Genomic DNA, 72,089 nt, shown 5'->3' with positions numbered 1-72,089 from the left:
TACTCCCCACCCTATCCCCTATAAACTCACAACCCACTACAGAAATTAATTTACTAATTATTATTTATTTATTCTTTAAATATTTATAATTACCAATTATATTTTAATTATTTACCAAATAATAATTAATTAACAATTATTATTAATTTACATATGTGATTAATTAAATTTAAATTACTTCCCACCCTATTCCCCTATAAACCCACAACCCGCTAAAAAAAATAATATAGTAAAAAGTAATGATTTATCAATTATTCAATTATTATTAATTACCAATTATAATTTAATTAATTAACAATTATTAATTAATTAACAATTACTATTATATTACATATTTATATAATTATATTTAAATTACTTCCCACCCTATTCCCCTATAAACCCACAACCCGCTAAAAAAAAAATATATAGTAAAAAGTAATGATTTATCAATTATTCAATTATTATTAATTACCAATTATAATTAAATTAATTAACAATTATTAATTAATTAACAATTACTATTATATTACATATTTATATAATTATATTTAAATTACTTCCCACCCTATTCCCCTATAAACCCACAACCCGCGAAAAAAAAAATATAGTAAAAAGTAATGATTTATCAATTATTCAATTATTATTAATTACCAATTATAATGTAATAATTAACAATTATTAATTAATTAACAATTACTATTATATTACATATTTATATAATTATATTTAAATTACTTCCCACCCTATTCCCCTATAAACCCACAACCCGCTACAGATTTATATTACACAATTATTACAAATTATAAAACACCTAATTTGACATATTTTTGTTGTCTATATTCTATCTACTCGATATTATGTCTAGTCTATATTTTTGAATCGATATTTTTGCTATTAATATCGATAGTAATCGATATTTTTGTAGTCGATATTATGTCTGGTCGATATTTTATCTAGTCTATATTTTTAACTCGATATTTGTGTATGTCGATATTTGTGAGGTCGAAATTATGTCTGTGTACCAGGGTGAAGATGCTAGCCCAATCGTGGCCAATAAATATTCATGCAATGTATCAAGGAATGTGCCCCTCATTGAAAATGTGCCTTATAAGTGGGGTTTTGCGTGTGTTGAAAATCAATAAAATACTTGAAAAAAAAAGATTAATTTTGTAAATAATTTCACATAAAAAACTCTGAACAGATTTAAAAATGAATAAGGAAGAGTCATATTTTAAAGGAAAATGCCGGCCAAGGTCCAATTTAATCAGGAATTTAAGGGACTGAAGCAGCAAAGGAGGGAGAGAGCAAGTAAACACAAGCACTCTCATGTAATGCTGTATAAAAAATAGAATGTAGCTCCCTGAATGTGAGCATTGGAAGGATATGAGTCATCTAATCAAAAGGATGATAAAAGAGTTATGCTCCAGTCGAGGGACAAACACATGGACAGGAAGCAAAGCAACTGAAAAAGAAGTAAGCAAGCATAGACACTGGAAGGAGGAGTCCTGGGGGTTCTGCAACACCCCCAAAATAATTATACTGGAGTTCAGAAGGTGAATGAGAAACAAAGATGCCTTTAAATTATGTTTTTACCATGTCACATTTACTGTGCATTCAAAGACAGAGGTCAAATGTCAGGCTATGTCTTGTGACACATTGCTGCTTATTTTTTTAACATGAAAATGGGTATTTGCTTTTCTTTCTTTAACCCCTTAGTTAGAGGATTCTGTAAACTGAGCTGTCTGACAATCTTAGGAGGGTACAGGTACGGTGAAAGGAAAGGTTGTAGGATGACACTTTTTTCTAACATACAAGAATATTAAAATACCAGAAAATTTACTGTACAAATATTTCACAACAAATCAGAGGTTAGAAAAGCACACATGAAGTACATTTGTTTTGTAAGTGAAATGCAAACAACAATTTTAATAGAATCAAAACAAATCAATACGCTTTACTTGGCAATGTGCAAAAGATAAGTGTTTGCTGAAACCCAATTTTCATACATTATCCTCTGTGCGCTTTATAGCTTTATTAGTACATTGCAAGTCAGTGATAATTTTGAGGCCATTTCAATAGAAATGTGCGGTCTGTAAATGACAGTGATCTACCACCCCAAGCTTTAGTAACATATTGTGACAGTGTGCCCCAAAATGCTCCACCGGCCACATACCACTCCCTTACCAGTCTCCCGCTGAATGGGCCTGAGCCATTTGCTACACTTCTTCTTTGAGTGATGCTTGGATTTTTCAGTCCCTATGGCTTCAGTGATGTAACATTGATGGCTGCATCCCTACTCTGAAAATGGTTTCAGCACAACTGCAATGGGGTAACTTGCAATGCCAATAGAGTTTTTGTGAGTTGCAACTTGTCTGTTGGAAAACCTGGATCAAACTTAAGGCTGGCAGGATGCTGAAGGACTGATTCAATTTAAAAGAACATGATTACCCTTTAGGACCTCCAGGAACCATCATGGTCTGACATACATCCTTTTTTATTTGGCATATACTGATTTTATCAGTAATTATGCTTCATGCTTGGTTACCGTTCCACTAAATATTGTTAGAAACCCCACACGCCTTAATTTGTAAGTCTTATTAAAGTAAGTTTATGGTCTCTGAAGCAAAACTTGTGTTTACACAAACGTATAATACATGGAAGTCTGCAAGGGCAGCCTTTCTAATATCAACATTGGCAAAGCCAATAGGTCTCGCCTTTTGGCTTTGCCAATGCTTTTTCCCCCAGTGCTAAAAAGAAATAAAAATGATTAAAAATAGCAATAAAAATGACTATTGTCAATGCTGAACAGCAACAACAATAAATAAAAGCGTGGTGATGGATATGCATGTGTAAGTCATAAAGCATGCCCACTTAGTCATCATGACGCTACTGCAGACCTATTGTCATCATGCATGTGTACATACGCCAACATCTGAATATTTTTCACAGAGTGAGGAGGGGACAGGTTTTGTGCCAAGCACAGTCCGAGGCCCTTCTACCAGGGCGGCTCCTCCAGTAGGGCGGAGGAGCGCCGCCCCTCTGCTTTCTCACAGTGCGAGAAGCAGAAAATAAAATTGTATTTTTTTAAAAATTATTTTTATTATTGAAAACAAGAAAAACCAACAGCAGGTGTCTTACTTCCCAGAACTAACAACAATTATACAATAATAATAGAGGAACAGACGAGAGACCCCCGAGGAAAAGCTGAACCATAAATTGTAGCTGGCATGTAGTCATATAAAGTGCAGGATATATAAGTTCAGTACAAGCAGCCCCAATCACAAACCTCACCACCCATAGACACAGAATTATAGAGAACAGAGCAATATCGAGTGGCAAGAGAGCGTAACATTATAGGGTAGTGAACTAATCAACTGTCGCTGCTAACACGCAATAATATACGCAACACTTTATAAGGTCGAAATAAACAATGTCACCCTCAGGGCCCGTCCACCCATCAAACAGGATTGCCCATCAGGAAGGCACCTAATAGCAGGATAGTATCAGGATATTCAACATAAAAACAAAAACAAATGCAATTACAAAGAACCCCTTCCCCCCACCCTGCACCCCTGCATATGGCTTTCGCCTAACCCCAACTAGCAGTGTGCCTGTCACCCCATCTAACTAAATACTAAATGTAGAAAAGTGGAGGAGGAAATCTTCAAACAGGCTCCCGGTCTCCCCTCCCCCCCGCCAGAAACAAACGACCCCTGTAGTATAACCAAAAAGCTATCAGGAGATACAGGCAGAACAAAACAGGGGAAGTTGTAAACACCGCCCAACTTCCCGCATCAATAATGGCAGCAAGTCCCGTGTCCATTGAAGCCATGATATCAGACCCAGTTAGTCAATCTAATCCCTGGCCCTTCCATCTTTCATGCGAACTCCTACCGGTAGAACCACCGCATTCACAGGAGAATCGAAGTGCGAAAGGAGTTAAAAAAAGTTCAGACTGGAACAAGTCAAAAATTTTAGGTCTTTAAGAACCCCAGTCGCACATAAGCTCTTCCCTGCCGACAGTAAGACTCGATGTTGTTTCTTCCATGAACGTAATGAAACTGCCTGGGAGGGAAAAGATGTTATCACAATCCGAGAATCACTAAAAGCAGTCACCAGGAATGGAGAATCAAGTGGTTCCACCTCAGTCGGCAGCAATGTTGGGTATAGCGATCTTTCCGAAGTACGTAACCAGTAAGGAGAGAAAGGGGTTTTGCCTGGAAGGCAGGAGAGGGACTCCCTGTCCCCTTAGATATATCAATAAACAACAAAGAGGGAGTTACACCTGGGGGATACACTCAGCCTCAGTAGAGGCGAGTCTGTGTGTTAGCCACAATCCAAAGTGAGGACGTCCTTTGTTCTTAAGGACAAAGGACGTCCTCACTTTGGATTGTGGCTAACACACAGACTCGCCTCTACTGAGGCTGAGTGTATCCCCCAGGTGTAACTCCCTCTTTGTTGATCTTTCCGAAGTCCCAAGTTCGCAAGTATTTATTCGCACACTGACCAAGGGCATCAATACTTCTATCTGCAAGGGGCGCCTCATCCTCCGTTAAGATGTGCATTGTGGGAAACTCAGCTTGTTTCGGATCTTGCAAAGGATCAGAGTCCGGTCTCAAACACCCTGTCTCAACTGCACCAGCGGTCATTTTGTGGACAATGGCTTCCACTTGCGAGTGAAGTGCCCCGATGGCAGCCAGCACAGTCCTCAGCGACGGCTCACACTCCTTCCGACCCATCTCCTCTCGCTCGATTTCAAACATAGTCATTTTCCCCAGAGGGCCGGGTGTCTCCGGGGGAACAGGCAAGAGCGGAGCGGACGGCAACAGAGGGCTTGTCACCACTCCTTCGTTGTTAACCAGACCAAATGACCGCCATCCAGATCGGGCAAGGATAACCTCCACTGCGAGAGACCGGACCCTGCCTGAGTCCCACGGCCGATGTTGTTCAACTGTAACCCGGCTGGGCCAGTACTTGAGGCCCCGGCTCACAAGCTGGGCCAGGCCGAGAAATGAAACACGATATAACTCCGTCAATCAAGCCGGTAAAATTCTCGGGATTGCACCATCGGGCTCTGCAACGATTCATCCACACGGAGGTCGGGCGTGAAATCAGGATATATGACGGTATTATCCAGCTGAAGACGGAGGTCGGCGGAGCTGGGAGCCTAAGCGGCCATCTTGTTTGCTAGCGTAGCTCCTCCTCCTAAAATTGTATTTTAAATAGCATTTTATTTTCTGCTTCTCGCGCTGCGAGAAAGCAGAAGGCAGGTGTATGCCTGGTTGGGGGCGAGCGGGAGGATATGCCTGGTTGGAAGCGGGCAGGTGGGCGGGTCGGGGAGGAGTGGCTTGCACCACTCTGAGCACCCTGACTGTTTGGTAGGCCCTGGGGCCAACTAAATCAGTCATGCACACTGTACATTTTCTCAATGTAGGGTGCATGTAGCCTACAGAGAGAAAATGGCTTCCCTACAGGTGCCCGGCGGTGCGCTGTCCCGGACTCCGCACCAATCACAACGCTGCCATTGCAGGGAGCATGTCTGTTCCTGTTCAGGAGCAGGAAAATGCTTGACCCGCCCAGGACAGCAGAGGTGGCGTGGGACCGGTCAGGTAAGTTTAAAAAAAATCTTTGTTTTTACCCCCCCCCGCAGTAACACCCGCACAGACCCCACCCCCCACCCTCAAGAATTGCGAGCCGCAACTGCCTTCCGATCACCGCCTTTCTCCTCTACCAAAAAAATAAAGCTTCCGAGGCTGTTCTCTGGAAGTTTCACACCGCAAAATATACATCAGCTGTGCAGAGCCTCCAATGTGGAGCTGGAAACCCACCTTTGCTACTCCTGGCCTGCGAGGTGGCAGACTCCTTGCCGGAAAGTCGATCTGGGGCAGACTACCGTGCTAGTCCTGCTGGATCTTACAGCAGCTTTTGATACCCTGTCTCCCTGTACTTTAACATCTAGGTTAAGGGAGGCAGGGGTAGCAGGACCGGCCTTGAGTCTCCTGAACTCCTTTTTACATCAGCGAGAGCAGCGAGTGATGCTTGGGGACCACCTCTCCCCTGTCAAGTCGTTGCAATGTGGGGTGCCACAGGGGTCGGCATTGAGTCCGACCCTGTTTAATATCTACGTGGCCCCCCTTGCAAGACTAGTAAGATCTCAGGGGATGGAGGTAGTATCGTATGCCGACGACACGCAGATTATGGTGTCCCTGACCCACTCTGTGAATGCCACCGCGTCCAACTTTAAGTCCTGTATGCAACTTGTTGCAGACTGGATGATTTTCAACTCATTAAAGTTGAACGGTGACAAAACGGAGGTCCTGGTCTTTGGCAAAGACCAGGGAATGTGGTCAGGTGAGTGGTGGCCCTCATCTTTAGGCATCTGCCCCACACCCACACAATCTGCTAGGAACCTAGGCGTCATTTTTGACACCCGGCTCTCCATGGAACTTCAGGTCAATAGGACAGTGGCCACCTGTTGGGGGGTCATTAGGATTCTGAAAAGAATTGCTCACTATCTCTCCTCACAGGCACATAAACAGGTTGTGATCGCCCTTGTTGGCTCAAGGCTTGATTATTGTAATTCACTCTATGCCGGGGCCAACAAGGGCCTCCTACAACGCCTACAGGTTGTACAAAACGCCGCGGCGCGTTTTGTTTTGGCCCTCCCGTGGCGGTCTTCTGCGACCTTGGCAAGGAAGAATCTCCATTGGTTGCCTATCCCTTCCAGAGTCTCGTTTAAACTTCTCTGCCTTACTTACAGCGCCTTGAGGGCAGGCCCGAATGATGCCTTGGGATCCTTGCTACTCAGGTATGTCCCAAACAGATGTCTCCGCTCTCTAGAGCTTAATCAACTGGTAGTCCCACGCGCTAGGATGGCGAGATGGGGGAGCAAGGCCTTCTCCATTCTTGCACCACAACTATGGAACACTCTTCCCCTGGAGATCAAATTACAGCCCTCACTTGATCTCTTCAGGAAAGCTTTGAAAACTTGGTGCTTCATTAAAGCCTATCAGTGAGCTCTTGTTTCTGGTTGCCGTCAGCTAGTTTTGAGTTAGGCGCCTTGATGCCCACTGGGCATAGCTGCGCGTAGATAAATCACATTTCATTCATTCATTCATTCAGGAACACAGTGGCAGTTCATCCTTATGGACGTTGGTTGGGGCTTCACTCTCTCTGTTTCCTCTCATTTTTTATTACACTAATATTGAATAATGTTTAATTATTCATTATTAGTGTAGTAAAAAGAATGGCTAGCTGTAATGACTTTCCCAGGTATCTGAGATAAGTAAAAACAAATGCTTTTAAATGTATGTTGTGTGCATGCTTGCAGGTGAGTGTATGTTAACATGAGAGAGAGAATGTGTGTATAAGTGTGAAAGTGTTCGTATGTGTAACCATGTGTTTGTGAGTGAAAATGAAGGTCAGAGGGCATGTGATGTCACTACCCCAGACATTTTGGTGAATTGACATTCATGGTTGTCAGCTCACTTTGTGTTTCATTTTGCGATATTAGGCTCTTCATTGGGAAACCCTGTGAAGAGAGCCGTTATCATGTGACACATGGTGGCATCGAAACTCATGCGAAATGACCCGGTAGCCATTTTGTTTTTTGCTTTCATTTATTATTTCCAGATAGTGGACCCCCATTCTGGAGACGTAAATGAAAAAAAAAGAACTTAAAGCATGCAGCAAAATAAATTTGTTTTTATAAACGAGCATCCAACTATCCAAATGCAGCTGTCAAGCGCCCCCCCCCAAAAAAAAAATACAAGTGGTAAAATATAGATAGGAAACAACAGTGGAGTGAGCAGCGATGAAGGGAGTAATGAAGTAAGCACCAATGAGTAGTAAGAGCGGGGGGCGGGGTTCATGTGTAAAAATTACAAAAATTATTACATTAAGAAACTAGACAATACTGGGAGGGACAAAGAGAGGGGCAGGGGAAACAAGAGAACAGCTGGGAGGGATGAGAGAACAACATAGCGAGCAGGGCGAGGTTGAGAAGATGAGGATGAGAGCAAAAAAACACATGCACTCAACATGGAGTTGTCAAACAAAAGAAAAAAAGTTGTTCACTGATCTTAATTAGTGGACGCTTACAGTTCATTCAATCAAAAGGGACATAGACAAGTAATGCTCTAGGTTAGGGACAAATGCAAGAAGGATAGCTACAGAGTAAAAAGCAAACAAATTAGATTGACAGGACAGCTAACCGATGGTAAACAATGGCCTGACCAAAAGCCCTCAGGAAGTATAATCCAAAATTGGTATTCGACAATGGAAAGCTAAAGACTGTTTCCAGGCTGCACCTAAACAAGCACTGGCAAAGCTAATCGATTTTGCTATTGGATTTTCCTAATGGAAATGCTTGTTTCGCCGTATTGTACAGCAGTGTGGCTGCTGTGCGGCATGGTTGACAGAAAAGAAAAGCAGCTCTATGATCCACTCAACACGAGCCAGGTCATATTGCATTTTTGGGTTTCGCCTGCCGAAGGCTGCGCTCTGCGCAGCTTTTCGGCGCAGGCGAAATCCTTTGTTAACTATAAGTGCTTCGGGAACGTCCCCCGGCTCCCATTGGCTAGCTCCATAAATGGAGGCTAGCCATTGGGTGCCGGATCTGTCCGTCAAGGCCGGACCAGATTCGGGAGCGTTCCCGAGAATTTTTCTCTTTTGCCCACGTCATGCGGCGGTGGGCGGGGCTTTTTTTTTGGCTGGTTGAGGTTTTTTTTTGCCATTTGGCGGCCGACCGCCGGCCGAGGAAGTCCAGGCTTGATTGACCCCTATGGCCCCACTGCTCCGCACCAGGATTCTCCTATGGAGTATACCCGTCTTGTGGGGTTATGTGTTCACTCAGATACCTTCTTTATTAAGGCACATTAGTCCGGCGTTTTTCCTTCACCCGGTATAGAGGCAGGCAGTCAGTCAGTCATTCTTTAATTTTTTCATTTGTTGGAACGATACTGCGCATGCGCAGCGTCTCCTTCACGACTTGCGGCAGCCACTCTGCACTCGCACTGAACACTGCTCACCACTTCCCGATCCCGGAAATGGAGCACACCACACCCGGCGCACGAGATTTGCGGCATACTTATAGAAGGCCGAACACCGTCAATGTAAGGCAGCCGCTGGAAGGGGTAGGTGCAGAAGCACGAGCATCCTGCCAGAACCATGAGTAAAACTCCCCCATTAGGGGGACGAATGCGTGGTATCACTGACAGTATCTACCTACAGAGATGCTTGTATGTATGTACCTCGCCGTGTTTATCAATCGGGCGGGGGCTCACTTCGGGGGCCGCTGCTCTAATGATGGTGATTAATCTCCTCAGTTTGTCTCCGGGCACGATCACCCCCACCTCCCCCCTCCGGGGTGAGTCAGAGACGGGCTGGGAGGAGAGCGTTACAAGGGGATGCCTCGGAGGTTACTTGAATGACGGGGGCGGGAGCGGGTCTAAAGAAGCAGCGGTCATCTGCTTACTCCAGCCCCCAGCCAAATTCAATACTCGTGTTTAATTGCACTGACCTCCTTTCCCCGAGCGCCGAGGGAGGGGGCGGCCTCCTTCCGCTGCACATGGCGTGGGGGGTGTTCATGCAGGGCTCTGGCACACGGGGACGCCTGCCCGCAAATAAAAATTATTCGGCTCCTCAGACTGGAGACAACCGATTTTTAACAAGGTTAGACGGAGGCTAATGGGACGTGCTAATTCCTCCTACTTCTCCAGACCTCTCTGCCGCCTCTCCCCCTCCCTCCCCCAACCCCCCTCTCTCTTCGAGAAGACTGATCGGGAAGTGGTGTAATGGGTCTTAACGCTAGCTCTACATTTTTTCGCTGCTTTCTGAGAGCTCATTTTCCTAAAGTGTGTTTTTTGGTTTCGCCTGCGTGAACCCTGCCAGCATTATCACCTGCAACATACAAATGACCTGAAATGCGAAGAAAAAAATAATAATAAAATAAATAACACAACAGAGCCATGATGCAGAAACTGAACGCTGTGCGGCAACGAAGGGCATGGGGTGTTTCTCGTCACCGCCACCCGGGCCAATAGCAGGCAAAGCAGCAGGCGGCGTCAACATACTGTATAGCTCTATGGATGTATATATGTGTATATTCATGACGTAGACGCCGGGGGCGTGGGCGGGAAAGACGAGAGGGCGGGGGTCTGTCATGTATTTACTTTGGCAATACTTGTCTGACTTGTCGTGCCAATAAAGTAGATTGTATCATGTTGTGAAGGATGGGCGGGCAGAGGAGAAAAAAAGGGGAGGAGGCAGGGAGGGTAGAGGAGTAGAGAGGGCAGAAAGGGGGCGGCAGGGCAGTGCAGGGGAGGAAAAGAAGGAAGGAGGAGGGCAGAAAGAAGGGGAGAGGAGGAGGCCACGAGAGGGAGACAGACAGGGGAGGTTGGAATGAATTGCTCGTCTTGCCAGCTGGAAGGCTCGGCTCCCTGAAAGTTTTCTCGGTGTCCTTTCGCTTGTCTTCTATCGGAGCGGACCCTCAAGGTGACATCTGGCCCGCCCCACCGGCTCCGCGGCAGTGCACACGCCCCTTAGCCCCGGCACCGACCTGCCAGTCGGGCTCCCCGGATGTGGCTCGAGTGCTGTGCCCGGCTTCCCACCTGCTCTCCCGGGTCCGAAGGCGCCTCAAAGCCTTGTTCATCTAGGCTGCATCACATTGTTGCCAGGCTTCAAACCTTCGATTGGCACAAGTCTTACTGTATTTAACCAGCTTGTCTTGCTTTTGCCCAGTTCTTCTCTTAGATACTTTATTCTCTGCGTGGGTTTATTTCGGGTGACGCGCGCTGCTGCGTATCTCCCCTCGTAGCTTGGACCAGCCCGTGGGTTGCAGGTTATATTTTTTTTTAATAGAATTTCTGTTCTGACTGCCACCGACCCTCCGTTTTCTTTAAACTGGATTTATTTCAAAGATTTCCGGTGGAATGCACGTTCGCTAATCGCCACCCTCAGCCCCTGGCACGGAGCGTCCCAGGGAGTGCCCGGACCTCCTTGTCGCTTCAGTGGATATCAGTCTGGGGCGGGAAGGCTGGCTGCAGTGCTATGGAGAGCTAGAGAGTGCCTAGGGAGTGCTAGAGAGTGCAGAGTGCCTAGGGAGTGCTAGAGAGTGCAGAGTGCCTAGGGAGTGCTAGAGAGTGCAGAGTGACTAGGGAGTGCTAGAGAGTGCAGAGTGACTAGTGAGTGCTAGAGAGTGCGGAGTGCTAGAGAGTGCAGAGTGACTAGTGAGTGCTAGGGAGTGCTAGAGAGTGCAGAGTGACTAGGGAGTGCTAGAGAGTGCAGAGTGACTAGGGAGTGCTAGGGAGTGCTAGAGAATGCAGAGTGACTAGTGAGTGCTAGGGACTGCAGAGAGACTGCTAGGGAGTGCTAGGGAGTGCAGAGTGACTGCAGAATGCTAGGGAGTGCAGAGTGGCTGCCGAGATTAACCTAATGGCAATGTAAATGACAATGCCATTTATTTATCTGTTTTCAAAACCAACACATAAATATACATTTTGTCATTTACAATGCCAATAGCTCTAACTTTTCCAAAGGCGAAACCATTGCATTGTAAATGCTTGTTTTCTTTATGTCAGCCATGCTGCACAACAGCCAAGCTATTGGAAAATGTGGCTTAACAAAACATTGACAAAGCTGATAGTTATCACATTGGTGCGACCCATTGTCTTTGCCAATGCTTCTTTTTTTCTTCAGGGACAGGAGGTTGGAAGGGGATAAACAACAAGCACGAAGATAGGAGGAGACAAGCAACAACTGAAAAGGTTGAGGGGGCAAGCAACCACAGTGGAAAGTGGCAAACAACAATGGAAAGGGTGGAATGGAGCAAGCAACCACACTGCGAGGATGGAAGGGGGCTACAAACAACACAGAGAGCAACGGGAGAGTGGTAGGGACAAGCAACAAAATAGAGAGAGACATGAAGGTGGGAGGGGCAAGCAAGCATTAACATAGAGCCGGATGACATGGTAGGGGGTAGAAGGACAGGAGGTAGATGGTCCTCAAGCACATGAACTCTCATGAAGAGCTACATATAAAAGAGTAAAGTAGCAAGAGCATGAAAGGGCGAGAAGCGGAAGGACACTATTTGGACAAGGCACGCAGTACTTGGGCCATTCGCCTGGTGAGGGACAAACAAGAAGACGAAATGAAGAAGGCACGTCTTGACCATAGAGAAGCAAAGAAATGAGAGTGACGATGAAGCCACAATAATAAGCAATGGGCAGGATCTAAGGGCCGCATGTACCAAAAGGTAAACAGTCAAAATATCGAGTAAAAAATATCGAATGGACATAATATCGAGTTTAAAATATAGAATGGACAAAATATCGAATGGACAGAATATAGACAACAAAAATATCGTTTTTAAGGTAAGTAATGTAATATCGAATGTTAAAAATATAGAAAGTTAAAATATCGAAGTATATAATATAGGTTATTAAAATTATCGAATTTTTAATAATATCGAATTTTTTCTAGTGTTTTTTTATGTTATTATATGTGTGAAAAGTGTGTATTTATGTTATAATTTATTTTAATTAATTAATTTTGTTTTTTTAATTTTTGTGTAATTTAATTCTGTAGCGGGTTGTGGGTTTATAGGGGAATAGGGTGGGAAGTAATTTAATTAAAATTAATTAAATATGTAAATTTATTTATTGGTATTCATTTTTAATTAATTGTTAATTAATTTATATTTGGTAATTAATTAAATTTTAATTGGCAATTAATTTTAATTAATTGATTAATTGCCAATTATGTTAATTTTACTAATTTATTTTCTGTAGCGGGTTGTGGGTTTATAGGGGAGTTGGGTGGGAAGTAATTTATTTATAATTAAGTAAATATGTAAAATTATTTATTGGTATTTTTTTTAGAAATAATTGTTAATTAATTTTTATGGGTAGTTAATTAAATTTTAATTGCCAATTAATTTTATTTAATTGATTAATTGCTAATTATGTTAATTTTACTAATTTATTTTCTGTTGTGGGTTTATAGGGGAATAGGGTGGGAAGTAATTTATTTATAATTAATTAAATAATTCAATTTATTTAATTGTATTTAATTTGAATTAATTGTTAATTAATTTTTAATTGTTAATTAATTAATTGTTAACTTGTAATTAATTTGTATTAATAGGTAACTAATTGTAATAATTAATTTCAATTTGTAATTTTAATTGATTAATTATTATATTATATTAAATTGGTAATTACTTTTAATGAATTTTTTATAGATATTAATTTATATTTTTTTAAATAATATATGAAGTATTTACTTTCCCTACTGTTGCACTCTCTGGAGTGGGAATAGTAATTTTTACCCCTACGCTATCCAACGCTTTCCCTACTGTTGCACTTTTGGAGTGGGAATAGTAATTTTAACCTCTATGCTATCCAATGCTTTCCCTACTGTTGCACTCTTTGGAGTGGGAATAGTAATTTTAACCCCTACGCTATCCAACGCTTTCCCTACTGTTGCACTCTTTGGAGTGGGAATAGTAATTTTTACCCCTACGCTATCCAACGCTTTCCCTACTGTTGCACTCACTGGAGTGGGAATAGTAATTTTTACCCCTATGCTATCCAACGCTTTCCCTACTGTTGCACTCACTGGAGTGGGAATAGTAATTTTTACCCCTACGCTATCCAACGCTTTCCCTACTGTTGCATACACTGGAGTGGGAATAGTAATTTTTACCTCTACGCTATCCAATGCTTTCCCTACTGTTGCACTCACTGGAGTGGGAATAGTAATTTTTACCCCTACGCTATCCAACGCTTTCCCTACTGTTGCAACCACTGGAGTGGGAATAGTAATTTTTAGCCCTACGCTATCCAACGCTTTCCCTACTGTTGCACTCTTTGGAGTGGGAATAGTAATTTTAACCCCTACGCTATCCAACGCTTTCCCTACTGTTGCACTCTTTGGAGTGGGAATAGTAATTTTTACCCCTACGCTATCTAACGCTTTCCCTACTGTTGCACTCTTTGGAGTTGAATAGTAATTTTTACCCCTACGCTATTCAACGCTTTCCCTACTGTTTCACCCACTGGAGTGGGAATAGTAATTTTTACCCCTACACTATCCAACGCCTTCCCTACTGTTGCACCCACTGGAGTGGGAATAGTAATTTTTACCCCTACGCTATCCAACGCTTTCCCTACTGTTGCACTCACTGGAGTGTGAATAGTAATTTTTACCCCTACGCTATCCAACGCTTTCCCTACTGTTGCACTCTTTGGAGTGGGAATAGTAATTTTTACCCCTACGCTATCCAACACTTTCCCTACTGTTGCACTCACTGGAGTGGGAATAGTAATTTTTACCCCTACGCTATCCAATGCTTTCCCTACTGTTTCACCCACTGGAGTGGGAATAGTAATTTTTACCCCTACACTATCCAACGCCTTCCCTACTGTTGCACCCACTGGAGTGGGAATAGTAATTTTTACCCCTACGCTATCCAACGCTTTCCCTACTGTTGCACTCACTGGAGTGTGAATAGTAATTTTTACCCCTACGCTATCCAACGCTTTCCCTATAGTTGCACTCACTGGAGTGGGAATAGTAATTTTTACCCCTACGCTATCCAACACTTTCCCTACTGTTGCACTCTTTGGAGTGGGAATAGTCATTTTTACCCCTACGCTATCCAACGCTTTCCCTACTGTTGAACTCTTTGGAGTCGGAATAGTCATTTTTACCACTACGCTATCCAACGCTTTCCCTACTGTTGCACTCATTGGAGTGGGAATAGTAATTTTAACTCTCTTGCTATGCTACGGTAATAATATTGTATAATTTTTAATAATATTATGTTCATATATATATGTTTTAACAAATAAAATTGTATTATTCTTTTTTTATAACTTAAATTAATTATTTAATAATTGTAAGGTTATTTAAGTATTTTTAAGTATCTTTTAGTTATTTATTTATAATATTTTTTTATTTTATATTAATTTTGATAAATTCGATATTTTTACAAAGTACATATTTTTAAACGATATTTTTGATTCGATATTTTTGTACTTACCTGTTTGTAGATAGGACTTCGATATTTTTGTAGTCGATATTTTGGAGTCGATATTTTAAATGCCTATATTTTTGTAGTCGATATTATGTCAGTGATCCGTACCAAACAGGTCATTTGCGATTTTTTTAATTGCGAAATTCGTGATGCGCACTTAGGAAATTGCAAACAGTGATGCGTGTTTCAACACATTTTGAGATTCCTAATGGGGGTCACAATAGACCTACCTCATTAATATTAGGTAGGTCACAATTTGCAATCCATTGGGAATTGCTAAAAACACAGGGATGGTAGACAACCATGTCTGTGTCTGCTTATACAACCATGTCTGTGTCTGCTTTTAAATAAAAGAAAACATTTTTAAGTCTCAGCCTGGCGAAAGCAGCGCATGCGCTGCTCTGCCATGGAGAGGCCTTTTGGAATCAATACGATTCCAGCATGCACGCGGGGAGACAAACGAGACAAAAGATGTGCAGGCGGGGATTGGATGCTTTACTGGAGGCGTGATACACTGGGGATTTATTCTTTCCGCCGCCAGTAAAGGCAGTCCCCGCGTGCACATCTTCTGTCCATCCCATGACGGGCCGCGCTTCTTTACGGGCCACGCTTCTTTACTTTCTGTTTCATATTTGTCCCAACCTTCCAAGTCTCTGACCCTCGTTTACCACCAAAAACCCCGTCCCTCCATCTCTGCCCCCTCCCCATTTCTCTCCAAAACCCTATCCCTTCGCCTCTCTGCTTTCATTTCCCACCCCCACTGCCCCCATGCAGCACACACACACCCTAACTCTCTCAGTGCTTTTTATGCAATTCTTAGCTCTGGTGATGTCATCCGTTGCTCTCTTAAGCATCTGAGCGTGCAATCATTCACTCCTACACCCCTAAAACTACACTTTGACACACGCACTGCTCCATTGACCCCAAAAGAGACACCCGCCCACCAGCTCCGATGAGGACTGCGCCCCAGAAGCTAAGTTTAAATAAATGTAACTTAATTTGTGGAAAAATGCTACTTGTAAATATAAAACAGATGTTAAAACTTACTGTCAGATACATGGATCTGTGTTTACTGCTAGACAAAGAGGGGTTCACTCAAAGACCCTTAAAACAGAACTCTCTCAACCTCCCTATCGGAAAACCACGTTAAGGGGGGTCCGAGGGTTCAGCGTGGGACATTTTGGGGGCATCGAAATGAAACCCTCTCTGTGATTAAACTTATTTTTAGCTCTCCATGCGGGGGTCGGTCCGTGACTCGATGATCCTTGAATTACAAAATCTTCAATTTTAGGGATAGACTCATCGTTTAGAATACATAATCAATTTAAACCCGGGACAAGCAGGGAGGGGCTACATTCACTCTTTTACATTGGTATATTTTAGGAGACTGAAGGGGCTTGAAAGAAGTTCGAGGAAGTTTAAAAGGCAAATGCTAAAATTTTTTAGCTGACTTTATAAAGAATCGCCTACGGGTCGGACACTGTCACTGCTCCTTGTTGGGGAACAGGTACAATATTTTAACTTGCTTTTTTGTTTACAACGTCCCTTTTCAATAATTGCACGCAAAATAATATTCCGTGCATGTTTAGAATCACGAAAATATATTTGTTAAACCGGAACAATCATATTTAGTGTTTTAACAAGGAGGAAGGTTCTTTTTTTCGTTCTTCAGACTCAGTTGTTTGAAGATGGCACACAGCGCGTCCTAAAACACCTACACGTGTAAATAAATATATTATCTGTATTTATACTTTTCATTTGGTATGAACCCTTCATGTTCAAAATATTTGTTAATATTGGTCACTTTAAAGCGATCTGACCACAGAAAGACAACACTGCCAAACAAGCATTGAAAAGGCAGTAGGTCTCGCCTTATATTAAGTTAAAGCCATTTGCTTTGCTAATGGTATTGTATCGCAAAGCAAATGGCTTTAACTTAATGAAAGGCAAAACCTATTGCATTTTTAATGCTTGTTTTTTAAATGCTGCCTATTTTCCTGAAAGGAAAACGAGATGTGTTTCAAAAAGAAAAATTAAAAGTTTCCGTTTCATTTTTTAAGAGAGGGCCGTGGTTCATGGGACCACTGGCAGGGGCGTAACACAGGCCCCCGCGATGCGTGGGGGCCCCTAAGGTACAGGGGGCCCCATCAGCACAGCCCTTCAGCCAGAGAGCTCCTGATGGCATTGGGGCAAAAGGACGGCAACCCACCAAATCCATCATGCCCGAGTTGCTGATTGAGAGAGTCTGCAGCTCTAGCAGCTGCTACTCTGCGGCTGCCCGAGGCCACCGTAGGGGGCAACTCAAGAGGGCGGCCCTCTAGTGCCATCGGGCAGCCCACACCCCTCTTTACTCTCTAAGGAGCAGGGGCTCAGGGAGTCCCATCCTGGGCGCGGTCAGGGCCGCGTCATGTCCGGTGCGGGAGGCGGGGCGAGGGGTATATATTGTCCCCCTCGCCACGCCGACGACTTCTTTGTTGTCGCACCGGACTCGCGCGGCCGCTGCCTCGTGGGTCACGCCGTCTCAATCCCTACCGCTTACCCGGCGTGGTCGGTAGTAGGAAGCATGGTGAGAATGTGGTAATCTTGTTCTTTTTCGTTGCAGGCGGAGTTACAGGGCGATCTGCAAGCATTTGGGTACAGAAGAGTACCTCTGCACGGCGCATAGGGGTGCCAGAGCCAGAGCCCAGGAGCCTCATGTGAGGTTCCTGGAAACCTTGTTGGCGCCCCGTTATCCTTCAGGCGGTTGTGGGCCTGAACAACCGGGTGCTTGCCTTGCTACGCTCCGCCCTGAAAGGGGCGGAATATAAGTGTCACGTGATCTCGAAGGAGGATCACCAGAAGGGGCAGCACAGATGGGGTTCGCCCCAGTGCTGCTTGGCTCATCAGGTGGGCAGCTGGCGAGAATGCTGCCTGCCCTTGGATCGCCCGTAACATAACCCACCAGATTACATAACGTTGTATGTAATAAACCTGCAGCAGTTTTTTCCCAATAACAATTTGTGTGGTGTGTATTTAGTTGCATGAATGCCAGGTGATTGGGGGTGGGGAGTGTCGCCATGATGGTACTATGGTTTCAACAGCAACAAAATTATTTAAGGATCCGTCACGGCGCAGTGCTGCACCAATTACATTTCAATGCATTCACCTCTGAGTCTGTGTTCCCAATCACTACTAAGGAGACAATCAGCTTGGAGTGGGGAGTTTGTGACGCACACAATAGGCTGAGGCATACGTGAGGTCAAGTCCTAATTGCCGCCCATGCAGCGCGATGAGCAGCCAGTGAAGGAATAATCTTTTGGCCACCCAGTGATTCTAAACGTCCCGCGTTATGTTCACATTGCATGGCGGGTTGGCTGCCCCAGATTAATACAGGTACTTTGTTCAATTTAAGTTTGCGGCCCTAACCTCCTCCAGGCAAGTGTGCAGGGAGTGCTGCTCTGTGCACTCTCGACACTTGGTGACATTTATTTGTTCCACCTCTCTCTAGAACCTAGCACGGCACGCATGCAGTCTCTTTCTGCAGCTCAGACTCGGTCGTGTGCCAGCTTGGCCCCAAAGCGCCATCTATCTGGTTCCACTCTGCCCTTTAGACAGTGGCTTCTGTGAATCTTTCTGTTAATGCCAAGCCATTCATGCGGTGCAAAATGTTATGAACCCGTAACGCATGTATGGTGCCTGTCCTAAATGATGAGGGACGTGTCAATCTTTTCTTTGTGAGTGTTCTTTATAATGAAACTGGCATGTTGCATGTCACCCTAGGAATGCCGATTTAGCTTTTGTGGTACATGCTGGTAAGTAACTCAGTGACTGTCAGTGCAAAGAACCGCATGTCTTCCACCTGTGCTTTAGCCAGCGTTTGGCATCTGCATTACCTTATTACTAATTCAAATGAGGGCGCGTGCTTAGGAGGTTTTTTCCAGTACAGAAGATTTTGTTAACTCTACACAGTGTTAATAACTCATAATTTGTCCACATTTTATTATTGCAATTGTTTTCAAGTGCAGGGCATTACGACTAATTTAACTGAAGTGCGTGGTGAATGTGTCAAGTTGGCAGTCATTGCAGGGTTGAAGGTTATCAGTGAAAGGCTTTTCAGATTTTCTGTGGGTGCCGGTGAACTTGCTGACTGGAGGGGAGGGGTTTCAATCAATGAGCAGCTGCTAGAGGCCGACACGAGGCCTTAGTGCAGTGCTATAGGAATATGCAGCAAGCAGGAGGGCAGCCCGGAAGTCAGCGGGACACCTGATGGAACACGTTAAATCCATAACAGTCGTGGCAGCGTTTAACAGCATTACACTTTTAATTGTAAACTTACTGCAACGTTGCACTCTTAAGTGGCAAACAGTCAGTATTCATCATTAGTGTGCAGAGAAGGCCCAAGGCCGACGCGGTCATCGCACCCCACCTGCGGGACATTATCAACACCTCCTTCGACACCGCCACCTTCCCGGAGAGCTGGAAGCACGCCGAACTCAGCGCTCTCCTCAAGAAACCCACAGCGGACCCCACCGAATGCAAGAACTACCGTCCCATCTCGCTCCTCCCGTTCCCGGCCAAAGTCATCGAAAAGACCGTCAACAAACAGCTGGCCGCCTTCCTCGAGACGAATGGATCCCTCGACCCCTCACAGTCTGGCTTCCGAGCCAACCACAGCACCGAGACCGCCCTCATCGCTGCCACCGACGACATCCGAACCCTGATGGACAACGGAGAAACAGCGGCCCTCATCCTCCTTGACCTCTCCGCGGCGTTCGACACTGTCTGCCACCGCACCCTAGTACAGCGCCTCGGCAACATCGGAATCCAGGAGAAGGCACTGGAATGGATCACCTCCTTCCTCGACGGAAGAACACAGAGAGTCCGCCTACCACCGTACAAATCAGAGGCCACCGAAGTCATCTGCGGCGTCCCCCAAGGATCCTCGCTGAGTCCCACCCTCTTCAACGTCTACATGAGCCCCCTCGCGGCCATCGCACGCAAACACAACCTCAGCATAATCTCCTACGCCGACGACACCCAGCTGATCCTCTCCCTGACCAACAACCCCGCCGCCGCCAGAACCAACCTGCACGAAGGGATGAGAGACGTAGCCGAGTGGATGACGACCAGCCGCCTGAAACTGAACTCGGACAAGACGGAGGTCCTCATCCTGGGCTCCTCGCCCTCCACCTGGGACGACTCCTGGTGGCCCCCCGCCCTGGGCACCGCACCCAAACCGACTGACCACGCACGTAACCTGGGCTTCCTCCTGGACTCCTCCCTCTCCATGACCAGACAAGTCAACGCTGTCTCCTCATCATGCTTCAACATCCTACGCATGCTACGGAAGATCTTCTGGTGGATCCCCACCGAGACCAGAAAGACCGTCACCCAGGCCCTCGTCACCAGCCGACTGGACTACGGCAACGCTCTCTACGCCGGAACCACCGCCAAGCTCCAGAAGAGACTCCAGCGGGTCCAGAACGCCTCAGCCAGCCTCATCCTCGACCTCCCACGAAACAGCCACATCTCCGGACATCTGAGAGACCTGCACTGGCTCCCCGTCAAGAAAAGAATCACATTCCGTCTCCTCACCCACGCACACAAAGCCCTACACGACCAAGGCCCGAGCTACCTCAACAACCGAATCAACTTCTACGCTCCCAAGCGCCACGTCAGATCAACCAGCCTCGCCCTCGCCGCCGTCCCCCGCATCCGAAGAGCGACAACAGGAGGAAGGTCCTTCTCCCACCTGGCCGCCAAGACCTGGAACTCCCTCCCGACTGACCTGCGCCTGACCCAAGACCACCTCGCCTTCAGGAAGAAGCTCAAGACCTGGCTGTTCGAGCAGTAACGGACCCCCCCCCCCCCCCCCAGCGCCTTGAGACCCTACGGGTGAGTAGTGCGCTCTAAAAAAATGTCGTGATTGATTGAGAAGAAATTTAAATGAAGCCTGAGTGTATTATATTGTAATGCCGATAGGGGCAGCAAACTCCGCTGTGGGGCCCTGCTTTCACCTGCTTCATTAATGGAGGGGTGGGCAACAATTTATAAGGTAAGTTGGTTTGTATTGAAAATAAATGCTAGCCACCAGAGTGACACTGTAAGACTGCAACCTGCAGCCGTAGTTTACAGCATTTCTACCAGAGAGCTCACTGGCCCATGTGCCCAAGAACACTGGCCAAAGATGCTCTCTGCCTCAGTCTGGCACTGCAGGGTGAACTTACTTGTGGAGGCACAGGTGAGTCCACAACAGGGTACTCAATGAAGATGACTGCAATTAGAGCAATGTCTGTGAGTTTGGGGGAGGCGTCAAGATTCTTTTTGAACTTCATTGCTCAAAGGGGTCTTATTTCGATTATTTAGGTCTTTCCCTGCACTCCAGTGCTTGTTTTTACTTGCGAGAAAGTTTCACCGGAGAAAGTCTAGTAAGTTTTCACAAAATAGCATGAACCACCCATATTTGCAAAACTGTGTTTTATGATGATTAGCTCTGAGTTACTGCTTTTTACTAGGTTAGTGCCCTTCAATTTCTGGTGCTTTGCAGCAGTTGTATGATCTTATTAGTTTCGCGTAGCTCAAATAAGTGCCATTTCTTATATTTATATGTTTCCCTCGTCTTCATTGCTTGATTTTGCTTGTGAGAAAGTTTCACTCATAGTTGCTGAATGTCACTCATGATTGCACTGATATTATGAAAATGTCACACATAAGCAATCTGAAACCTTGTCCGCTATGCTTACTCTGCACCTAATTGTTATGATATTACAGCTTTCACATGAAAGAAACGATCTTAACAATCGTTTGTTTGCATATAAAAGCTGTAATATCACCCTTCACCAGAAGAGAAGTCCCCGGGGCTGTATTGCTCATGTGTCACGCGTGGGCTGTTCCAGCCCATCCTTTCACAGATGCAATACATGTCCGGGGACATGCTGTACTACCCTCAGACAGTGCAACATGTCAGAAAATGGTGAATTGGGGCCTGTCCCTCAGGCGCCCTTATGACCCATCAGAAGCCTTGATAGTGGAAAAGGACAGCCTTCTGTCCTATCTGAGCTTCTGATTGGGCATAAGGTTGTGAGCCTCATTCTGGTGCACTTTTTACTGAATCTGGGCAGTTGAAAGTCGTGATTCGTGAAGTGCAAGTCAAGGACTGCGTCGGGTAAGTTTCACCTTATGTGTATGTCTGAGAGCATGTCCATATTGTTTCAGTGTGTCTGCGAGCCTGCACCAGTGTATGTGTATTTGAATATGTGTATGCATGAGATAGTACAAAATTGTATCAGCATACATTTAAAAAAATGGCCTTTGTGGCAATGCTACCTGCATCGCTTCCCCTCGCCCCTTCACCCATGAAGCCAAAGACAGAATGGCAAACTTTAATCGGACCCAGAGATGGCAATATAAGAGCATACTACCAATTTTACCCATAATGCGTTTTTAATATTTGCCTAATTTGGTGCAGTTACCATGCAATCTGTGCTTCTTTCAAATTTGGAAATTCTAATTGGAAACATCAAGTGAAATAATAGACTGTACAGTTTGAGTATCTAGTGTAAAAAGAAGAGAGCATTATTTCATTATGCAATTACGAATACAAGGTTTTAGGCAAAACATGCTTTATATCTTGTAAAAAAGCACATTATCTCTTTAAAGGAAGATATGTTTGAAGCTACTACGGTGAAGCTAGCAATGAGCCCAATAAGTAAGTGTAGGTTTTGATTGACTTTCTTGAATAAAACTCTGATTAAACTCAACGTTTTTTTAAGATGCCATTGCAAAGTTAATGGGTGGGTGGGTGTGCGCTAATTTGGGCTTGGCAGGAGATTTTTCCTTATGACAAAAACCCTGTGCGAGTGATTTAAGTTATGGGTTGTCTCTTGGTGGGTCCTTCACAGTTAGAGTTTGATCACCATCTAACCTAACCTCATCAGGGTTGACTGTTGGTGAACCTCAAATGAATGGCACGACAATTATCCATTCTAGGGTTTTAGTGGGTGGGTGTGTATTTGCTGAATCGTTCTGGTGTGTGCATGCTTGTACAACCAATTTTATTCGCCTGTTTTGTTTTCTTCAATGCAGGACTACTCTGTGTTCTGTAATTTGCTTGTGGTTTGTAGTTGGCTCAGCCTAATCCTCAAAAATGGAAAGGACACTGACAATAAGGACAAAACAAATTCACTTTAATGAAATGAACATCTTGTTTAAAGATGGTTATTACTTTGTACTCAAAGCGTGACATATCAAAATTATTTATTACGCGTGATAATGCCATATGCAGCATACAATTGACAAAAAAATAAGAGGCCCAGAAATAAATATTTTCAAACTCTCTGTGACTTCTTGCACCTCCCTCTGCGTGCAAAATTGCTTGAAAATTTTATTTTGTGCCAATGTAACCTGACCACAGCACACTCCGGTGCACACCAGTAGTCCTCCCAACTACATAGTTCCTTTGAAAGATAAAAATGCATCTTACATAAAGTGCTGTGATCAAATATAAAACAAAAATGAAATTTCGAGGCCAAACGGTTTCACTACATGAGCCTATTGATTTAAAATCATTTAATCACTGAATTTCCTAGATTCCTTCATAGTTAATGATAAAGTATTCATTTTGGCTGGTGAGAGCCTATCCGGCTTGACTTCCACATGGAAATGACAGCTTCTTCCAGTGATTTATGTTATGTTAAAAAAAACTCATATCATGCTCTTTTGCCATTACTATGGCTCCCAGCACTCGCTAAGGGGTTTGAGCAAAGGTAAAACTTAAGTCTTTCCAGTTCTACACATCTTCATCAGTAGAACTGGAGAAGGTGTTGCATTAAACAGTGTAGAATGACCTTCAATTTCCGCAATTAACCAATAACTGATCTTGCATTAGCCGCCTAACCTTTCTTGGCATGGATGTTGGAGGCTTTGTGGTGCATGTGCTATTAGGGCTACTAGCCAAAGAAGAACTTCTTGCCAATGAATGAACACAGATTCTAACAAGGGTGTTATGTTCTGTGATTGTAGATGGAGCGTTCCCCATGTCATTTGGAATGTTTGAAGGGAATGTCAGAGATGTGGGTGGCACTTGGAGGAGGACCTGGGAAGTGAAGTGTGTCATTCAGTGGTGTAACAAAGGCCCCTACAGTCTCCACAGTGCATGCGGTGGGGCCGAGCTCCTGGGGGTTGGGGGGGCTCCCTCAGCACCGTACCATGACCGTAGCACTCCTGAGTCATCCTGGAGGGGGGCCCCCTCCATGTACTTTGCAGGGGGCCCCCTAAAGTTTTGTTACGCCACTGACCACTGGCTGCTCTTAAAAAACTTTTTTGCCTGCATTCACAAAGGTATAGAGGTCCCTGTTTGTGAATGGGTTACCACCAAATTGAATTTGGTGGTAAAAAAGTGAATGTTTTGCGGCCACTTTCCAGTCACAAAACATTTGTGCATTCCACTGAAAGTTGCTATTAGGAAGGGACTCTCTTAAGTCGCCCCTTCCTAATACCAAATCGCTAACCCATTTTGCGATTCGGTAATAATCGAAAAAAAGGGTTTTGTACTTGGAAAGTGCTTTTTTTTGGTCCCAAACGGTCACATTCTGTGAATTTTGCCGTTTGTGACCAAATAGAAAGCTGTGTACATGAGCACCGAGTCCCCTATAAGCTAGCAAAATGTTTCACAAGTTTCAGTGCTGTCTCGGGCGAGACCTACAAACAGTATCCAATGTTCTTACGTCCTTATGAGTACGTGTGACATCACGACTAGGGATGTACAAAGCTACAAATGGCTAATACCTCTGAGTATGTTTTTAAAACTTTTGCCAGCTTCAGTAAAAGCAAGGCTAACATTTTTTTTTTTTAAAAGAGGTAAAATAGAGGCCTTGCACTACAGCAAGGACTTTCCGAGTGCCGCACCTGGTCGAAAAAAATTATCACTTAACTGGTTTAGACAACCATAAGCTCCTTTTCTGTATCCTGATCCCATAAGTCTCAGGGCTGGGCTTTCGGAATCTGGAAAAGTAGCTGAAGAGACTGAACGGTTGCCATTGTGTTTTCTGTGCCCGAGACTCCTGGAGAGACTTTCGGGATCAAGAGAGAGAGAGAGATCCAGAGAGATTGAAAGAGAGAGAGAGAGAGAGAGAGAGAGAGAGAGATGTAGAGAGAGAGAGAACACAGTTCTGTAGACTGTTCCAACAGATAACATCTTAGGCTGTAGGGATTATGACCATAATAACTTCACCACCATGAGCACATTTGGGGAATTTTGTACTGTTATATGACATACGAAATCTCTCGATTTCGCCCGATAATTAATGAATAACAAAAACGTTACGCGCCCTAATCATTACTCAGTTGTAATTAGAAAACTTCACGTCTACTCTTCTGTAATAAAATATTGCAGTTGAGTTCTGATGTCATAATCTCTGATGCCAGCTGACAGTGTGAGAAGCTGAATACTGACCACAAATACAACTGTTCTTTAAATAATTGCCTAGCTTTTCAGCTTTTTCTTCTGAGCTTATTCCCTGAAAACATCCAAGCATTGTCTGGTTCAGTAGGTCTGGCCTTTGCAAGCTGGCGTGATAGTTTTTTAGGTTTCGCCCTGGCGTTGCAACTGCGTAGCAGTTGCTCCGCCCAGGGCGAAATCTCATGATCCTACATATGGGGCTTTGGTCCAGCCTCTGTCTCCCATTGGCTAGCTCCATAAATGGAGGCTAGCCATTGGGAGACAGAGGCTGTCAATCACACTTTCCCGTGAAAACGCGATTCGGGGTCGTTTCTCGGTCTTTTTTTAAGTCCCGCCCCTTTGTCCTGGGCCGCGCTGTCATTGGCTGCCGGCCCGGGACACCCCCGTGACGTCATTCCCCGGGCCGCGCTGTGATTGGCTGGCCGGCCCGGGACCTGACTTGTTTCTCTTTGCTTCCTCGCTTCCCTCCATCCTAATTGCTTTTGCCAACTGCTTTCTGTCATGTGCCATGCAGTGGGTTTTGCTAGTAAGTGAATGTTATTGCACGGGCTTTGATGTATAGCATGGGCCACTTGTACAAAATGTCCTTGATCACTAATGTGCGAACCGCCTCGTTAGACCGGGGCGGAGCTGGCCTGGTTAGATCCGGCCGCTCGTCGCCTCCGTCCTCCAGACATATATATCTGTTAAATTATTATTATTATTATTATTAATATTATTATTATTATGCGTTCTTATATAGCGCTCGATTACCCGTAGGCATCTCGGCGCTTGCCTTGGGAACCCGTCCTGGCTTTTTCCCTGTGAGATACCCGTACTGGGCATCCCCAAGGTGAAAGCCAGGCATCCCGCCGCGGGGGGCCGTTGTGGAGATTAAGCAGGCTGTTGCCCAGAGCTGCAGAGTGTGAACTCGTGATTCGAGTAGGCACCGAAACGAGAATTATCGAGTCCGTGGATATTTGGGCTCAAGACCCTGCCGCGTCGGGAATTGAACCCTGGTCCCGGGTCTGACCTCTGCTTCAGGGTCTGCCTCCTCTAACCAGTGAGCCACACTTCTCCAAATGCATGTTGCTCTCACTGCTATATCTACAAAGGCGTCGACGATCTCGGGGAGCTAATTAGCGAGGCGGATAAACAGCCACTCCGCACCCGGCCTGGCAGATTTCAAATCAGAGGTCACAGCTACCACGACTCTGCTAAACTCGTTCAATTTGTGATAATTGCCGGCATGTTTGTTTTTCTGGAGAAACATCAACAAGGTTCTTAGCGTCACTAAGAGAAAGCCGTTCAGAAATGGGTTTGATGTGTTTGTGCCTTCTGGGCCCTCACGGCTGCTGTAATATTTCTGTCTGTAATTGGGCCATGACCTGATAGGCGGCGCGTGCTGTTTCCATCAGAGAGAAGGGCGGGGCGGGGCTTGACCACACGTCCTTCACGTGCAATCTTGTGTACTTGTTTCCTTTACCTTCAGTAAAAAGTAACCGCTTTCTATATATTTCTAATAGGGCTTATATTGCAGTATAAATGACTCAGCTGGGCTTTTCCATGCACCCTCTCTTCTGTACTCTGCCCTTCAGTGGCAATATCCTGGAGTCATTAGTAAGATAGAAGGCTAAAAGCGAGAATGTTCCTGTTCACACTCCACAGTAAAGTTTCTGTCTTTACTGCTCATATCCATCCCTCATGTTTTTTTCCTTGTTCTAGTTTCCGTGAGACCTAGCGCCCAGTGGCTGCATTGCATCCACGTTACCCCGGCGTGTTCAGATCCGCGCCCCCGCCCCCACACGCCCCCTCCCCTTATTTCTTAGTCGACCATTATACATTGGCCGTACATGCTATTATTAGGCCATGAGTGAGTGGTTGGTCAGCCAGACCGGAGTAGCAAAGAACGTATAGCAGGGCGGATCAAAACTTACATTGACTGGGTTCGAGTCCCTTCATCCCCCAGTGCTTTTAAGTAACACAAAGAAAACCCTTTTTCTTATACCAAAACTCTCAGGACAGTTGTTTTCTACAGTGAAATGTTATGGATACATTTCTTCTGTATCGATTTTTGGATAAAGATTAGGCATTAGGCGTATATTTATTATATTGATTGTTTAACCTTGTCTGACCCGCATAACTGACCGTATTTGCTGTGAAATAGGCCATGAAAAATTTTCATTCACGGCTGCTTAATGCACCCATTGGTAGGGTTCAAGTCCCTCCATCCCCTTAATGTCAACCCCAAACAATTCCAGTTTTTCCAATGTCGCAATATTTTGGATAGTGGCTTGTTTTGTGGAATTTGCTGGATATTTTTCCTGCATTTGTCTCTGGATTTAGAATAGGATTTACCCGTAGAATAACAGGTCATGATCCTTAAATGTCACAATAGAAATCCGGTAGCACTACGAATTGAGTAGGGGTTAACAGTCTTACACGTATATACACCTGTAAAGTTCGAGTTCATTCATTTATATGTTTTGGCAAGAGTAGTTTAATTTGTAAATTAAATGGTTTTAGAAAGGGTCGAGTGTTTCAAAAACTATATTGAGTGTTTTATGGTAACTCCGAAGTGACAGTCAGACAATTTACATATTGGGATCGGTTGATGCTTAGAAATGGACGTGCCATTATAACGTTGGGGATCACAACATGAATGCCGGGGTCGGTAGTCTAGTTTACACCTCTTCACTCACTGATAGCACAGCTGATTCAAGTTGTTCAATTTACGTGGCTATTTAAACTCGAGTGTGGTTGGTTAGGAATTTTCCTGTAACTCTGGACGTGACACGAGTCTTCAATATGACAGCGTGAAGAGGTATTGTTAAATTGGGACATGCTTGGGCGTTTTTACTCTGCACGATGGGCACCTTAAATGTTAGTGTTTTACGGACACGAATCTCGACTATGTCCGTGTGAAGAGTAATTGTTATACTAGGACGTACTTAGGCGCTTTCACTCTGCGAGATGGGCACTTTAAATGCTAGTGGTTTACCTCCGCCTCTATTGGGCTGCCTGGTGCTCTAGGATTGAGCACCATCAAAATAAATTTGAGTAAATTGATTTTAATATGGCGCACGTTTCTACATCATTACTTACGTATGTATAGTTAGTAAGATGAACTGGGGGCCATATTATCATGAAAGGGCGATACATTATCGCCGCTTTTATCGGCAGGAAACTGCCGCTAAAGCGGCGATAATGTGCTTGATAATATGTCCTTGTGAATTCCCCTAGCAGCCCAGGTTCTGGTGTTAACCTGGGCTGCTATGGGAATTCTCAAGGACATATTATCGGGCCCATTATCGCCGCTTTAGCGGCAGTTTTCTGCCGATAAAAGCGGGGATAATGTATCACCCTTTCTTGAACATATGGCCCTGAGTTTCCCCGGCTGTTATTTCAAAACGTCAATGGCGCAGTGTGTCTACAATATTACTCTTCTGTAGACAGACTTGTTAAATTGCAGGGCATGTTTGGGGTTAGACTCTGCATATTATTTGTGACCAGTAACCCGAAACGGGGGGGTGGACTAGTTTGGTTAGTCTTTGTTTATAACAGAATGTTCTAAGCTTAAATTGTTGTTTGTTCTCTGTATAACTGGGGGTATTCACTTTGACCACAGGCTGGCGACTGAGGGCGCTATACACCTATGTCCCTGAATGGGATTAGTCATTCTGGATTATCACACATTGGATAATACTTTTTCAGGTACATTGTGATGTTTATTTTTCTGATTTCTTTCTGGGCAAGATTAAGAGCAAGCCTGATTGTTTTTCGTAATTTGTACACGAACCCTTATCGGCTTTGTGCCCTGCTTCTTTTAGACTCTACGACCGAAACTTAAAACTTTTATTAAAAAAGGTGCCGACCGAATTGAGCCATCTCTTTCTGGACACCTTTTTCGACGGGGTGACACAATTTACTTGGTGGGTAATAAACTGTCTGGAGATAGGATCCAGGAGTGGTACCTTTCTTTGACTGAGCTAAGATCGAGTGGCTGTGCCCTTATTGTGGTTGGATTTAATTTTGTCGCATTGTTGGATTAGTGTTACTTCATTTTCCTTTCTGTTCTTGCATTTGGTCTCTTTCTTCCTTATTTTATTTTTATAGCATTATAGTCTCCTCCCCTTTTTTTCCCCCCTCTTGTGTATATTTTGCCAGAACCTTTGGAATACAAGAGGTAGTTTTCATTCTACTTCTTTTGCTACGTCCCGGTTGCCGCGTTGCGTCAGGCCGCTTCACCCCTGATGACCGGTCACAATGTCCTCCTTGACGTGGGGGGCCAGCTTTGGTAGTTGCCGCCTCCGGGAGCAGTGGGTGACTTGCGCAACTCTATCGTGCGACCTCCGGCGCCCGGCCGCGCCGGCAGAAAGCTGCAGTTGTGCGGGGCCTCGTCGGGCACCAGTGGTCTCCCCCCGCGGCTATAATGCGCCGTCACCTGAGCGATCTATCTCCGCATGGCGGGCCGCGGCCGATCCAGCGCGCCCTCATTCTCCGGCCTCCACCCTCCCACAGCCTGCACAGCGATTCTAGAGCTAAAAAATACCTGTCCTTAATCTGTAAGAGCCTTATAGAAGCGTTCACCTCCTTCCTTACAGACATATACCGGAGTTGCAGAGCTTACCCCTTACAATGCCAATAGCTCAAACTTTAGCATAGGCGAAACCGTTGCATTGTAAATGCTTGTTTTAAATTAGCGAACATATGCCACAAAAGAAAAAAGAAGACGCTGAAAAAAAAACATGCTGCTTCGTAAAAGTGGCAGCTGTATGCTAGCATGCAATCACAATTTAAAATTAAAAAAAATACCTGTTGCTTACAATTGTAATAGAACAGTGCATGCTTCCCAGGAGGAAGGGGTCCTTAGAACAGTCATGAAACCTATTTTTAGTTTTCTTGCACCTCGCAGGAAAATATTATTATTGATCCAAATAAAAGATGATGTTGGCCTTGGGTTGCTGTAACATGAAGACATAGTTAAAACATACAAGAATGAATAAGTATAAAGAATGGAAGGACAAATGCATTGGCCATGTAGAGGATTCATCCACACAAGTCCCGGCACTGACGTGCACTTCTTAATAGGCAAATGTGCACATGGGATGGGGAAAAATTGCCAGTCTTTCCCAGTGAAAGCGAGCCACAAGGCAGAATGGAAATTACTGTTGAATAAACCAATAAATGAATTAGCACTGACCCACATTTTTTGAGATGCATGCATTAAAACAGTTATTTCCTATTTGTTATTATGTGAGATATGGAAAACAGCTAAAAGTATCTCTAGGCTGGGCCTTATAAGCCATGGGGCAGTAAGGAAGCGTTTCTGGCAGTTTGCTTATTTAGCGTTCTGCTGGAGTTCATGAAAAGAAACCAGGCTTTTCAGGACCCCCTGCATCAGATGTAAGACTGTAAGGAGCAGATTCACAGCAAAAACATCTGGCGGAAGTATTCAGCCTGTTGGTGGTGAGTACCAGGGGAGGTTCCTTCGTAATGGCGAAGAAGCATCTTCCCACTGGTCAGTCAGTCAGCAGTCAAGTGAAAAATAAAATGACTGTGGCGTAACAAGGTCAGGTGGTACCCGGTGAGGAAAATTTCTTGTTACCCCCGGCTTGACAAAACGGCAAAAATATGTGCTTAAAACACATATTTTTGCCATTTTGTCACCCCCCTCAGTGATAACACTCGGGACGGCCTGCACCCTCCGCACCCCCTTCCTAACCACTGCTGCTGACTGTCTGAGTCAATGCCAGCAGAATAGGGAGGGGCAGGGACGGGCATAGCAGGGAGGAGTAGTAGGCTCATTGTAAGTGTGCATGTCTGTTCGGCCAGCCAGGTATGTGCACTTAGGTTCTCGCAACCCAGTTGTATTGCACAGCCGGGTTGGAGAAACATCATGCTATTGAGAGCAGTGCAGGGATTGAGCGGGGAGCCTGTACCCCAGTGCATGCTGAGAGGAGAGCCGGAGAAGAGGACCAAGGGGGCTGCTTCATTAGATAAGTTATAAAAAAATGTAAATTTCTACAACTGAAAAGACAAAATCTCAGAATTAACCCTATGAAGGAATACAGCACTAACAGAAGAGCAAGGGGGTGGGGGTGTCAAGAAAAACACAAGATGGGTAAATAGAAAAGGGAAAGAATGAATGAATATTGATTATAAGGAAGGGTGACAGGAAGATGTGAAGGATATGCGGCAATGAGTAGGTGCATGAATAAATGGGTGAATGCATGTGTGGGTAAATGGATGAATGGGTGAAAGAATAAGTAAATTGATAGGTGGATAGACAGGTGAAAGGATGGCTATATATAGATAGATAGATAGATAGATCAATCATCAATCAATCATACACATTTCTAAAGCACGCTACATACCCGTGAGGGTCTCAAGGCGCTGGGGGGGGGGGAGGCCGCTACTGGTCGAAGAGCCAGGTCTTGAGAAGTCTTCTGAAGGTCAGCAGGTCCTGGGTCTGTCGTAGGCTGTTAGGGAGAGTGTTCCAGGTCTTGGCGGCGAGATAGGAGAAGGATCTACCGCGGGTGGTGACTTTCCGGATACGAGGGACTGTGGCGATGGCGAGGTTGGCTAAGCGGAGGCTTCGGTGGGGGTGTGGAAGCTGAGTTGGTTGTTGAGGTATGTGGGTCCGGTGTTGTGTAGTGCTTTGTGTGCGCGGATGAGGAGTTTGAAGGTGATCCTCTTGTTGACGGTGAGCCAGTGCAGGCCTCTCAGGTGGGGTGTGATGTGGCTGCGTCGGCGGACGTCGAGGATCAGTCGTGCCGAGGTGTTCTGGATTTGTTGTAGTCGTCTAAGGAGCTTGGTTGTTGTTCCTGAGTAGAGGGAGTTTCCGTAGTCGAGTCTGCTGGTGACGAGGGCCTGGGTGACGGTTTTTCTCGTGTCGGCGGGGATCCATTTGAAGATCCTGCAGAGCATTCTGAGGGTGTTGAAGCAGGATGCAGAGACGGTGTTGACTTGCTTGGTCATGGAGAGTGTGGAGTCGAGAATGACCCCCAGGTTGCGTGCGTAGTCTGTGGGTTCCGGGGATGCGCCTAGCGATGTGGGCCACCAAGAGTCGTCCCAGGCTGATGGGGTGGGTTCGAGAATGAGGACCTCCGTCTTGTCTGAATTCAGCTTCAGTCTGCTGTTCTTCATCCAGTCGGCTACGGCCTTCATTCCTCTGTGGAGGTTGGTTTTGGCGGTGTGGGGGTCTTCGGTGAGGGATATGATCAGCTGGGTGTTGACGGCGTAGGAGATGATGTTGAGGTTGTGTTGTCGTGTGATGTGGGCGAGCGGTGCCATGTAGATATTGAACAGCGTCGGGCTGAGGGAGGATCCCTGTGGGACGCCGCAGATGATCTTGATGGTTTTTGAGCAGAAGGGTGGGAGGCGGACGCTCTGGGTGCTGCTGGAGAGGAAGGATGTGGTCCAGGCCAGGGCCATCTCTTGGATTCCGGCGTCATGGAGGCGTGATGATAGGGTGCGGTGGCAGACTGTATCAAAGGCTGCTGATAGGTCCAAGAGGATGAGGGCGGCTGTCTCTCCTTTGTCCATCAGGATCCTGATGTCGTCAGTGGCGGCGATGAGGGCGGTCTCGGTGCGGTGCTGTGGATAGATAGATAGATAGATAGATAGATAGATAGATAGATAGATAGATGAGCGAGTGAATGTATAAATAGACGCATGGACTGGTGAAAGGATGGTAAATTAAAGGGATGGATATACGCATGGGTGAAAGGATACACAAATTGATGGCAGAGTGGATGTATGAGTAAAAGGATGGCAGAGTGGATGAATGCATGATGGATGGATGGATGGATGGATGGCATATTGAATGGATGCATGCATGGATCGATGGATGGTAGAGTGGAGGGATGAGTGAAAGCATGGCAGAGTGGATGTATGAGTGAAACGATGGCAGAGTGGATGAATGGATGATTGATGGCATGGTGAATGGATGGATGCATGGATCGATGGATGGGAGAGTGGATGGATGAGTGAAAGCATGGCAGAGTGGATGTATGAGTGAAACGATGGCAGAGTGGATGAATGGATGATTGATGGCATGGTGAATGGATGGATGCATGGATCGATGGATGGCAGAGTGGATGGATGAGTGAAAGAATGGCAGAGTGGATGAATGGCAGAGTGGATGAAGGATGATGGATGGATGGCATGGTGAATGGATGGATGGATGGTAGAGCGGATGAATGGTAGGATGGGTAGGTGGCAGAGTGGATGGATGGATTCATGGACTGATGGATGGCAGAGTGGATATTTGGATCAGTAGATGGCAGAGTAGATGGATTGATGGAATGGGGAAAGATTGCATGATGTATGAAAAAATTAATGGATGTAAGACTGTAAAGGTAAAATTGTAGATATCTATGAGTGGATAGAAGGATAAAAGGATGCATGTATAAATGTCTGGATGGAGGAGACAGGGGCTATTCGAGGAAGGGGTCCGCTCACTTGCTTTGTGCTATGAGATCTTTTATTTCAAAGTGGGGGGGCATCTTAATTTCCTGGCTACTCCCTTGAGTGTGACAGTGGGAATGGAGGGCGGTAGGATGTTCCAAGACTGGAGTGCACTGTGAAGATGGGGTTATTCACAGACCTACTTGCTTTTAAATCTTCAAAACATTTCTAAGGCTCATTCCACCCTGAAAATGCTGAAAGACCTGCTTTTGTCAAGAGCAGAACTAAATCACTTTAGAGGGTGGTTGAGAAGTTTACTTCTGTCAAGAGCAGAAATAAATCACATTCGAGCATCTGAATGGGAAGAAACATCCCAAAATGTGTGGGTGCATAAGGAAAGCTTTATCTAAATGGAAACATATTTCACCTACGGAGATAAAAACAATTACAAATTGCAGTTAAAACCATGCAATACATTTTATGGGTGTAAGTGTACACTATATTCTTTTAAGTATATGGAAACCTCTTTGCATTGCCATACATTGGAATCCACACACATTTTCCGGTAGAAGTGCTGGGAGCCAGCCACTGTTGCAGCTTGCCTACAGTACTTCTGGAATCCTTTGTAAGCTGTAAATAAACTCTGTAATGTGTCACTTAAGCGGAAACCAACAAGAGTCCATTCTGACCACATGTTGTCAGTCAGGCCCTGGCAAGGGTGATGGGAACTGATCCTACTCAAGGTTGAAAGATTCAACCGTTTAATAGCTAGTGTGCGAGAATAGGTTGTGGTTCCAACTTTCAGATATTTCTACAAGATCATCACAAAGTGTGGTGGGTATGAAGTGTTAGTGCTGCTCTGTGAAGGATGGCCACGTGGTTCTGTGTCTCGGGGGTTACTGCTTCAACATCCATGTGACAACTAGTAGTGGCTCGGTTTTATGGACATTGTGGCAGTGCAGCCTTTGTTTTCTGTCCTTATTAGGTCGAGCCTACTAGGCAGAACATGCGCTGTCTGTTGCGGGGCATATTGTGTCTTACCAAGAACATAGAAGGGCTTGGAGTCCGCCCATTGCTTACCATTGGTTGACTTTACTTGTCTTTTTTATTTGCCTGCTCCTTACTCGTGCCCCAGCTTGACAGTCTTGAATTGGTCCTTCCCATGGATCATTTCCTCCATACAATTTTGTTGATTGGCTGCCATCGCTTCTTTCACCGCTTGCTTTTCAAGCAGTACTTTTTTTTTCTTTTGTGTGAAGCACTTCATTAAAGAGCATGTGTTTTCAAGCTGTCTCCTTCATCTACATCACTCCTCCTGCGCTCCACGTTGCTGTCTGTTGCCTGACTGCTTCTCCCCACCCTCCTTTCTCTTGCGCACCTGTGTGCTTCTCCCCATTTCTTCCTCCCATCTGTGCCCTCCCTGTTGCTTTCCCCAACTCCTGTGTCGCTTTTGCTCCCGCACGCCCCACGTTGCTTTCGCATCAGCTTCAGACTTCATTGCCTTGGCACACTATGAGAGCACTGATTATTTAACGAGTGTCCTGTCAGAGCCTGTTTAGAGATTTATGTGAAAATGCACTATTTGACCGACATTTTTTCAGAATGTTCTCACAAAAAGAACCCCCTGAACACTTTCTTAAGTTTAGTTTTTTCCTTAAGTTTACCCTGAACACTTTCTGAGGAAAGCTTGCTCTTGGGTCTCAGGATACGTATCCTCCTCCTCCCTTTACAAAGCTCATCAGTCACTCTGCTGGGTGTTGTACTCTTGGTTAGCTCTCTTGAGGTAATTAGTCTGACACACCTGATAGTAATGATTTGAAGGCTAAAAGCTCAAGCCTGGAAAGAGTGTTCATGATGAAATGGAGGGAAGTGGACACCCTAAGTGCTCTGAGGCATTCATTTGATTGGTCCCCTTGGAGAGAACCAACCAGCAGTGGTGAAGGCAGAGTCCTTGCTCAGAACAAGTCTATCAGAAGCCATCTGGAAAGCCAGGCATGGGTACCCCAAGGCAACCGATCAGCTTTCACGAAAGATGGTGGTGCCCACAATGTAGTAGCAGGTGAGAGAACACAGAGAAAGGGTCACTTTTCAGACTAGAAACACCCACTAATGCAAGAGAACACATTCCCTAGATGATGGCAGCCTGTGAGCCTACAAACCCATCCCACCTTGAATATGCTTCCCTGCCAAGAAGCACAGCTGACTAGAGGTTGACACCATGATTAAAACCAATCTCCTTGCTCCTATCCAGACTCTCTGAGTTTCTCTTGCCTCCTGGGACGATCAAGGTATTTTCCTCTTAGACGCCTAGAAACTCTGCTACAGGGCTCTAGACAGGGTCTCCTGTTTTAGATCTCTTCAGTTCACCAAGCAGTATCTACACTGTCTGGGTGGTGTAGAGTTCTGCCAAGATACAACACTCTGCTTATGGGATAGGACTCACCTCCAGGTCACTGCACTTTGTCCTGGTGCAGCAGAACTCTACTGTAGTTCACTCAAGTTCATTTCCTGGTGCAGAGCTCCCTTTCAGGGTAGTACACTCTGCTTGTGGGATAAAGCTCACCTCTAGAGCACTACGCTCTGGTCCTCCTTCAGCAGAGCTCTTCTGTAGTTCACTCGATCATGCCTCCTGCTGCAGAGATCCCTTTCAGAGTAGAACACTCCACTCGTGGGCGCTCACCTCTAGGACACTGCACTCTGTCCTGGTGCAGCAGAGCTCGGCTGTACTTCACTAGACTGTGTCTCTTGATGTAGAGTTCTCTCCATCAAGTAACTACTCGCTACTCGTGTAAACCTGCCAACTCACACAGTCCCACTGTGTGTCACACGATTTCAGTTCCCTTCACAGGGTCTCCCGGCGAGGAGTCGAAGCCACACGTTGGCAGGGAAAATGAGCTGAAAAACACTGTAAACAGTGGATTTCCAGCTTGCTTTTGGAGGCTGTAAGCAGCCGATGTCCATTCACCCTTTAAGTGCGTTCGTCGGCCAACGGCCGTCACGAGCACTTCCTCGAAAGTGCTGCGCATGTCCGTTGGCCGACGCTGCTCCGCCCACTTAATGGAATGCCCCGTACCGCAGCGGAATTGCCACCGCGGTTAAGGCATTAAAAAGTGGCAACACACCCTAGAACATCGGCAACAGCCTCGATGAACCTTAAAATTTTGTTTTTTTTGGGAGGGGTGGGGGGCTTGGTGGCTCTTAAATAGCTCTCTGCACCAAGCCCCACCTCCTTCAAGACCCCACCCCCTCCTCACAAGGTGTGTGATTTTGTAAGTTGTCAGGTATATTCATAGTTGCGAGTTCGCCTCAAGAGCACTACAGTCTGATCCTGGTGCAGCAGAGCTCTTCTATAGTTCACCAGATGCGTCACCTGGTGCAGAGCTCTCTTCCTCAGCACACACTCTACTTGTGGTGCAGAGCTCTCCTCCAGGGCACTACACTTTGGTCCTGGTGCCACAGAGATCTCCTCCAGTTCACTGGCAATATCTCCTGATGCAGAGCTCTCCTCTGGGGCTTAAGGCAGTTTCTACTGTAGCGGAGCTTTCTCCCCGATCATTCTAAACTCCGGAGCTCTAGTCTCACCTCACACATTGCTCTATTCCAGGACATTCGTGTATATCTCCTGGTCCAGAGCAGTCCTCCAAAGCATCCAAACAGGTCTCCTGTTACAACTCTCTCCTCCTGGGTTCTACTCTGCTCCTGGTGTAGAGCTGTCCTCCGAGAACTAAACCATGTCGCAGTTGCGGAGCTGTCCCCCAAGGCCCTAAGTTCAACTCTTAGGGGCTTATTTATGAGCTGCTTGTCCTGTCGGAGCATCACTTTTTCTGATGCTCAAGCTGCGCAAACCTCTCAACCATATTTATGAGATGACGCAAAGTCACTTTGCGTGGCTTTGCACAGCATAGATATGGCGTAAGACAAAGCAGCTCAACTGGCCGCGTTGCCTTACTCTGCTCCAGGGAGGCGTTCCATGGGCCTTGAGATGGGTGTTGCTAAGCAACACCCATTGAAGTACCAACATTTCACAAACCCATAAGGAGCTATACTTACTAATAGCCCCAATACCAATTACCAATAATCAGTTGATTGGCAGTGTAGAAAGTTCAATTGTTTATTAAACAAATACTCTGCCAGAGGAGCTCCTTGCAACCTCACACCCGAGGTCCGACGAGAAGACTGCTGGCACATTATCAATACATCACATATATACTGTTACATGTTCGAAACCGTTACCTAAGATGGGAAAGTACCAGTTGTGACAGGTTGCTGCAGGGGAAAGACCATATATGGCAGACAAAGCATTCTCAGTTTCAGCTCAGCTCGTTATAGCAAGGTCGAGATGGGTTACTCCCTTCTGCTAGCTTCTAGGAGAGTTCGCACAGCGCCTCCTGGAATGTGCTTATCCAGCCTACCCCCACCTACAACCTTGACGGGTCTAATGCAGAAGCAGCTGCTTGTTACATGTGTTAGGCTATTTCTCATGGGAACAGCGAGAACAAAAAGTCATGGGGGTTTCTACTGAAACTATGAGCAGACCAGGCCACAAAATGGCGCCAGTCGGGCTAATCTATACGAGCCCATTTCAGAGTGTATACTAGTATAAAGCATATTTCGGTTAGAACAGCAATGCGTTATGATTAATAATACTCATACGGAACAATGTAGATGTATCATGCTAATTACTAACTACGAATGGGTATTCAGTAGCTTACGGGCAGGGCCCGATCCAGATTCTAGTTCCTCAAACCCTCCTTTTAGAATGATTCAGCTAACTAACTGGGGACTAATCCTCAAAAACATTTTCTTTTATTGCCATTAGCTCACAAATCTCCTGTTGGAGCATCTGAGACTTTGAAGTGGCGGAGGAAGGGACAGTCATTGCTGTCAATCTGGTGGCACAATAGGAGCAACAGGCAGGGCCGCAATGCATACAGAGACAGAAGGTGAAGAGGACCCCCGCCGCGCCAGCTACTATCCACAACAATTTCCATCCCCAAGTATAGAGGCGACCCCAGAACCAACCAGAAAGTGACCAGGACCCATTATCTGTATGTATCTCTGCAGCGATGCGATGAAGCTTCTGAATGGCTAAATGCACAGTGGGGGCGGAGTCTGGGATGTAAACACAGCAGGAGCTGCCAATCACTCGGCATGCTCCTCCCCGATCAGCTAAGATAACGTCCAAAACTATCCGGTTTTGAAGCGAAACAAGCCTCGTGGCCTAAAGCTCTTCTGTAAGGTTTGTCATAATATCCGTAGTGATATTAATGACATTTTCCACCACTCGGGACAATCGCCTAATTTCCCGACTATTAAATATCCCATTGATGAGAGTTAAATCTGGCTCCCCATTGGATATCTGTCCCCCCCGCATCCTGAAAGAATGTTTTTCCACCTACCCTACCCCTGTTCTGGCCCTCCTTAATGACTCTCTCTTGTCGGGCATAGTCCCGTCTGCCTTCAAAGAAGCAACGGTCATACCTTTATTGAAAAAACCTGGGGCCGACCCGGCATGTAAGGCAAACTACAGGCCTATCTCGTTGTTGCCTTACCTGGCAAAGATTTTAGAGGCACACGTGGCGAAAATCCTCTCCAACTTTCTGGAGGAGTCCTCCTGCTTTGATCCCCATCAGACTGGATTTCGGCCTGCGCATTCCACGGAGGCAGTGGTCACTGCGGTGTTGGACACTCTCCGAGATTGCGCAGACAGACGCTCTCCCCAGGCACTGGTGCTCCTGGATCTGTCGGCCGCGTTCGACACGGTCGACCACAACATCTTGGTCGACCGTGTCGGACAGGTCGGCATACAGGGCACAGCGGCCTGCTGGTTGAGATCCTTCTTGGACGACCGCTCACAAGCGGTGCGCCTGGGGGACCTAACTGGTGTTAAACAGCTCACCCCATGCGGAGTGCCACAGGGTTCTTCCTTGTCACCTCACCTCTTCAATATATATATACTCCCCCCGATACAAACTTTGAGGGACAAACAGGTGAGAGTTTTTAACTACGCAGATGATCTGCAATTACTTTTCACCATTGATAACTCTAAAGAATCCGTCAGTCACTTCCAGTCAACCATGAGGTTTATTAAATCCTGGATGGATCAAAATCAATTGAAATTGAACCCGGGGAAAACAGAACTGGTATTGACTGGGGACAGCGCTAAACACTGGGGCCCTCACTATTGGCCCTTAGACCTGGGTCAAGCTCCACAACCATCACCATCGGCTAAAACGTTGGGAGTCATTGTGGATAGCGACCTTTCGTTAAAGGCACAAGTGGGCCAGGTGGTTTCTAAGTGTTTCTTTCAACTAAAAAAAATCAGGAAGGTTCGGCGATTACTAACGCTAGAGGCCACTACCCAGGTTGTGATCGCCACTGTTCTGTCCCACCTGGATTACGCGAACTCCATCTATTTGGGTCTCCCAGTCTTTTTACTCAAGCGTCTCCAGATGGTACAGAACTATGCTGCTAGGATGATATTGAAGCAACCAAGGTGGCAAGCAGCGACCCCCCTTCTTACTAAACTGCACTGGCTTCCGATCACACAACGCTGTGCCTTTAAGGCAGGTTGTATGATTTTTAAATCACTGCATGGCAAAAGCCCCAAATTTATTAATCAAATAATTACCAGATATGTTCCCCCCGCAACCTTCGCTCACTCAACTTAGGCCTTCTTCAGATTCCCCCGTTCAAGCTCAAACGTTCTGGTGGACGTAGGTTTGCTACACTTGCCCCCAGCTTATGGAATACCTTGCCACTGGAAATTCGGCTCTGTCAAGACCTTCTACCTTTTCGGAAAGCACTGAAGACATGGCTTTTCAGACAAGCTTTTTAAAACCTACTTTCCCTACCTCTGTTGTGTTACTATCAAACCTAGCGCCAAGAAACTAATCAGTGTTAGTGCGCTTAATAAATAATTTAATAACATAACCCCAGAATGGGACTAACCCCTTAGCAAAATCGGTAAACTGTTGCAAAGAGGTATCCGTCTGATCGACTTCAGTCATCCCGAGCTGCCTGCACTGCCTATGAGGGGCCAATTCTGATGTGTATAACTGATGTGTTCTATGATAGTCAGAAGGGGCTATGTAGACAGGGGGGTATAGAAATGACAAATAACACTGGCCTGCCCATCCTCGTGGTAGCCAAGTGTAAGCATTTTCTCCGCAGACAAAATATACATTTGGAGGGGTCAACAAAGGGGGGCTACTGAATAGTTTCATTCTATACGTGTAATTACAGAGGCTGTTCCCAACCTGCACGTGTCCTATTCCCTGCACACAAAAAGCAGAAGAGGTATTTAAAATAGGGATAGGCATGATGCGTTCGCTGGTAACATTCCTGGTTATGAACTGTTGAAAATATTGCGAGTGATTGAAATTAGCAAAATCATAAAGCTCATCAATTAACCAAGTGCTATTTGCATTATCGGTATACAAATTCATGCAAGCATTCGGATCTAATGATCCCTCCCCGTCATTTCCTGCTGGATCAAAACCCTGATGCGTCTCAATGTAAGCTAAAATCATATCGTAATCTTTTTCCGAATATTGTTTGGGGTTCTCCACATAATGGTTATCCATTGCTGATAACATTTGGAACCATGCCTCACAGCTCCCTAAATATGATAAGGGCAAAGAAAGGAACAACTCATGCATCACCGACGGTAGAAGCCCACAGACCCAACAATTCGTCATATTGGTGGTGCTGTGAGTCTGATGAAGCATTTCTACAAATACATTTTTGGCATAAGTCTGGCGGTGTCGTTCTTTATGAGGGGCTAAAGTGAACATAAAATGTTCAGGAGGGGCAACAGTGGACATCATCATTGTCTGCATGGGGTGCTTATACTCCAAATATATGAATACACTCATAAAGACTGCTAATATAACAGCTATTACTACCACAAAAGCTATTTTCACAAGCATGGTCCAGGTAGAAAACATTGGCTCATAAAATGGCAAATACCATGGAGCAAAAGGGTGTTCCTCCTCAGGTACAATACGACCAAAAGGGTGCATTCCTAGCTAAAAGTCCACAAAACTAAACTGGGTCAAAGCAAACCTTCCTGCCAGAGGGTTCTTCTCCCTGTGTCCGTTTAGAGCCTCACAGGTAGACTCCTATTGTTCATCTCAAGAAAGAAAATCATCGAGTGACATCCCACGTTGCAATGTCTTAATCCGACCTGACGTACAACCTGGCCTTTAGGAACCAAAAAGTCTTTCTTTCTGAACAGAGCACAATACCAAAAGTTCCAGCTTTCAACGGGTTCAGTCCAGTGTCTCGCTCAGTACCTCAAGCACAAATCTAGCAAACCCTGCTTATTCAAGTCTTTCCTTATCTCCTGACTGTGTCGCCTGAGGTACCGTGATGTTTTCTCGGCCGCAGGTTGTAACTAACATGGACCGGAACTTCCTGATCAGAGAATAACACAGAGGAAGGTGCGTTTCCCTCATCGGAGCCACTGTTAACAGGGATAGCACGGAATGGGTCGGGGGCAACTGCGGATTCTTCTGTGGCTGCCCCAGCTGGTCCTGTCACACCTTTCACTTGCCCAAATCCTCTTTCACAGGCGTCAGAAAAAGGGACAAATTCAGTGGCTCTCTCACTTTCCTGTGTCAGAACTCCACAGGGATGTCGCTGATCATGGGGAAGCAGAAGGGGCAGCTTCTTCAGGTGCGAGACATGAATCCAGTGTCTCTTTCCTTCCACCTTCACTGCCGTTCGTGTAGCTAGGAGAATTTGATGTGGTTTAGACCATCTCGGTGCCAGGTGGCCAGGTGGCCGGGTGTCAGGCCATTTCAAGCCAGTACTTTCCTGGATTTTTGCCATCTTTAATTTTAGTATCCCATTATATTTCTCAACCAATCCTGCTGACTGGGGGTGTTGAGCTGCATGGAATTTCTGTCGTATCTGGAGGTCATTACAAATGTACTTAACAAGGTCCCCATGGAAATGCCCCCCATTGTCTGACCAAATCAAACGGGGCACTCCATACCTCGGGATAAATTCCTTGATACGTGCCTTTGCTGTGGCTAAAGCAGTATTCTCTTTGGTGGGGTAGGCTTCAACCCATTTGCTAAAAGCACACACTACTACCAACACATATTTCAAATTGTTGACACGCTCCATGTGGATATAGTCCATTTGAAGGACCTCAAAAGGCAATGTCGGGGGTGCAAAATTTCCACTCAAAACAACTTCTCCTTTCCCTGGATTATGTTGTAGACAAATCATACAATACTGGACCAAATGAACAGCTGTCTTTTGAATATTAGGATTATTCCATACTGGATCCAACAAAGCAGAAATACCTTTAGCCCCAATGTGAGCTGGCCCATGGGCCATTGTCACAACAGCCTGCACTAAAGCATTGGGCAACAGCCATCGTTGTTTTTCCATCAAATCCACCCAGCAATTATTCTCGTCCAATCTCCCCATCTCCTGTTCCCATCGAACCAACTCAGCTGGGGTAGCCTCTTTCTGTATCTCCAATACACGGTCTATAGTATTTTTAAACAAATCAGAATCCTCCACCCATCTTGCAGAAGTGTTCACAAGCATAGTGGAAACAGGGGATTGTGCTGTCTGCTTAGCAACCTGGTCTGCAAAGGCATTACCCTCGCCAACTTTGTCTGTTATTGTCTTATGCGCACTGCACTTTATGATTGCTACTTTCTTGGGTAATGTCAGGGCTGTAAGCAGTCGCCATACTAGGGGGCCATTCTGTATTTTCTGTCCATGAGAAGTAAGAGCCGCACAAAGCTATGGGCCAAGCCAAAGGCATACTGACTGTCTGTGTAGATGTTAACCTCCAACCCCTCACTTAATTCGCAGGCTTGTAATAATGCCATTAGTTCAGCAACCTTGGCTGATCGATGGGGTATTCAAAAAGTCTCAACTACTGTTTTTAGCGTTGTGATTGCATATGTAGCTGTTGTTGTGCCATCTGTTAACTTGAAACAAGAACCGTCCACATACAATTCCCCTTGAGGGTCAGATAAAGGAATGTCTGTGAGGTCAATTCTTCCCTTCGTTTCTTCTTCTGTCCGAAAAATGCAATTGTGAACATCGTTTGTAGTTTCTCCCGAAGGGAGGGGTAACAAAGTGGCCGGATACAGAGTGGCACATCGCTTAATCGTAACATGTGGTGCAAACAAAGTAAATTCGTAACCCGTGAAGCGTGCACTTGTAAGATGCTGTGTTTTAGTTTTGTTTAATAATGCATCCACAGCATGTGGCACCATCACAGTTAGACTAGAATTTAGAATGAGCCCCTCCGACTGCCGGATGGCCACCGCTACAGCAGCTGTGGCCCTCAGACAGCTGGGAAGTGCCCTTGCCACATTATCCAACGTGGCCGAAAAATAGGCACAAGGTATTTGCTTTCCACCAAATCCTTGTGTCAACACTGAAAGCGAGCAACCGTCAACCTCATGCACATATAGTACAAAAGGTTTACGGTAATCAGGAGTACTCAAGACGGGTGCAGAACACAGAGCAGATTTTAGAGAAGCAAAAGAGGACTGACATTCATCAGTCCAAGGAAGAGGTTCATGGACATCTTTAGTGGTTAAATGTAACAAAGGTTTAGCAAGAAGAGAAAAATTAGGAATCCACTGGCGACAGTAAGAGGTAATGCCAAGAAAAGCACGGACTTCAGGCTGGGTGCAAGGCACAGGCATGTTAGCGATAGTAGTAATTCTCTCAGGGGTCAAACGTCTTCCCTCCTTCGACAGCAAATGACCTAAATAGGTCACTTCCTGTCGACAATATTGAAACTTAGACAGGGATACTTTATTACCCTTCTCTGCCAAGTGATGCAACAATTTTACAGTAGCATCCTTACAACCTTCTTCAGTGTCAGATGCTATCAACAAATCATCAACATACTGTAACAGTGCGCTGCCCTCAGGTAAAACCAAATCATCCAGAACCGCCTTAAGGGCCTGGCTATAGTTGCTGGGACTTTCGGTATAGCTCTGAGGTGCGAGACAGAATCTGAAGCTTCGGCCAGATAATGAGAAGCCGAAGATATGCCTGCTATCGGGGTGAATTGGGATACTGAAAAAAGCGTTTTTCAGATCGATAACCGAAAAATATGTTGCAGTGGGAGGAATCATAGTAAGTATGGTAGTGATATCAGGCACCACCGGGAACTGAGGCACCACTATTTTATTAACCTCCCTCAGGTCAATTACAAAACGATATGTATCAACAGTCTCCGATGTCCCAGAATCAGGAGCCTTTTTCAGAATCGGAAGAATAGGACTGTTACAAACATTCGCCACTGTTTCCTCGACTACGCCTTTATCGATTAAATCCTGTATAATGGAAAGTAAAGCTCGTTCACCAGCTGGTACAATCTTATATTGGGGCACCCGGGGCAATTTGGCTCCTGGTTTCAATGTGATATGGACAGGAGGAATGTCTAACTTGCCAACATCCGCATCCCCTGTCGCCCACAACGTGGAGGGAAGGGTAAATTCAGGTGGCAATGGTTCATTTTTAGCAAAACACTGTTTTGTGTCTACCTCAGGGGGTTGGATTGTCAGATAGACACCATCGGGTGAGCAATAAATCTTGGCATTTAGTTTCTTCAACATGTCCAAACCCAATAGGTTTTCACCACAATGCGAAGTCAACAGAAAAGGGGAATCAATAGTGACCGGGCCAATAGTGAATGGGAGAGGTCTAGAGATGGGGCTCACCACCGGAACTCCTGAGAATCCCACTGAAAAATTATTTCACCCGCACAGAGCGGCCCCTGGGACCAATGAGCGAGCAACTGAGCTATTTATTGCTCCTGTGTCAATTAGAAAATTCTCAGACGTCCCCATCAATTCCCCTTTCACATAGGGTCCTTGCTGATTGACCGGTATCGACACTTGACCCCCACTCTGTCCTTGGCTGTCCTACGCGTCTACATACCCATCTTGGTCCCCACAGACATAATTCTCGTTAAAGTATTGCCTACCTTGGGGATTATCCAAATGGTTCCGCTCGTCACTGCCCTGAGCTGCGTCTTCTCTGCGCCTATCACTTCGGTCTGCACCACCCCGACCACGTCCCCGCCCTCGGACAGCTCCATTCTGTGCTAACAACAACGGACATTGGTCCTTCCAATGTCCCTACTGCTTACAATATGCACACTGATTGATTCCCAATCACGGGGCTGGACTTCCTCCTCTTCCTGCCCCCACCCCCTGGACGCTTGCCCTCTGGCTCCTCTTCCTGTTCCTTGTCCTCTAATAACTTGCTGTAGTAATGCCCTAGTCTTAAGATCCTTAGCCTTCTTTTCAATTTTGTCTTTACTCTCATTTTCCCTATGCTCGTAGTACTGGGCCATGCTTAGTATAATGGAGGGGGAGGATGTAGTCCAAGTACTCTCGGCAGCTTGTAGCCGTGCAGATATTTCTGGAAGTAGATTAGTCACAAACCGATTTACGAACAACCGGATTCCCCCTTCTGTAGCAAGGTCCTGTCCGCTAAAGTCAATAAAAGTACCTTCGAATCTGGTAAAGAAGTCAGAGACACCTTCGTCTTTCTTTTGTTTACAAGCAGTCAGTTTGTCCCAATCAACTTTCCGCGGTGGAATCAAAGTGTGCATATAGGTTATTAGCCTTGCAGGGAGGGTGGTGATTTCGTTCCGGGGTTTATCCCCCGGCTTTCGTTCCTGGTCCCAAGCTTTCAATTCGTCCCAGGTACCCCCCAGCTCTGCTGCGTGATTGGTATCATGGACCTGTCGCCAGATATCTACAGGCACTAATAATCCCAAAAATAATTCAATATCTGCTAAAGTCATTACAGCCGAAGCCGCAGCTTCAGTTAGTTCTTTATAATAAGATGTAGGGTTCTTACGAGGATCGGGGAGTTGCGACTTCAGGGCCAGAACCTCACTTCGTTTCCACGGAGTGTACACCCATTGTTCCTGAACTCGAGCCTCTACCCTATCTCTTGTTACTACATTATTATCGTTGCGCAGCTCAGGTATTTCGGGATGGTAAATATCATGCACCTCTCTCATGGGATGCTGTGAATCCCAATTAGGATATTTCAGAAGCATTCTACCTCGATATCTCACCAAGGTCTCCACGTTCTTATACACTTCCTCTCAGCTTAACTCGAACTTGTGGGCCCGATCCATAATATCATACAAAATCTCGGGAGCCATCCCATCCCGAAAACATTTTTCCCAAACCTCGATAAGATAACGAGACATTTGATGCAAAGCATGCTGCTGCATAACTGACTCAAAATCCTTTATCGTGTTCCATAAATCAGTCAAAGTGTATACGTCTTTACGCATCCATTTAACTGCCTGTTCTGCTATCGCTTCCTTCTCCGCGTATCCTACAGACGCTCTCGTGAACAGTCGCCTGGCATGCAACCCACTTGGATCCCCCATCGGAGTACAATCCCTGGTCTCAGGTGTTGCACTGGCCGATTGCGAGGTCCATATGGGACTTGGTGATGCCAGTACTACGTGAGAACTTCCCGGGGCTGTCGCACGTCAGGAATTAGGGTAACCATTTCCCTTACAGAGGTAGCCGCGGTGCTCTGTGTACTCCCAGGCGCACGAGACGCAGTCACCTCCGGAGCTGCGACCAAAGGAGCAGTGGGCGTCTGGAGGGGTATAGCAGGACATATACGTTGCGGGGCGTATGGTGGAGGGGGCCGAACATCCAATAATTCCTCTATCTCGTCTTCAACTTCTTTACGGGCAACATAACTCTTATCTACCTGTAGCCTAAACTATCTATCCAAACATTCAATATTCTGCTCAGTCTGATTTTTATCATGAGCAATGGCTTTCTGAGTGATGGTCTGTCCCTGTTGTATCTTTATGAGTTTTTCAGCTCTGATACGTCTTTGTTTTGCTTCTTTCTGCCATGTGTTAAGCGTATCAAACATGGACTGTATGCTGCGTTTTGCGAACAGACGATCCTGTAAATACTGGATCTTCTTTTCATCGAAAGAACCTGTCAGTGGCCACTGTAATTCTACGTTATCCTTAGTATACTTATGCCATAGATTATTAAACAAGAGCGGGCCTATCCCATGCTTACAGTACATGTCATGACTAGGGCTCCCTTCCGGAGGGGCCGGCTGACTTTCTTCTAGTCTGGTGCTGTTTCGGCAGAAACAGCCAAAACATAGCTTACTGAAACACGGCATTATTCCATGATAGTCTACTTGCAGCTGCTGGAAGAAAACCGGTTATTAGTCACCACACTTTCATAGACATGGCCATGTTCAACAATCACTTGAATCACACACAAGAAACGTACAACAATCCTCAAACAACATAAAAGACACATCAACCTAGTGCCAAACAAAAGGCAGAGCCCGTCGACTCCTGCCTATGGAGAACGTACGTATTTTTCTAAATTCCAACAAAAGAGCACAAAGTCAAGTAGCCTTATCCTTAGACTACCTAGGGATAGTCACACAGGTTCTCAAACCACAGACCGACCTACAGACCATCTGGCAGCCTTCTTGGTTCACCTCCCGAACTATTCTGGCTTAGCCCGCTTTTTCAAGCACCACTCCAGATCTGTCCGAGGGCTACCCAATCTTGACCGCCAGCCTTTCTGAGAGCAGTCCGGCCGGGTGTGAACTCTTCACAAGTCACACCTAGGCGTCTGAATCATATCTCTATCAAGATTCCAAAATAACAGGAGCGTCCGCCCGTGCAGTCTCCGTACTGCCCCATCAGACCTCCTTCAAGTTCTCCGTGGTCTCCGACCACCAAATGCAAAGACAATAGGATATCCGACACGAAACAAGACAAATCACACACATGGTGCATTCAGGTTTGATTGCAAGTGCTTATCCAGCCTACCCCCACCTACAACCTTGACGGGTCTAATGCAGAAGCAGCTGCTTGTTACATGTGTCAGGCTATTTCTCATGGGAACAGCGAGAACGAAAAGCCATAGGGGTTTCTACTGAAACTATGAGCAGACCAGGCCACAAAATGGCGCCAGTCGGGCTAATCTATACGAGCCCATTTCAGAGTGTATACTAGTATAAAGCATATTTCGGTTAGAACAGCAATGCGTTATGATTAATAATATTCATACGGAACAATGTAGATGTATCACGCTAATTACTAACTACGAATGGGTATTCAGTAGCTTACGGGCAGGGCCCGATCCAGATTCTAGTTCCTCACCATGGATTTGGACGCTACCCCAGATTTACTTAATCACGTAAACTTGGGGCAGCACCAAAACCTTACTCCTTCCCATAGCAGGTGTAATGAGGAGAAATATTTTATTTCTTTTCGTTTTTAACTCTATCCATGTGTGCTACAGTCTGTAGTACACATAGAAAGAGTAAAACGCCTCTTGGGATTGCTTTGTGCAGTAAGGCGCTACTTCCTGCACAAAAACTATCCTGCATGCAACACTGACACACTTGTACCCTGGTGCAAGGGTGCCTGCATTGGCGCTAAGCAGCAAATTGTGCGACAGCTCAAGAGGAAAGAACGGGAATGCACCATTTTTCGTAAATACGGTGCATTCCTGTCCTTTCACATTGACGGAGGGCAGCACTGAAAGATTTGCGGTGCTGCCCTATGCCAATTCCCAATAAATGAGGCCCTTTCTTTTTTCCTATTTTCATGTGTGCTGCATTGTGTAGCACACAACGAAAGAGTAAAACGCATCTCTGACTTGTTTTTGTGCAGGAAGGTGCCCCCTTTCCTGAACAAAAAACAACCCTGCATTCAAACCAGCCATCCTTGTACCTTGGTGCAAGGGTGGCTACGTTGGCGCTAGGCAGCAAATTGTGTGCCAGCGCAGAGGGAAAGGACAAGAATGCATCGTATTTCCTAAATACAGTGCATTTCTGCCCTTTCACATTGGCATAGGGCAGCACAGCAAGATGACTTAAGGCAATGCCCTGCACCGATTCCCCATTAATTATCCCTTAGTTCGGAGCTCTCCCTGGGCACTAAACAGTGTCTCTTGGTGCAGAGGCCTCTTTAAGTTAACTGGACACTATGTCTTGGCCCAGAACTCTTCTTCAGGGCACTACAATATGTTTTTGTGCTGTGCTCACCTATAGGGCACCCTGCCATGTCACCTGATACAGAGTCCCCTTCCCCCGCCCCCTTTCCCCAGCACTCAATACACTCTGCCAGTGACAAAGAGCTCACCTTCAGTGCCCTACTCTCCTTCCCTGTTGCAACAGAGCTCTGCCCTAGTTCACTAAAACCTGCTGTGGGGCAGAGCTTGGTAATAGGTCAATATAAAATGGTTCTGGTGGCAGCAAAGCTTTACTATGACTAGACTATTTCTAATGGTACAGATCTCGCCCCCAGAGCACTACACTTTGCTCCTGGTACAGAGCTCACCCCCAGGGCACTACACTCTGCGCTGGGTACAGAGCTCACTCCCAGGGCACCGCACTCTGCTCCTGGTACAGAGCTTGCCCCCAGGGCATTAAACTCTGCTCCCGGTACAGAGGTCGCCCCCAGGGCACTACACTCTGCTCGTGGTACAGAGCTCGCCCCCAAGGCACTACACTCTGCTCGTGGTACAGAGCTCGCCACAGGGCGCTACACTCTGCTCCTGGTACAGAGCTTGCCCCCAGGGCATTAAACTCTGCTCCCGGTACAAAGCTCGCCCCCAGGGCACTACACTCTGCTCGTGGTACAGAGCTCGCCCCCAGGGCACTACACTCTGCTCGTGGTACAGAGCTCGCCACAGGGCGCTACACTCTGCTTGTGGCACAGAGCTCGCCCCATGGCACTACACTCTGCGCCGGGTACAGAGCTCGCCGCAGGGCACTACACTCTTCGCCGGGTACAGAGCTCACTCGCAGGGCACCTCACTCTGCACCGGGTACAGAGCTCACTCGCAGGGCACCTCACTCTGCTCCTGGTACAGAGCTCGCCCCAGGGCACAACACTCTGCTCCTGGTACAGAGCTCGCCCCCCAGGGCACTACACTCTGCTCCTGGTACAGAGCTCGCCCCCAGGGCACTACACTCTGCTCCTGGTACAGAGCTCGCCGCAGGGCACTACACTCTGCGCCGGGTACAGAGCTCGCCCCCAGGGCACTACACACTGCTCCTGGTACAGAGCTCGTCCCGTGGCACTACACTCTGCTCCGGTACAGAGCTCGCCCCGTGGCACTACACTCTGCTCCGGTACAGAGCTCACCCCCAGGGCACTACACTCTGCTCCTGGTACAGAGCTCGCCCCCAGGGCACTACACTCTGCTCCTGGTACAGAGCTCGCCCCGTGGCACTACACTCTGCTCCGGTACAGAGCTCACCCCCAGGACACTACACTCTGCTCCTGGTACAGAGCTCGCCCCCAGGGCACTACACTCTGCTCCTGGTACAGAGCTCGCCCCCCAGGGCACTACACTCTGCTCCTGGTACAGAGCTCGTCCCCAGGGCACTACACACTGCTCCTGGTACAGAGCTCGCCCCAGGGCACTACACTCTGCTCCTGGTACAGAGCTCGCCCCCAGGGCAACGCACTCTGCTCCTGGTACAGAGCTCGCCCTGTGGCAAGACACTCTGATCCTGGTACAGAGCTTGCCGCGTGGCACTACACTCTGATCCTGGTACAGAGCTCGCCCTGTGGCACTACACTCTGCTCCTGGTACAGAGCTCACCCTGTGGCACTACACTCTGCTGGTGGTACAGAGCTCACCCTGTGGCACTACACTCAGCTCCTGGTTCAGAGCTCGCCCTGTGGCACTACACTCTGCTGATGGTACAGAGCTCGCCCGGTGGCACTACACTCTGATCCTGGTACAGAGCTCGCCCTGTGGCACTACACTCTGCTGGTGGTACAGAGCTCGCCCTGTGGCACTACACTCTGCTCGTGGTACAGAGCTCGCCACAGGGCGCTACACTCTGCTCCTGGTACAGAGCTTGCCCCCAGGGCATTAAACTCTGCTCCCGGTACAAAGCTCGCCCCCAGGGCACTACACTCTGCTCGTGGTACAGAGCTCGCCAAAGGGCGCTACACTCTGCTTGTGGCACAGAGCTCGCCCCATGGCACTACACTCTGCGCCGGGTACAGAGCTCGCTGCAGGGCACTACACTCTGCGCCGGGTACAGAGCTCACTCGCAGGGCACCTCACTCTGCTCCTGGTACAGAGCTCGCCCCAGTGCACAACACTCTGCTCCTGGTACAGAGCTCGCCCCCAGGGCACTACACACTGCTCCTGGTACAGAGCTTGCCGCAGGGCACTACACTCTGCGCCGGGTACAGAGCTCGCCCCCAGGGCACTACACACTGCTCCTGGTACAGAGCTCGTCCCGTGGCACTACACTCTGCTCCGGTACAGAGCTCGCCCCGTGGCACTACACTCTGCTCCGGTACAGAGCTCACCCCCAGGGCACTACACTCTGCTCCTGGTACAGAGCTCGCCCCCAGGGCACTACACTCTGCTCCTGGTACAGAGCTCGCCCCGTGGCACTACACTCTGCTGGTGGTACAGAGCTCGCCCTGTGGCACTACACTCTGATCCTGGTACAGAGCTCGCCCCCAGGGCACCGCACTCTGCTCCTGGTACAGAGCTCGCCTTGTGGCACTACACTCTGATCCTGGTACAGAGCTCGCCCCCCAGGACACTACACTCTGCTCCTGGTACAGAGCTCCCCCCCCCAGGGCACTACACACTGCTCCTGGTACAGAGCTCCCCCCCAGGGCACTACACTCTGTGGGTGGTACAGAGCTCGCCCCCAAGGCACTACACTCTGCTCCTGGTACAGAGCTCGTCCCCAGGGCACTACACTGTACTCCTGGTACAGAGCTCGCCCCCAGGGCACCGCACTCTGCTGGTGGTCCTGGTGCAGCACGGTTCTTCTATGGTTCCCTATCCCTCGCCTCCTGCTGCAGGGCTCCCCCCCTCCATAGCACTACTGTCTGCTTTTGATGCAAGTTTATTTGCAAGGGTGAATCACGTCTCCCAGTCAAAGACAGTGCGTCACAACAAACCCAAACATTACCTTAAATGTTCAAAATATTTGCGAGAGAAGAGATGACAGAGAGAAGGAGCCATGGAAAGGGGGCAAGAGAAAAGACCGCGAAAGATCACGTTAGTGAAAGAGAAGGGGAGGGGGGCAGGCAGACACACAGAAAAAGAGAGAATAAGCGAGCAACTGAAAACGGAAACTATTCATACACCGGCCTCCTTCTCAGAGCGTTGGTTATATGTCATGTACTAACTTTGGAAAAGGGGGAGACTGACGCTCATATTTGGATTGAAACTGCATCCTTTTACTTGGAGACAATGAGAGGCCGAGGCAGCGGGGAGGGAAGGGGTGGGGGAGAAGGCAGCTGACTTTCGGAGGTGGAAGAAAAGACAGCAGAGAAGATTTGCAATGCAATAGGTCTCGCATTTGCGAGAGTTTTAGCTCTTGGCAGTTGCTATTAGAGTGGAAGGGGTGGCAGCAATGAGAGCATACAACAGTATGGAGCAGCACAGTCTGATAACCAGATGCTGGTTTCCAATTAGCAACAGGAGCAGGTGCATGTGTAGAGTAGATGTATGTGGTATGGAGTGGAAATATGTGGGTTGGATTGGAAAAGTTTGTCGGGGAACTGTGTATTTAGGAGTTATGCAGTGGAATTATGTATTGTGGTGCGCTGTGGAAATTATATGGATAGTAATTACAGAGTATTATGTGGAGTTTGGTTGTGGGTCATGGAGTGTAATTATTTGTAATGGTATTGTGTTTTGTGGCATGGCAGGTAGTGGAGTTATGTGGCGTGCTGTGGAATTTTGCGGCATGATGTGGAATTCTGAGGTGTGGATTGGATGTATGTGGTGTGTTGTGGAATTGTGTTGTGAAGTTTAATTGTGGGGTTTGGGGGGGACTTATGTGGTGTGGAATGGAAATTTCTGGAGTTGAATTCTGTGGTGTGGAACTGTGTGGCGTTGAGTTAAATTATGCTGATTGGAATTATGTGGCATAGTGTGGGGTACATTTATGCTGCTATGTGCCAAAGAGTGGATTTATGTGGTATTGAGTAGAGTTGAATTATGTGGAGTTGAATTATGTGGCTTTGAGTGGTATTATGTGGCATGGTGTGGAGTGGAAATATGTGGCATGGTGTGGAGTACTGTTATATGGTGTGGAATTATGTGGCATGATGCGAAGTTGAATATAGTTTGTGGAGTGTAATTGTGTGTTTTAGAATTGAGTGGATATATATGGAGTGTAAATATGTGGTGTGAAGTTTATTTATGTAGGTTGGAGTAGAATTATGTGTAGTGGAATTATCTGGAGTTGAATTGTGTTGTGTGGAGTGCAATTTTATGGTTTGAAGTAAGTGGAATTTTGTGGAATGGAGCGGAGTGCAATTTTGTGGAGCTTATTTTATTGGTTTGTAATTATGTGGCATGGAGTGGAATGATGTGGAGTGGAAGAGTGTGTAGTTGAATTGTGTTGCATGTTATTAGGAGATATTTAAAAGCGTTGTGTGTGGGGATTTATGCAGCATGAATTTGTGTGTTGTGGCATTGTGTGCAGTGCTTAGCACCAGCACTTATTTCTTAGGGGCCGGGTCTACAGAGTACAGTGCCCACGATAAAGAAGTATGCTTTGTAATGCGAGAGAAGTCTCCTCCCTGCAATTGGACAGCCAGAAACTGTTGGTGATGTGACATGACGCCCCTACCTCAGCTCAGCATACGTAACTAATAGTTTAATACATGCAGCAATAAAATAAATAGTAGCGGTAGTGCGCTACGGCCACTACCAATCAATTGTTGCATCCTACTAGATGATTAATTATTAGCCCGGCCCCATGCCCCGTCGTCCCTCCTTGTCGTTAAAATCGTCAAGTGCTTGTGTGTACTCCTGAGTTAGACTTTTTACCCGTCCCAGCAGACTGCGCAGCTGCACCTTTAAACATTCGACAAAGCAAGCAGCGTATCTTTCAGCAGAAGGCCTATAATTAAAAGAAACAAAAGGCAGTAAGTAATTGGATTTTTTTTTCGTAACATGCACTACTGTCTTGTACTTAAATGGTTGAGGTGCCTGGAAAAGTGCAACCACTGTGGTGTGGATTGGTCATAGGTCAGGGCTCGTTTACGAATTCCATTGTAGATGACAACCTGCTGCCTTACAACCCTGATTGCCGGGCTACCTGACCCGTAATGTGCCTCTATTTCTTAGCACATTAAGTCAACTAGAAAGAGAAACTTCACTCATCTTGCATAGAAAATAAAAAGGTTTTAAAATGGCGCCATGAAAGAGACATCCGTATACTGCCCGGCACAATTCATGACAAGAGCCCTGCTGAGTGCAACTTCAAGGAGATCTCATGTAAATAGCAAAATGTAAGTTTCAGTCTGACGTAGAAAAAGAAATGAAAACTAAATTAACCATATCAGTCTTTAAACAGTTAAAAACGACTTGCACACAAAAGTTTCATCACCTTATCAAAGAACAAATTCACAGTCCTGCAAGACTTGCGAATAGCAAATACATTTAAATAATTTTTTTTTCAAAGAAGGCTTCTGCCTATTATCCTAAAAGCAATGTTACTATTAAATCTTGCACTATTAAAAAATAAATTTTGCCCAACAACATTATTCCTTTTTAATACACAAATTGAGATCTACTCAACATACATCTATCTGCTCCTTTAGGCTTACACTTAGTTCAGGGTAGATGACGCATAATTTGTAATTCGACAAAGCATCCTAGAGCACTCCAGGGACAGTATGACGCCTGAAATGATAAAGTGTGGGTATTTACTATTCCAGAGTACCTTCTTGCTGCTGAGAAGTGCAGGTACTCTCACTTGGAAATGAACAAAGTGCAGGTACGTGGTCTCTGAAAGTACTAGCTAATTTAAAGCACTAATTATGACTACAGTAATTCTCCAGAAATACATACACATTTGACATTGTGCATGGGGCACAGTTAGACATTTGTTTTATGCCTTATAAAATGGCGGTTCACACATAACTTTTTCTTTCTTTCAGGGGGATTCTGATTTTCCCGTAGACAATCCCCTTCTCGTACACCTCACAAATTTTCATATTATTCCTTCTACAGTGCATCCTTCAAAAAACAATTTACTTTTCCCTCGACAAGAATAAATCAAGGTTTAAATGTACCTTTGTAAATGCCTGCACACTTGCAAGTTTGTGGGTATTCACATAATTTGTAAGGCACTCTTGCCATTGAACGTCCACTCTCCAGGCTTCTCCCTCAGATTAGGGTAGAGGTTGTGGCATAACAGCCAGTGCTGCCTATTCTGGAACTGAGGAACCAGGTTCGAGTCCAGGCATCGGCTCACCATCCTGTGATTCTGGACTAATCACTTAATCTCCCTGTGTCTACCAAAAATGAATGTGTCCTTGTTTAATGTAACTGGTGCTCATGTAAAGCTCTCCAATACATTTGGATTGAGTTCACTCTATATATAACTGCATTAAAACAAATCTGATATACTCACAAATCATATTATAGGAGCTACTAATATTACTTATTGTTTGAAGAAATAATCTAGATTTTCTTTCCAGAAGTTATATTTTTGAAATATTGAGGTAATACTGTGAGGTAAGACTGTGTTATTGTTTGTCTGCGTGAGTTTTATGTGCTACTGATGTTGAGACTTGTGTTTCTTATTTTGTCCATGAAGTACTGAAGTTTGTCAATTTATGTGTATGGTGAGACATTTTGGCTATAAGGTCCTTTAGGGAGTACATGCCAGCCTTGAGAAGAACCTTGTATTTGGCAGTAGCATTAAGTTTGAGTTTAGATTATGGTCTGACTTTGCCACAGTGATGTGAGTTTGCTCCTCTCTGGGCTACTTTGAGTATCACATGGTTTTGTGGTGCTAGGAGGTTCCTTCGTGTTTTTTAAAGCTTAAGGATGAAAACTTGGGAGTATCTGTCTTTAGTGTTAAAGGTGCTTGATTCACAATAGACCATCATCCCAACTTTTGTTTAGTCATCATGGTGACATATAACAATACTAGACCACTACTTTTTCTATCAGATGATGGATTACAGAGTCACTTATTGACACTAGATTAGTCTGTATCATGTAAAAAAAAGGCAGGTGACTTGGATGCATATAGGCCCAAAAATCCTCATGATATGTGTTAAAATGTACTACTTGTGGATCTTGGGCAAGGCCCAGAAACATATTGTTGAAAATTGAGTTTTTCAGTTTATTCAAGCTGGCTTTTGAGAAGGATTCTGTACTAAATGAGAAGAGCAACAACATCTACATCTTTATGTAGCATTCCTTGAGCTTGCTCAGGCTTTTGATTCTGTGATTCAGAGCTGTTGTCAAAATATGAAAAAGTTGAAGATTGACAGGGGTTTGATATCTTTAATTGGTATGTTGTACATTGATACCTCAATAACTGTTCCCATGGCCTGGGGAGGGGTTTTAGTTATTCTCAATATGACCCGGAGGGGGTGGGATAGGGATGCGCATGAGCTTCTGTCCTATTTTGTCTCTACATCACTGAATTTTCCCATGGAGAAGATGACTGGGTTAACCGCATGCGCGCTAGCGGTTTTCCCGCTGTGCGCTGTGTTTTTCGAAAAGCCGCGTTACATGACGAGCTCAGCTCGTCATCAGCGTACGAGCGCCGTAACTCATGACGAGCTGAGCTCGTCATGAGCATCGAAGGGGTTAAGGGTGTGCTCATGGAAAGTTAAAGTGATGCCCTCCTTCATACAGATTGTACAGCCACTCTTCTATTCTGTACCGCCATGGACAATTAAATCTATGTGCAGAACGTGAAAGAAACATAAGAGGCCCATTTCTACAGTGGGAAACATTGTAAAGTGCATGAGGTGCACACAGAGAGGATCTAAAGTGGTACTATATTACTATACATTATTCTGTTGTAATATTGCTTCTGAAAGTATCTTCCAGGGTTGGTGGGTCCCTCAATCTCTTTTTTACACCGGTTGAGGATGTGCGTCGAGCCAGTGGAGGAAGTGGGTGGAGCCGGGGGAAGTGGGTGTGGCCTTCAATACATTTCTTAGCACCTGGACTTAATATTTTACAAATGAAACACCCTCAGCCAGTTCTGAAGCTTTACACAACTGTGTTTTGCATTCTGGAACTTGCAGGCCCATATTTGTAATGGCAAAAGGGAACCTATAGGCTCCCACAGCAAAGTGCTACTGAACAGCAGGATTCTGCAGAGAGAGGTGCTGCTGCGGCCTAGTGTGAGGTGAGGGGTGGGGGGTTGCATGAAGGGCTAGGGGTGCTGTACGGCCTAGGGATGGATAGGATACTAGGCAGAGTGGGGTTCCTTCAGCACATGCAGTGCTTCTGTAAATGGTGTGAAGGGTGGGGGAGTGGAGGGGTGCACTATATAGGGGATGAGATTATTTAGTAGGATTTAGTGGGAGGGTTGACTTTCTTGTGTTTTCACAGCTGCCAAAACAGTTTGCGTTAGAAATCATGTTGCGCCTCGGTGCTTACAGGGAACCTTTGCCAGGCGAACTGTAGTGAATGTAGACTGTAAAACGTCAGTGATTGTGCTGATGAGTTTCAAGGGTATGCCATGAGGGTGCTTAGGGGACCACAGCTGGTGCTTTGTGCAGCATAAAGTGGACCAGGGGAGGCTACTTAGGTCACCCTGAGTCAATACTGTGTTATGTGTGGGAATATTTGTGGTCTGTTACTCTTGTGGGTGGGGCAGTGCAGCGGGGTAACTAATTACTGCAGTAGGGGGGTTTTGCAGAGTGGTCCCATGTCGCCCCTGCTGCTGCATGAGAGACCCCAGTGCTTCTTACAGCGGAGTGCGGGAATGCCTTGTCAGGGACTAAAGGATGTATGGGGGAGGGGAGGGGCTGATGGATGTGGATGGTACAGGATTGAAGGTTGCGTAGAGTGGGAAGTGAGTATGTGGGTGATGGGGTATAAGGGGATGATTGTGAGCAAATGGCAGCACAGGGTACGCAATTCAGGTGGTAAAGGCTAAGGTGTGTGTAAGAATGTACAAATGCACGTCTTAAAGTAAAGTGTTAATTAATGGGTTGTAAGAGTGCGGGCTGACCGACACGTCCCCGTAGGGGACCCTCATAAGAGGGCGGCCCCCAGTGTGCCACAGGATGGCACACTGGGCAGCCTAGTGTTCCATCGTTATACGCATGATGGAGACAATTAGTGACATGCCTAAGAGGGAAACCTTGTGTTAAAGGGATGGTATGCCAAGGGAGATAGATTTGTCTGCTCACACAGGCAGGCGATTTCTGCAGGGGCTTGCTGAGCTTGCGGCCAGGCAGTGGTCTTGTCCAACTAATGTGATAAGGTTAAGGGTTGCAAGCAGGCACCAAGAGATGGATCCTCGAGACCATCCAGGACAGACAAAAACACCCACCCTATAGCCAGGGAGCCAGGCATTTGCGGAAGGCCAGCTACTTTGTGGGTTGCAGTGCAATAAGCTGAGGGGAACAAGGGGTCAGAGCATAATTTGGCTACAAGGATGGAAGGATTGTTTTGGCATTCCCACTGCTCAAGAAGGGGCAAGTATTCGTTCATGTGGTTTCCCCTGTTACATGGCAAGTACACAAGGACACCCGTGCTTATGTCACATATCCCATGGCTGAATAGTCACCAAAGGAAGGGAAGGGCCATTGACATGCCTTGAAAGGACAGGGATAGCCACCCACACTAACTGGAGCCTGTAGGGGAGATAAATGTTAAAGACACAGACTGGGGTGTGCTGGGCCCAAAACCCCTCACCAAAGCTGCGGGGGGCATTAGGCTGTCAGGTGTCTTTGAGGGACGAGCAAGGGCATTAAAGGGCTGTAGTGCGTGACACAGCATTTGCAGGGACACAGAAGGGTCCCAGCGGATCCACCAAAGGGACTACAGCGTAACATGTGACACATAATCTTGTAGTCCGACACCATTACTGGCATAAGTATCAAGTGTCACCGGTGGATAGCAGGGACCGGGCATCTGTGACCAGTCGAAAGGTTCAGCAGGCAGGGTAGGCTGCGTAAGTTGGCACTGCACGAAAGGGTGCAGTGTCTATATTGTGCACATACACTTATTCCCTCAACCCTGTTGTGACACCATTACTATGTTCACCAGGGATAGGGGGGGGCGTGAGTAAGAGGGTGGACTGATGGTTCACCGGAAGTGGGAGTGGCTATCCCCTCACCACAAATGCTAAGCACCAAGAAGTGTGGCTCAGTGGTTAGAGGCGGCAGACCCGGAAGCTGAGATCGGCCGTGGACCAGGGTTCGTTTCCCCGCCTCGGCGGGTCTCGGGCTCTAAAATTCCACGGACTCGATAATTCTCGCTCCGGTGCCTACTCGACTCACGGGGTCACACTCTGCGACTCTGGGCAATAGCTTGCTTAATCTCCACTACGGCCCCTCGCGGCGGGATGCCTCGCTTTCACCTTGTGGATACCCTGCCGGGGTATCTCACAGGGGAATACCAGGACGGGTTCCCTAAGCAAGCGCTTAGATACCGTGTCGGTGATTTGCGCTATATAAATACATGTACACATGTACAAGGCCATGAGGCAAGTTGGCCCGTCAGGTGGTAGGCCGCGAGGGGCGGCTTGCCTTTGGATCGCCTGTAAGATAACTCACCATGTTGGCATATTTGTATGCTAATAAACCTGCAGCAATTTTCTCCACCAAAAAGTTGTCTTGTCTGCTTATTTATGCCACATGTATGTTGCTGCGGAAGGGCTGGTGAGTGTGGCCGATATTGGCAATATGTGGGTGGGTGAAGGGCTGGACAAATGTTGATGCAGGACTTCCAGACCACCATGAGTGTGTGGGCAAAGGGCTGTAAGAGTGTGTGCCCCGTAAAAGGCTATACCAGTAATGTTAACTGTGAGTAATGGGAGGTGTAAATGACTGTGAAATTGCAGTTGTAAATGCCTGCAGGAGTATGCAAGTGGTTAAATGGGAAGCTGCAGAAACATGGTATCAGCTCTGGATCACGTTTGTTCACCTAGGGGTGCCGGATTTGTTGCAGATTTTCGGGATTCACGCCAGCCAATTCAGACATTGGATGGCATTGTGGGTGTTTTCCTTTATGAAAGAGTGTGTCCCTGCGCTGATTGGTGATACGAGTTAATGAGGAACAAAAGGAATGCTCGTGGGACAAAGTATTTGCCCAGGATCACACATGGTGGTTATGTAGCGATGCTCGAATTGGGCATTCACCCTGTGCAATTCAGACATTGGACGAGGTTTCCTAGGTTGCCACACAGGGACAGAGCGCAAAGAGGAGGCTCGGTTGGGGAATGAGGTAGTTTTGGGTTGTGAAGAATTTGGGCTCTGTGCCACTTGTCCTGCTGTACTTTGGGGAGGGTGATTGCGGCACCGTTTGCGAGTATCGCCCCTTGTGGTGCGCTGGAGTTGGGCTGAGCTGGCAGTTGAGGGAGGGAGATGCGCTTTGGAGCAAGGATCAAAGGAGAGCCTCTAATATGCAGGAATGGAGGCTTCCGGGGAACTTAATGCAGAGGATGGAATGAACCATCAATAGAAAAGCATTTACAATGCAATAGGTCTCGCCATTTACGCGAGACCTATTACATTGTAAATGGTTAGCATCATGGACAATGAGAGGGAGGGCAGGGGAGAGAAGGCACGGACAACGGGAGGGGGGGAGAAGGCACGGATAAAAAGAGGGAGGGTGGGGGGAGAAGGCAGGGACAACGGGAGGGAGGGCGGGCGGTGGGACTTTGAAGGCACAACAACGAGAGGGCGGGTGGGGGAAAAGGCAAGGACGACGGGAGGGAGGACGGGCATGGGGAAGAATGCAGGGACAACAGGAGGGGGTGGGTTAAAGAATGCACCAAAGCATGTCGTGCCTGAGGAGAACCTCCTTAAAGAAAATAGTGCTCACGTACCCTGTAACAAACAAAGTAAAGGGGGCAGTCACCATGGGAGGTGACAAATGAAGAGGAGGTGGTACTAAGGAGGGACTAACAAGCTAATTAACGAATCAGAAGGCAGTATTTAGGACAAATAATGACACAAGCCAATGGCAAACATGGGCAGGGAATGTCCGGGGCTTCTATTCGCTACTCGTTAAGTCAAGCGTATACATGAATTCTCGCAGAGCAACGCATGTGCGCTGACTCATGCTCGACCTAAAAAGCGAGACTGGCAGCATGGGCGTCAATTCACCAAAATGCCTGCCGTAGCGGAAGTGACATCATACACCATTTGACCTTAACTTTGAGTCACACACACACATGCTTAAGCATACAGACACATTTACACACTCTCAGATAAACACACTCACACACAAGCATGCATTCAACATACTTTTAAAGCATGTTTTACTTACTGTAGCTATCAGGTAGGATTTCCAGCTAATTATACTCCATTTTTATGACACTAATAGTGGATAATAATATTCACTATTTGTTTTTAAAAATTGACAGAAAACTATGAACATAGAGCTCCAAATGGCATCTATTAGGGTGAGCTGCTCTTGTGTTCCAGGCACTGATTTTGCCACATCTGAGGCCTGGTGAGAGGATGTGGTTTAACAGCCAGATCGGTCAACTTTGAAGCTGGGGAACCAAGTTGGAGTCTGGTGGAAGGCTCAAGAGAAAAAGAGAATACACGGATATCCAGCAAATGGGACACAGAGGTCGTTATGCTAAAGAAACAGGCGGCAAGGGAAACAGAACTAAATGAATGGGATATCACCTTGGCTCTGCAGCTGGTGTAACAGCGAGAGACGTACTCAATGGCAGGGGACACAGAGAGAGACAGACTCTGCAGCCGTTGCTACTGTGAGAGACAGGCTCTGCATCTGATGTGATAGCGCCGAAACATGCTCTGTGGCCAGTGGTACAGGGGAGGGCACTGCAGTACCTAATTTGTAAAAAAACATAAGTGCCAGGGCCCTTGTCAGGAGGCCACTGCAGCTCGCATCACCAATAGTGCTGCCAGTGAGAGTGCCATCTCAACCAACCATCACACTCACACGTGTGACAATTCAAACTTTTAATATGCATTAAAAATACACATTATACATTAGCAATGCATGCCACCTACACTATTCCTAAAGCTTTGGGTGGCAGCTATCAGTGATCTTAATGTATATTTAATTATTAAACAACTGTTGTGTTCCTCACAAAAGTATACAAACAGTGCCACCATGTGGCAGGCTATTGTAAAAGCCGGTGTTGACAATAAAGTGCTGATACCGAGCACCGGAAGCCACGGCTCAAATTAAGCACAGGAAGAGACATTCTCTGCAGCTGGTGCTACATGGAGAGACAGGCTCTGTCGCAGGTGGTACAGGGTGAGACAGGCTCTGCAACCGGTGATACAGGAAGAGAGATGCTTTGTGGCAGGTAATACAGGGAGAGACATGCTTTGCGGTCAGTGATACAGGTGAGACATGCTCTGTGGCCGGTGGTACAGGGAGAGACATGTTCTGCGACAAGTGGTACTGAGAAAGACAGGCTCTGTGACCGGTGGTACTGGGAAACATACAGGGAGAGACAGGCACTTCAGCCAGCAGTTGCAGCCGGAATTATTCACGGGTGGGGTGGTGGGGGGTCACGTGGTGAGGAGGAGGAGGGCTTTAATATAATAATAAAGATAAAACGTACCTGTCCTCCGGCCGGGTCCTGCGTCTTCTCAGCACCAGTCTTGCTCAGCGCTTGCTCCTCCTTTCCTGCCTCCTACAGGAACATGAAGCAGGCCTCTCCTCCCCTTAGCCAATCACAACACTGCAATGGCAGCTTGGTGATTGGTGGAGATGCCGCCCAGCCAGGGGCTTGCGTGGAGGCCATTTTCTCCATGTAAGCTGCATTGCAGCCTGCAGGGAGAAAGGGCAGAGAGCACATGACTGGTTTGGGCGGCTCCAGAGGGCCGACCAAACAAACAGTCATTGCACCCTCGGGAGTGGGCACACCACTCCTACCCTGCTCGCAAAGCAGGTCCTTTTGCCCACCCGCAACCAAATCCTTCTGTTCTGCTTTCTTGCAGTGCGAGAAGCAGAAACATAAAATGGTAGTTAGGGTTCAGGGTGGGTTTGGGTTTTGAGGTGCTAAGTGTAATTTTAGGGTTCATGGTGTGTATGGGTTTTTGGGGTGCCACGGTTAATTCTTATAGTTCAGGGTGTGTATGGGTTTTTGGATGCCATGGGTGGGTTTAGGGGTATGGGTATTGGGGTGCTAAGATTTGTTAGCTGAATTTTAAGGTTTTACAGGGTATTAAAAAAAAAATATATATATATATATATATATATATATATATATATATATATATATATATAACGCTCCAAATCCTCCCAAAACTCCAGGAGAGGATAAAACAGCACTCGGAGGGCGAAATGTTGCCAACACGCTAGATTTTATTTAGCGGAGAGACACACACAGACGCGTTTCGGCGTGCTGCCTTCGTCAGTGTGTGTTACACTGCATTTAGTGTCGACATGTTTTTAAACATTATTTTGCCAAACCCACATTCTGGACATCGACAGAGAAAAGGGACATAACCCACATATATATATATACCTTAACCACTTTTACCGAGTGTAAAATGGTATGCATGGTAAAGGCATATGCATGGTAAAAGTTTGTGTTGTTAACCGTAGGACATTGCAAAAGTATTTACGTAGTAATACCCACATTGCAATAGCACACTTGGTATTAGTACGCGCTATAATGTCACATATTCACCGTGAAGTATTTGAACATACCCTTGTGTATCGTTCAGAACAGCATGCAACCCCAACTACATTTTAGCCACAATATCATTCTCAGTTTTATTCTAAAATGTACCACTATTGCCACATTGTTCGCAAAGGTTTTGGGGGAGGAGTACCGGCCCCCAATCAGCCATCATGGAGGAGGTCAGGTTGCATGCTATATTTATTCGCACAGTACACAAGAGATATAAATAAGGACATTTTTGGCAGGCCTGCTGACCAGTCCCAGTTTGATTTGTAACATTGCTGGTAACCCCACCGAACATTCATAGGTCTGGATTGGGCATCCAGGAGTGTAGACTGAGAAATTCAGGGATGAAAGTGGCTCACTGCTGCACTCTGTAGGGCGAATCCTTCCCCTGGGAGACGCAGCATTGACGTATTCGTGGACCAAGGTTTGTCACTCTGGATGAGAGGCATGTTCGGCATGACTCATTCTGTTTTTAACTTGTCATGTATCCTTACAGACATTTTATATCATTGATTTCAGAGATATTTTGATATAATAAAAGAGTATTTTAGTTCATGTTGAAACTGTCAAATGTTGACTTTGAAATGTCAGTTCTACACTCTGTATTGGTTGAATCTGGAGTCACATATCATGTTGTATTGTTGTATAAGCTGCCAATGAATGATATAATTACCAAAATGCAAAAAAGAGTATTTTCGTTTTTTCTTCATGTGTATGCTTGACCTTCATAATAATAAATTATGAATATATAACTAGTTGCCTACGGATTTGTACATAAAATTGACATCATTCTTGGATCCCTCTTCACATCTTCATAAGACATCAGGCTGTCATCCTCTCTGCCTGAGAACTTTTCAACCTTTGGAGGTTCTCCCTTGGCACGTCCTTCAGCACTGTTGGGCTTCTTCCTTTCTGAGCAACCAGATAGCACCATTAGCAAAGATTAAGGCCCCCATGCCTGGTCCTAACTTGGCAAAAGAGGTGGATACCAGGCATTCCAGCCCAAGAGCCTACTTCCTAATTTAGGCACACAGCTCTAGGCTCCTGTCATGGGCAAGGGTATCCTGGCTCCTGGGGGTGCTATACAGCTGGTCTCACCGCAGTCAGACAGAAGTAAGCGTTCTATAGCCCCTCTTTGTTTTTACTCCTATCTGGGGCCATTGCCGCGACTTCCTAATGCTGCTCCAGCCAGTCTTTCGATCTGCAGCATCAGCAGGAACAGGGCTGGGGTTGGTTGTGCTCAGACTGGAGATTTGAAGCAAAGGTACTTAAGAGGGAGAGGCATTCCCACTCTGCCACCCCAGAGATCTCTCTGCAGCACCGCTTCTGGAAAAAAGGAAGCGTGAAGATGCTGGGGATACCTTTGCCATTCAAATGGAGGTCGCCACCATCCCCCCGCGACCGGTGCTTGGCTCACTTCAAAGGGGAGACTTTGGAGTGTTACAGGGCCTTCCCTAATTCAGCAAAATATGGTGGCTCATCTCCTATCTCCATTTTGTCATATGTTCATACAGGAGTTTCAAAATGGATTCCGGTCCCCTTTTAGAACTCCATCATCATCATCCTGCCTCATTCAGGTAGAATAAACTGACCCCTGTTTCCCATAAGGGTGAAGCAGAGGACCTGATTAAATGGGGCAAGGCGGATATTTGAACAAGAGAGGGCCCCTCTGAAAGCACCCAGTAAACAGTACAATCCCTTCTGCTATAGCACTACCAGTAATTATCGGCCCAGCCAGAGGCAAATAGTCCCTCTCAATGGGAGGGTGCACTTTGTGTGCCCCTTCTGACCTTGGTGCCAATCTCTAGGTCACAAGATATGACACAGGAGGCTCTCAAGGAACACACGTGATTTTTGTGGTCTTTGAAGCGAAAAATCAAAGATTTGCAGTGACATACTGCGACTTTACTAGCAGTTTGCCGTATCGCAGGGGACATTTTCATCCCAACAACGTCTTAGGAAATGAGGAACGACGTAGAAATTGGCTTCCATGCAGAGGCTCTATAAGTGCCGAACATTCATAACATACTCAATGTTATTGCCTCTTGTTTCTGAATTTGTGCAAGGGGCCTTTTTTGTGGACCATTGTCTAATGATAAATGTCACAAACAAAGATGCAAACATTGACGTTTGATTTTGTGGGCAAGCCTGTCACTATCAGGGCTCATGTCCAATAGGTAAGTTGGGAAATGGAAATGCTCCAAAGTAAGGAAACTGCTTCTGCTCGTTCATATTGAAGAAGTAATGTCTCTGCATACTGTTCACATTGTTTCTAGATCAATGTATTTTTTAATCCCCTAGGAATGAGTGGCTCCAAATAATAAAGTATCAGTTGATGCTCTAACACAGTTCAAAGTATATAGATAATATATGAATGTAAAATAGGCCCTCACAGTGCGTAGATGGTTCTCGTCTTATATCTGGGTCAATCACCGACTGTGCGATCCTGCAGAATGTTGTAATACCGGGGTCGTACAGAATGCATGAGGTTTGACCACCCTAGGGCACCACAATCCAAATTGATACTTGGAATTTAATTTCTATTAAAAACAATGTGCATATTAACTGGCATAGTTTCCCGCCAAGTCCAATATTACAGCATCTAGCATCGCACTATCCAAGGAGGCCTGGAGATCCAAATTTATATCCCCATTAAATATTTAGAGTAAAGAGATGTAGTGAGTCTTGTGATAATTCTTGCCAACAATGAATGGAAAAGGCTTTCAATACTAATGATGTACATTTTGGGTATATTGGGATGTCTATGTTGCACGCCATCTCCAAGCTGAAAATTCATAAATTATGTATTTTGAGATCTAATTGGATTTCTCTTAGTAGTATAGCTAGATGATATACCAATTTACTTTGATTCCTTTCCAGTACATATGCAACAACTTCAAGAGATTCTTTACCATCTCTGAAAACACTCTTTGTATGCCAAAGGAGAGATTTGTGATTTTCAGACCTTACAGCTGGGCATCTATGGACGCCAAAAAAGTAGAAGCAATAGAGAATTAGCCTGTACTCGGCTGTGGTAAGGACACTCATGGATTTTTGTTATTTGCACATTTTTTTTAAAAATATATGTTTATTCAAATTTTCGTTTTTGAGAAAGAAAGGAATGAAAAACAAGGAAGTAAGAGATAGGTGGGAAAGAGACATAGAAAGAGGAACAATTCGCCAAATAACCCCACACAGGGGGCGCAGAGAGCATCGCTGTGGAACCAAGGGAACATAACGGTAGAAGGGAATCACAGTATGGAATGTCTCGGGCAATGCCCTTGTCCATCAGTCAATATCAGGCGAAGCAGCGCCCAGTTCGCAGCATCCCTTCCATAGTGCAGAATCCGGAGTCCCCAGGGGAGAATACAGACGCATATGGAAGCTGTGTCCCCCTGGTCCATCCGCAATGTGCGGTGCAATCAAAAGTGGAGAACAAAGACCCCCCCCCCAACAACCCCAAATACCCCAACCCCCCACCCTTCCCCCAGTGGTGGCGACCAACAGGCAAACCTCACATCAACATTCGTGACGGCGGTCAGACCTGGAAAAGGTGTAGTGCTCGAAGTGTTGAAGGGCAAACAGCAGAAGGCAGGCCCCTGGACAGGAACCTGACCAGCGGTCCCCACTTGAACATGAAGTTTTTAAAATTCCCCAAAAAGATATCAGACATTCTCTCCATACTGAGGAGTCACCACAACCTTGCATGCCACAGCGAGATAGCCGGCGCTGACGGGCTTTTCCAAGCGGCCGCCAGGGTCAACTTAGCCGCTCCCAAGCACAGCCATATAACACGTTGATCAGCTCTGGTCTGGTGCTCCAACATCGGGTCTCTGAGCCCCAGCAGGACATACTCTATCGAATTTGGAATCGGGTATCCCACCACATCTTTGATGTGAGAAAGGATCTCAGCCCAGTAGGGTTGGATGGAGGGGCAGTCCCACCAGATATGGCGGAAGTCGCCCAGCATACCGCAGCCCCTCCAGCACCTGTCTGAGGTGGTCGGGAAGATCCGATGTAGCTTAGATGGGTAGAGGTACCAATCATACAGAGTTTTCAAGTGTGCCTCTCTGAGATCAATCGAGTGGTTATGTGTTGCTACGTCCCTCCAGAGGGCCCTCCATTCTGCATCAGTGATGTCCCTACCTAATGTGGTTTCCCAGTGGCCCATGTAACGGGGGCGGGGTGATACCGCGGTGTCCAGCAACAACCCATAGAGAAAGGAGATCGTCCCCTTCATAGTAGAAGTGCGGAGAATAAAAGCCTCAAATTTAGTCAGTGGCCTAGTAGCAGCGTCGACCACTCCCGCCGAGGTCGCCCAGTGCAAGAGCTGGAGATGACGATAGCGTTCAGTGGGGGGGACATCGTAGTCCCGCATACAATTCTGGAAGGTGAGAAGTGACACACCATGAAACAGATGAGTAAGGGCTCTGCAACCACCCTTCCTCCAGATGTCAAAAGGACCGTCGGTCGAGGCCGGGGGAAAGGCCGGATTAAAATGAATCGGAGTGAACGGAGATGGGAAGGTGGTCCACCGGTCATCGCTACTAACCGTGTCCCAGAGTTTTAAAACCGTGCTGGTGGGAGTACTAACATACGCATTCTTGGGGCGGTCAGCCTTGGGTTTATTTGCACATTTTTTATTGTCATTTTGTACCTCATTTAGTGCAACCATAAACAGAATTAACTAAGAAGAATGAATTGATTTGATGAACAAAAAAACACAGATGCATTTGAAGCATTATAGAAGCTATTTTGTATTGAACCCATTTTGATTTAACTTACCCCATCCAAACCAAACCTGCCTTATCATTCATCCTGTTAAAATGTGATAAACAAATGTGATAAACAAACTGCTTCAAATTCTATTGTATATCACTCTTGAAAATTGAACACCTCCCAATCAAGCTAACGGTCTAATCACACAGCTATTGGCAATCAAGAAAGGCTCCACTGATTGTCATTATTATTTAGAAATTGCTGCATGTCATGTTGAGATAATTTACCACTTCTTCTTATTCTTCTTTTTCATTTGTTACCCAAAGTGGAACCGGTATGCCCACACGTGGGTTCCTTGCTCTCCATACCACTAGAGTCAAGCTATCCTGGCTGATGAGGGCTGATACCCCGAAACCTGTCTCAGGATGCTTGTTTCCGGTCCAATGAGAACCTGGCCTGGCAGTTCGGGCTGGACTGTTCCCAAGAGGAGTGAAGACTGATTGGCATATTGTTGGGTTTAAACTGGAATGGCATGGAAAGCAAAAAACTATGGATTTAGGCCTAGATCTCTGTACTGGGGTGACTGTTTGCCATTGTTCAGCATTCTGTCCGTCAATTGTTCTTTTTGCATGATTTACCACAACCAGATACAAAAATTCATTTGGGTAACTGTGGCTACATATACTAATACAAGTTAGTTTGAGACCTTGCTTACGGTACCAAATGTTGTGCAACTGGTTCATATTTTTGCACACCACATTCACAGTCCTTGTGGAATACCGAAAAGAATAACTCACAGTAGTACACAATTTACTGCCTATGTTTGTGAAGCTTTACGCAAGGCTCTACGTTTCAAGACTGGGTTTTCCAGAGCATTTCACCCACAGACTGATGGTCAAACTGAACAACTTAATGAAGTAATTGAACAATATTTACATTGTTTTACATCCGTTTCCAATGAAGATTGCTTTATGCTTCTTCCCTAGCAAGATGTGCATATCACACGTGGTATTCTTCCATCCGCATATTCCCATTGATCCGGCACACTTATCAATAGTGCAGCAGGTACAGTGGCACCAGGGCCAAGGGTGGGAGGGACTCACTGGACTGCAGATATAGTTATTTTTCTCAAAACAAGTTATGCAGAGCGATTTCCTTGCTTGCATTATGGCCTGTGGCATCTCTGATGGTATACAACCTTTACAACGCAACTTTTACCACGACCTACCATTACCACGCATTTTTTACAACGCAGGATCCATTACAACGCATACCATTACCACGCATGTATTTACAACGCAGGTACTTTTACAACGCATACCATTACAACGTAAGTATTGGTAAGTATATTATTTTATTAAAAATATTATTTGGGTTTTTGGGTAAAGGGGTATTTTTAAGGTTCAGGGTCAGTTTTCAGTGTTTTGGGTAAAGGGGTATTTTTAGGGTTCAGGGTCAGTTTTCAGTTTTTGGGTAAAAGGGTATTTTTAGGGTTCAGGGTCAGTTTTCAGTTTTTGGGTAAAGGGGTATTTTTAGGGTTCAGGGTCAGTTTTCAGTTTTTGGGTAAAAGGGTATTTTTAGGGTTCAGGGTCAGTTTTCAGTTTTTGGGTAAAGGGGTATTTTTAGGGTTCAGGGTCAGTTTTCAGTTTTTGGGTAAAGGGGTATTTTTAGGGTTCAGGGTCAGTTTTCAGTTTTTGGGTAAAGGGGTATTTTTAGGGTTCAGGGTCAGTTTTCAGTTTTTGGGTAAAGGGGTATTTTTAGGGTTCAGGGTTAGTTTGGGGTTTTTGGGGTACAGGGGTATTTTTAGGGTTCAGGGTCAGTTTTGGGTTTTTGGGTAAAGGGGTATTTTTAGGGTTTAGGGTCAGTTTAGGGTTTTTTGGGTAAAGGGGTATTTTTAGGGTTCAGGGTCAGTTTTGGGTTTTTGGGTAAAGGGGTATTTTTAGGGTTTAGGGTCAGTTTTGGGTTTTTGAGTAAAGGGGTATTTTTAGGGTTCAGGGTCAGTTTTGGGTTTTTTGGGTAAAGGGGTACAGGGTAAAAAGTAAATATAATTACATTTAAATTACATTAAATTAAATTGATTAAATTAAATTAAATTACATTAATTAAATTAAATTAAATTAAATTAAATTAAATTAAATTAAATTAAATTAAATTAAATTAAATTAATTAAATTAAATTAAATTACATTATATTAATTTTAATTAAATTACATTTTAAAAAATATTATATACTTACCAATACTTACGTTGTAATGGTATGCGTTGTAAAGGTACCTGCGTTGTAAATACATGCGTTGTAATGGTATGCGTTGTAATGGATCATGCGTTGTAAAAAATGCGTGGTAATGGTAGGCGTGGTAAAAGTATGCGTTGTAACGTCATACATCCATCTCTGATACACCACTGCCTTTGTTAACCATAGTTGATGCTACCCTATGCTCTCCTCACCGGTACCTCAATACTTTAAGCAGTCCTTGCAGACAGTGAGATGGAGCATCATCTCCGTAACATACAAGAGAAAGCAATACCAACTCATTAAGAAGTCCAAAATGCATACTCTATCTCTGGCTTGTGGTTCTGTCAGAGAGAGGGTACCTTTAAACTAAACACATTACAGGGTCACAGTCCAAGTTAAAACCAAGATATCAAAGCCCAGTTCCTGCTTCCCTAGCGAGTAACCCTATAACCATCAAACTAGGTTTACCGTACTACATTAAAATGTATCCTGTTATTCAAGTACTCCTTCTAAATCTTGGCTTCCCTTCTCCTGTAGATGTTGAAGAGTTACCAGAATACAACTGTGTCCCGTGAAGGTAAGAGCGGTGGGGCGGTGGGGGCGAGTGGGGGGGATTTCGCCAGACTACGACGAGGGAAA

The sequence above is a fragment of the Lissotriton helveticus genome, chromosome 3_1 (genome assembly GCF_964261635.1).
Source record: "Lissotriton helveticus chromosome 3_1, aLisHel1.1, whole genome shotgun sequence".
NCBI lineage: Eukaryota > Metazoa > Chordata > Amphibia > Caudata > Salamandridae > Lissotriton > Lissotriton helveticus.
This window is presented reverse-complemented; position numbering follows the sequence as displayed.